Source organism: Callithrix jacchus, chromosome 2 (assembly GCF_049354715.1).
Source record: "Callithrix jacchus isolate 240 chromosome 2, calJac240_pri, whole genome shotgun sequence".
In the NCBI taxonomy this organism is placed as follows: domain Eukaryota; kingdom Metazoa; phylum Chordata; class Mammalia; order Primates; family Cebidae; genus Callithrix; species Callithrix jacchus.
The window spans coordinates 151,923,047-151,995,135 of record NC_133503.1 but is presented as its reverse complement, the minus strand read 5'-3'; the positions used below and the strand labels follow the sequence as shown (position 1 = coordinate 151,995,135).

The window sequence follows — 72,089 nt, the reverse complement described above, 5'->3', positions numbered from 1 at the left end:
CCCATTAGCTGGTGGTCCCTTAAATAATGGCACAGATTTCCACTGCTTTCTGAGCTGCAGCTAGGATTAATCTTGACTTGAATTAAGAGTCTTGAACAGTTGCTTTCTCTTACACATTCCACTCCCTGTTTCTCTTTGCTCTCTTTTTAGTTCTTCTATTTCTTCTTATTCCATAGGACCTTTTCCCAAACTTCCATTCTAAACTATACTTCCTTGTTAGAATACACTTTGTCAGATTTAAGCTACCCCTTCTCCCTTCTTAAAAAAGTCTAGTGATTTTGTTTGTCTGAGTCACAAGAATTAAAAGCCTGCCCTTGCTTATTAAAATCCCTTAACCTTTCCTCTCCTCTTCTGTAAAATGGGTGTAACATCTGCCTCAGAGAATTGTTAGGAGAAACAAATGAGATTTGGCCATTAAAAGAGTAAGGAAATTTCAGGAAAGTTAAAAAAAAAACTTTCTTTTTTGAATTTTCTTTTTCTTTTTATTAAGTGTTTTAACTATTAACATTTTTTGTTTCTTTGTTTCTAGCTTTATGATCTGCCCATACAAAAACATCATCAATCTAATATAAAGGGTTTGGTCAAATTTCTTTGGAACCTATCTATGGGGACCTATTACTTGGGATCTATTCATTACTATTATAATTAATAGTATTGTTTTGGAAAATATGTCACTGTATTCCATTCATGTGTTAATTATGAATGCAATTCACAAATATGTGATCAAAGTTACACTGCACCAGACATTCCAGACACAGGGATAAGATATTGCCACACATAAAGAAGTATTTATTACAGCAGGAATAGAGTCACGTAACAAGGAAGTGCAAGCAATTGTGCTTCTTGGTAGCACAAATACAGAATGGCAGTATTACAGAGGTGCCCAAGGTGGGAGCCTTACGAGACTCTGAGCATTCTGATGCTGAGAAACAATGCTTAGAGATTGTTGTTGTTGCTGCCATAAAAATCCTCCCACTTCATGAACATTTTTTCTTTACTTATTTTATGGGTTTGTTTGATTTCCTAATTTAGGCTTTGAAATGTGCTGACTTTGTAGTCATAATTATGGTACACTTTTCATAATTGTCAATGCCGGTGACCAAAACCAATCCCTACATCCCTACCCTTTCACGGGCCTGCCGCAATCCTACTGATAGTGGTAACTGGCAGCTGAAGGTTTTGGATTTCATGATTGCAATGGAAACTGGCAAGATCAATCCGCTTATTTACTAAATTACCCAAGCTTCCTCTACCGTAATTTTTTTTTTTTTTTTTTGAGACGGAGTCTCGCTCTGTCACCAGGCTGAAGTGCAGTGATGTGATCTCAGCTCACTGCAACCTCCGCCTCCCAGGTTTAAGCAATTCCCCTGCTTCAGCCTCCCCAGTAGCTGGGCCTACAGGCATGCACCACCATACCCAGCTAATTTTTTTTTCTTTTTTTTTTTTGTATTTTAGTAGAAATGGGGTTTCACCATGCTGGCCAGGACTGTCTTAAACTCCTGACCTCATGATCTGCCCACCTCGGCCTCCCAAAGTGCTGGGATTACAGGCTTAAACCACCACACCCTCTACTGTAATTTCACTTGCCCTCTGTGGGGCAAATATTTTCAACATACTTTTTGGTACTGCAGTAAATCACGTTCTATCCTCAAGGATGATAAACAGGAAGATTCTTAAATTATTCATTAGAATAGAATTTCTTCCCAAACATCTATGCAAGTTTAAAGGCTCCTATAGGCTATGTATTGGAAGCACCTTTAAAAAATTTTTTTTAAATTATTTTTTAGCTGAAATGACATTGTTGGCTCTACAAACAAGTGAAACACAATAATGGGTTTCTCTATTCTTGCTTGATTTTTCTTCTTCAAAAAATCATGTGGCCATATTTGAAAAAAAGAAAAAGACCTTGAAATGCTGCAATGCCTGAAAAGGAGAATTTGCAACACTTGGACATCTTGTGTATAAGAAAAGATTCTTATCCTTATGCTACTGTCATGGAGCTTGGATATTTACAAACCTACTGCTCTTGACAAGCTTGTGGTAATTTACATAGTCTCACACCCCTAATTTATGGCAGAATGTGTCTCACATTTGTAATATTCTCAGAGCTCCTCAGAATTCTAACCTCTCTTAAGTTTCTGAGCAGGCAAGAAGGAAAAAGAGGCAAAAACCGATTGTATCTTTTGTTCCCTTTTCAAAGTTGAATCCCAATCAGCTCTCGAAAGTCCCAAGAATCCTTAAAGTTGGAGACATGTAGCTAATGGAATTCCAGTCAATCCACACATTCATGTGTTTGGAAAGTGGCTGTTGTTAACAGTTTTTCTTAACCATGTGCACTATCATCAGGGCCCTTTTAGGCAGCCACACCTGATGAAAACTGTGATTGCCCTAGATTTCCACTAGAGACCTCTAGCTGATCACAGGAGCTTGGGAAGCAGTTCCCTTTATTGGGTGTTTCTCTAGAAGCAGCAGAAGATAAGAGTTTGCCAATTGCCTCTGGGAGAAGGTGGACTTTACCATCAAAGGAAAATAATCCTGTATTATCTTTCCCTCTCTCTCATTTTTTTTTTTTTAAGAAAATTGAGGCTTACTCAAGTAGGTATATTGTGAAAGACTGAAGAGGAAATAATTGCTGTGTCTTAAAGCTATGGCATACAGAAAACAAAATAGAGATTTTTATAGATTGAAAGGCCCCCTTCTCTAAGGGGCTGTTCATACTGATGTTTGGAGGCCAGCCTCAATTCTCAGTGTTTGAGAGCCTCTCCTGCCAGGTATGAGGGAGGATGAGTTTACTCACAGTCTAAGAGCTTCTGGGCATTATTATGAAGCTGTACAAAATGCTCCCTCTGCCCTACCATGCCCCAGCCTTTTACTGTAGCCCCCTATATGTGAATGATGGTAGCCCCCCAGGTGCTTACCACCTTCAATGCCAGGTCTATAGCTCTAATCCCCTGCAACAGAAGCAGATGGAATACATCTGTAAGGAGAGACTGGTAGATGAAGTTTCACCATTTTCCCAAAAATGCAAAACACATGAATCTCCATTTGTCTCTGAATAGTCTGTAATAGAAACAGAGGGCCAAAAGGGAAAAAAAATCTCCCCTCATTTAACCTGTGCCCCTGTGAAAAATTGTGATAGCTTGTATTTCAGAAACTGAGTGTAACTAATTTTGCCCTCTATCCACGGTCTTCACTGCACAGCAGCAGTAGAAAGAGAATCAAAATAGGATCAGGTCAACAAGTCCATAAAGCCTTTTTGTAATGTATTGCCAGCCATGAGTTGATCAATTTCTTCAGGGACCCTCTAATATCCAGTTTTCTCTGGGGCGATTGAGGATTTTTTTTTTGCATTCATTTTTAGGAAACATCTTGTCGTTCTTTTAGGTAGATTGTCATTTGTTCATTCATTTATCCATTTGTTTATCAAATGCCTATGCTGCTCCAGTCGCTGTGATTTGCAAGGAAAACACAAATGATGACATAAAGGGCTTGAGCGGGAGTTCCTAACATTGGCTCCACAGATCCCTAAAAATGAATGACTATGACAAGATGTTTGTGATCCTCCTAAGATGTGTGTGTGTGCTTTAACTAATGAGAAAAGTCTAAGATTTAGAACAATTCTTAAAGGAGTTGATGTAAAAATCATTGTAGATGCTAACAGGTACATGAGCAAGTAATCGGAAGACTGCATTAGAATTGTCATATAGTAAAAATACAGTATGTACAGTGTCACATCAGGTCATGGGTGGTGTCTTCTCAATTGTCACTGATGACAGAGGTCAGGGAAGGCTACAGAGAAGGTAGCATTTGTGTTATATGTGAAGGATGAGTAGGAAGTGGTGAAATGACTTGAAGGGAGGGTAGATGGAAGTCAGTGTGCTCTGAGGGGCAGTTCACCTCCAGGGTGTGAGGCCACCCCACAAGCTAGAGCTTGCTTGGAATTTTCTCTCCTGCAATCTGACAAATGGAGCACACTTTGCCATTAGTCAACTGTTACAGGAAAAGGAATTCCACAGGCATGCCCTGGCTGACCACAAATGGCTGAGAGCACATGTGAATACAGAATGTCCAAAGGTCTATGTGGAAAAATCAAAAGGATCCAAATGCTCAGTGCTGTACCAGAGTTGCAGAAGGCCTAGCCTCAGCACTGTCTTGCTGCTCTCACTCTCCAAACTGCACTGGAGAGGAAGGTCAGCTACAGTATTCGGAGTCCTGCAACAGGTCCAGAAAGCAGACCTTGATTCTGCAGCTGACCAGCTTCCTCCTCACTTAATTCCACCAGCCTCCACTTCCTCTTCTGCGTTTAACATTTACATTTATCGAGAGCCTCTGTATCCCAGCTACTATGCTGGGTGAATTACCTGCCTAGTTTCATTTTATTCTCCTGACACCCTGCAAAGTAATTTTCATTTTCCAAATAGGGAAAATATACTCAGAAAATTAAAATAATGCCAGAGTAGTCGTGCTGCTAAAATGTGGTGATACCATGAGAATCACAGTCGCTACCTCCATCTTGATAATTCAACTGGGTTTTAAATGTCACCATCTTAAGGCTATTGATTTATCAGTGAAACAAGAGCAGTCAGTGTAATTTAACACAGTTTTGCAGAGCCAGAACTGCATTGGGCATTTATTGTGTATCTGGGAAGTTATAAATCTGAGTTTGTCTACAGGTGTGCCATGTTTCAATGGTAATAATAGTTTAATTTGAAACTTACAGGATACAGGTTAATATTAAACTGTCTTCTCATTCATGTGTATCTTATCACTGAGATCTGATTCTACCTAAACAGTAAGAGAATTTTAAGTAAATAGCAACAAGTCTTTTCAAAGTGTTCTAAATTGCAAAAACAAGTCTGGATTTTAATCTGAGAATTATTACTTTATCAGAAATCTATGAATAAAATATACCATTTGACCATAACACAATAAATTATAAGCTGGGTTTTTTTTTTAAGAAAAAACACTTGATCAACCTAATAGATAAATATTGTCTTATTCCATGGCGGGCTAAAGATGATGAAAGCAGCAACACATTTTTTTTTTTTTTGTATAACCTAAAACTCTGGCTTTGCATTTACAAAAAACTTTCAATTCTTACATTAGCATTTTAAAATATGTTCTCATTTTAAAACATATCTAGCATATCATTGAGTGCAATACTTAATATTTAAAATTTGCATATTCAATATAATTTAATTATCTCTGCAGCAAGTGCCATAGCCTAAGAAATGAAGAGTCAAAAACGCAATCTTTGATAACATCTTTAGCAACTTGAGTTATTTCAAATGAAGAGGGGATTTCTATATGTAGAATCCATAAAAACCTTTAAACTGAGCAATCATTTGAAGAATTTCCTAAACACTAACAATTTCTGATCATTATATTTCTTCCATATTAAAAATGCACTGTAGCCATATTAAAATGTATTTCTAGCTGCTGCACTTCCTAACCTGTATATTTAAACTTGAATAGTTTATGCATCCATTATAGCATGTTATAGAAATATCTTTCTAACAAGAATGTTGGTTATCTAAATCCAATTATGATTTTTGGATACTGTGATGTAATGCAGTGAATTGACCTGCTATCGAGTAAGACTGATTTCAGTAGTAATTCATTTAACTTGAAAATGGCAGACCCCAACAGTCCCCGATAATATTGTCAGGCACTATAAGACAAGGCAGTTGACAAGATATTTTTCTTTCTTGAGATTTGCATGTCTCTCTAACTTTCAGCAAAACAAAAAGCAAGTAGGTGGCTATAACTCTGCTACCCCAATTATTTAGTTAAAAAGTAAAAAATCACCCAGTCACTCAGTTCAAAACACAGTTGCTTGGTATTCTGTACTCAAGTAATCTGAATTGGTAATTTAAAATTTCAGTTTCAAAAGAAAGATCTGGGTCTCAGGTTCCCAGAAAGCCAGCTCTGAGATGAAGTCTGCCATGCAGGAAGTTGACTGTATAGTGTCCTTGGGAACAGCCCCTGTGGAAGGGAAAGGAAGGCAGCAGAGCTGGAGAGAGGAGGAAGAGGAAATGTGATCCAGTCACTTTGGACACCCTTGCCTACCATAGGGAAACTTGGAAGATAAATGACCCTTCAGAGCTGATCTGAGTTGAGGCAGAATGGCTGGGATATTAAACTCCCATGCAGATTAGTCATTGGATGTGGGTCACCTGGAAAGACCACCTGACCTTGGTCGAAGTGGCTCTCGTCAGCAGAGATAATCCTGGAAGCAGCTGACAGGGGAGGTTGTCCCTCAGCAATGCTCCTAGTCACTAAAGGAACAAGTACTTCAGTCCCAAAGGGGACTCTGGGTGACATCACAGCATACACCACATGTTGACATGCAGAAATATATAGTTATCTAATGTTACCTATGTGCCGTCTGGATATTTATTTCTCATTTGTGAATTTGTGACAGTTTTTGTTTTCCTGTAGTTCCTCAATAATATTGCCAAACACAGAGGTATAACCTTTTGGACACTCACACAATATCATAACAAGGAATTTATAAAATGTGATATATAACTTCTTTGTACCAGTGAAAAATATTGACATTATGCCATTTTGGAATGTTGTAGTTATAAATTTGTGATTCTTGTGAGTTTCTTATTATAGAAGCGGCTTGGGCTTGCTATGTCAACATGCTTCCTTTACTATTTCATTGTCCTCCCATGATAAATCCTTGATATCATTAATTTAATATTTTTTTCTATACTTCACCTTTAAAAGGTGATTAAAGGTTGTGGAAACAAATACACTATAGAAGTCAAAATCATATTATATTGGCCAGCATGGTGGCTCTTACCTGTAATCCCAGCAATTTGGGAGCTCAAGGTGGGTGGATCACCTGAGATCAGGAGTTTGAGACCAGTCTGGCCAACATGATGAAACCCCATCTCTACTAAAAATATAAAAATTAGCTGGATGTGGTGGCACATGCTTGTAATCCAAGTTAAGTGGGAGGCTGAGGCAAGAAAATCACTTGAACCCAGGAGGCGGAGGTTGCAGTGAGCTGAAATCACAACACTGCCCTCCAGCCTGGATGACAGAGTGAGACTCCATCTTGCAAAAAAATAAAAATTAATGATAATATAACTATCATCTACCAAAAACTTACTATGTAATAGGCAGCAAGTGCTTTAGATAGCAGTTTATTAAAGTCTGTCTTAGAAATGATGAGGTGGAGGCCGGGCACGGTGGCTCAAGCCTGTAATCCCAACACTTTGGGAGGCCAAGGCAGGTGGATCACGAGGTCAAGACCATTTTGGCCAACATGGTGAAACCCCGTCTCTATAAAAAAAAAAGAGAGAGAGAAATGATGAGGTGGAGCCTATGAGAAACTGAGTAACTTCCACCCGAAAGTAATGACTAGTGAGTGGTAGAGATGGATTCACACCTAGAACAAAAACTCCCTTATTTGATATGCTTTACTAAGCCAACACAGGTAGATAGATATAGAGATATTCTTTCAATTATTTTGGTGAAATATCCCAACACTTCTTCTATCATTAGATACTGCTGAATAATTTTAAGGGATGCAAAAGAAAAGCATGTGATTTACATTTTTCATGTCCATGAAAATACATTTTGTTTCTGTGCAAGAACTGAATTATTCTGTTTTCTGATGGGCCATTGAATTTATTTATCCATTCACTAATTTTCTTGTTCATTTAACAAATACTTGCTGGGTACCTACTATGGCCCGGGCACTTAACATTCACCAAAGAATAACATGGGCCAAAAGCCCACCTCTGATGAAGTTAAATTCCAGTGGAAGGAAAGAGATGATCGAAAACAAGCCTAAAAATTAAGAATGTGGCAAATGAGATGGAGAAAGAAATTGGTGAAGGTTAGGGAGATCAGGAGTGAGGACAGTTGCCACTTTACATAGGAAGGTTAGCTTAGGCTAATCTTTGATCAAAGACAGAAGGGAAGGGAGGGATATAGCCCCACAGATACTTAGAGGAAGAACATTCCAGCAGCTGGAAGAACCAGTACATGGTCAAAGATAGGAGTGTGTACATTGTGTGAGTGGAGAAGGCTGATAGTACTAGAGCACAGTGAACCAGAAAGAATTCCTTTCCTTTATTTTCAAAGGCTTTCCTTTAAAAAAATAAATCAGTGAAAAGATCTGCTCATCCTTTCTTTATCCCAAGTTCTTCAGCAAAAACTTGGGTCAATAAGAGACCCAAATTCACATTGGAGATGGAAGGCAGGATAGACTTGAGCAATTGCTTCTAAGAGCAGTGGAACGGATGCACTGCTGTTCACACGTGAAGTTTTGTTTTTCTCAAAAGGGTGTGAGCTGCCCACCCTTGAGGACAATGTGCAGACATGATCGCAAACAGGGTCCAAATGCTGGCCCGTGGAGCAAAGTCTTGGGAGAGTTTGCTGACCCAACAGGGTACATCGAAAACGTGCTCAGGAAGTTGTTTTTATGTCATGATCTGGGGATTAAATCCTCCCAAAGTGTGCAATAATGAAGCAAAGAAGAATTCCACCACACCTTTGATGATGAGAACTTGGGCTCTTGGAAACATTCTCAAAGACTTCAGTCAGTCTTCCTCTTTTCTTTGCAATCAGATCAACAGGGGACACATTTGGGAAAAGTTCTTAATTCCAAGGATTCCTTCTCAGCAACACTGGACAAAGTTAGGAAAGAAGGCAAGGGGCTTGGTTAAAATCAGTAAGGATCAACTTGTTTTATTAATATAATGTCAAATATTTGTTTGGCTTTTTGTGTATGATACTGTTAAATTTATTTGATTATGCAAGCTTTATTTATTTATAAGAAAAATGAATGTAAGGATACTAAATCTGTTACAAAATGAAACCAAATCATGTCTCTTAATATTTATACAGGCAGTAGAAAAAAAATCTCTGATGTCCTTGAATTTACGCTATGTTCACATTTCTTTCTTTGAAGCTGTAATGAAATCTGGCATATAGATTCTGACTGTGTTTATGCAGAATAACCTGAATGAGATTTAAGGTCTAAAAAGAAAGTGGGTGTGGAATATTTAAAGCCCGGGATCAAAGCCTTCTCTATTTACAATAACTTTCAGCTGTATAAAAACATTAGGAAAGATTATTTAAATCCATCTTTTATTTCATAAAATATTTGATCATTGATCTAAAATCAAAATATTCTTTCCATTGGTATGGATCAAAATAAATTCAAAGAAGTAGTAAATTCTGTTAATAATGGTGATTTTAAAAATAGTTGTTAATTAGAACAAATAAAAGAATTTTCTTTTATAACTTAATTGTAAAATTTTCTTTTTTCTGATTATAAAAATATTAAACAATTACTTTAAAGAATTTGGAAAATACAGCACTTTCCTTAGAAAATAATTTTACTTGAGTGTAGTGGCATGTACCTGTAGTCCCAGCACTCAGGTGGCTGAGGTGGGAGGATTGCTTGAGCCCAGGGTTTCAAGTCCAGCCTAATCAGTATAGCAAAACCTTGTCTCTTTAAAAAAAAATTAAGAAGATATTATTAGTATATTACTCAGAAATAATTCTCAGTATTGTAATATACTATAAATATATGAATTGGGAAATTGTACATGTTTATATATTGCATCAAAATTGAAATAACAAATGAAATAATTTTGTTTCCTAATTAACTACTTTTTAATTATATTCATAATAAAAAAATCTAATTATTACCAAAAGATTAAAGATAAAAGTTCTCTCATGCCAGCCTTGATTTCTGTTTCCAAAGGTAACTGAAGCTGATTGTTGTATAGTTGTTCCAATTTGACAGAGATACTACAATTGTATCATTCCACAGAAGACATTCTCATTGTATTTTTGTGGTCATGTATCTCATGGAGAATCTTAAAAATCAAAGAGATTAGCAGGGTTTATAGCATAAAATCAAGTACAATAAGGGACACCTTTTTTGTGTCTTTCTCACATGTAATTTTTAAGTAAAGGTATTAAGTCAATGATATTAATTTGACACATTTCCAAGTCCATATGTTAGAGTCTGTTTCCACATCCTAGAATTTAATACATAGGTAGATAAGTCTCCACTTACCAGGTTGAATCAGCCTTTTCCACACAGCATTGCTCTACCAAATCCCTGCCTCTTTCCTACCCCACCACTGAAGAGCTGATGTGCTTTCACGCAGAGGCCATGACCACCTTTGCCTCGGCCTTCAATGGCTCACTTGTCTTCTATTCTTTGTATCTGTGCAATGAAATGCAATGTTTCTCTGTGCCTACCTTGCCAGGCTTTAAAAATCCCTTCTATGCATAAGTTGGTCATCACTAGTATTAAATTCCTTGGTTTCAAGTTTCAAATGATAACTTTTCTCCTTCTTAAATTCCTATTTTCAATTTCTCCTTACAGTCCATCAGAAGGGAGACAACTGCTCATTCTACCCTAATACTATATCTTCACTTTGCTTGAAATAAACTGTTGATACTTCCAAAAAACAGCATTCCACAACATTTTGTGGCTAGGAATTCCCCTGGGCATGCAGCAGCCTGCTGCTTTCTAATAAGGATAGAAATTTCAGGTCTTTCTTACCATTAAATTTTGGTGCAAGTTTATTCAAAGAAAGTTTAGGCTACTTAAAAAATATTTCCTTTAACTTAATTCTCCACTACCTATCTATCTATGATGTAATTGATCATGAAGGTTTTCCATTGGCATACATTTTGAGGAGCTGTGTTCTACTCTCTTGAAGTGCCTTAGATTGTGCCACAAGGATTCCTAGTAAATGCTTGTGATAATAAATTGAAGTCTTAATTAGGATGCTAATATGTGTAGCAATTGCTATTATATCAGCTTCCTTTGGTGGATAAAAATGGTACTTCATATCACCTATTCAATAGCATGTGTAATTATTCTGAAAACTCCTAAAACTCCTGAAATTTATTCTTTCTTTATTACTTCATGCTGTGCTGCTTCTCTCTCCTGCGATATATATCATATGTGTTATAGATACTTTATGTAATTTCAACATAATTCCAAATGTCCCATCTAGAAGAAAGGTAAGTAGTAGATGAATGTCCTCTGGCCCTGGATGGTATGCAAGAAGAACCTAACTCTGTAGCTTAAATTCCTCAAAACCAACAGAAAATGAGCAACTCCATGAGTAGTGAGATTTGCACAACTTTGTTCACGACCTAAAGTAACTTGAGTAATTGTGTCCTAGGCCAGAGAAGTCTTCTACTCATTACTAACTCAATGGGTATGTTTAAAAATAAAAAATTAGGCTGGGCGCGGTGGCTCAAGCCTGTAATCTCAGCACTTTGGGAGGCCGAGGCGGGTGGATCACGAGGTCAAGAGATCGAGACCATCCTGGTCAACATGGTGAAAGCCCGTCTCTATTAAAAATACAAAAAATTAGCTGGGCATGGTGGCATGTGCCTGTAATCCCAGCTACTCAGGAGGCTGAGGCAGGAGAATTGCCTGAACCCAGGAGGCGGAGGTTGCGGTGAGCCAAGATCGCGCCATTGCACTCCAGCCTGTGTAACAAGAGCGAAACTCCATCTCAAAAAAATAAATAAATAAATAATAAAATAAAAAATTAAGTTAATGCATTTAAAAATAATAATAAGTAAACAAATGACTTCAAGTAAATCCAAGTATGATTAACTGAATACAAATTATAATAGAAGCAAGATGGGAGTCTGAGACGGGAGAATTGCTTGAATATGGGAGGCGGAGGTTGCAGTGAGCCAAGATCGTGCCATTGCATTCCAGACTGAGCAACAAGAGTAAACTACACTTCAAAAGAAAAAAAAATTAGTCGTGTATGTTTTTCGAGAGGAGAGAATACAAACATACACTGAACAACTTTATGTTTTAGGATTTCCAAAGGATAGAGCCAAAATTAGGCCTCGATTGAGTTCATGGTAAGTAGAAATAAAAACAACCAAAAAATTTTCCCTGATATGGTCAGTGCTGATTTAAAAGATGGATAGCCCACACTTTAAAAATGTTCCTCTAATGGGAGCTGTATCCTCTTTTACACCTGCAGCATCTTGACCCCTCTATGCTTCAACCAAGGCTGGATTTTCACTACTCCCTTTCTTCTTCTTTACCTATCACAAGAGCTCACCCCAGAGAAAAATGTCAAGTCTAATCCTTCCCACTGAGATCTCACTTAAAAAACTACAATAAAACATATAGTCATAGTGTAGAGAACATGTATTAAATTATCTCCATACACTAACTTTTTCCTTCAGGTTTACAAGTGAAAGCAAAGCATACTTTACCAATACGTAGTCATGAGCTAGAGAAATTTACCAACTTTACCAACACATAGTTATGAGCTAGAGAAATTAGGTTGCTAATATGTGTAGCTATTGTGTATTGTATAATTGCTATTATATCAGCATCCTTTGGTGGATAGAAATGGTACTTCATATCACCTATCCAATAGCATGGGTAATTAATCTGAAAACCCCTAAAATTCCTGAGTTTTAGTCTTTCTTCATTATTTCTTCATGTTCTGCCCGTTCTCTCTTCTGTGATATATATCCTAAGTGTTATGTAATTGTCTGATTTCACAATGGACCATTTTCCCCCATTTCTTGCTTTAAACATCCTCCTTCTTAATGCTTCTTGCATTCTCTTCAAGCTGTCAAATTTAATCGAAACTTGCTCTGATGGGAGAATTTGCTATGTATATCACCTCTGCATAAGAGAATGGAAAGAGTTTAAGGCAACAACCTTTTTGGCATCAAGGACTGGTTTTATAGAAGATAATATTTCCATGGATGAAGGTTGGGGGAAGGTTTCAGGATGAAACTCTTCCACCTCAGATAATCAGGCATTAGTTGGTTCTCATAAGAAGCATACAACTTAGATCTCTCACATGTGCAGTTCACAATAGGGTTTGTGCTCCTATGAGACTCTAATGCGACAGCTGATCTGACAGGAGGCGGAGCTCATTGGTAATGCTCCCTTGCCCGCTGCTTACCTCCTGCTGTGTGGCACAGTTCTTAACAGGCCATGGACACATACCTGTCTGCACCCTGGGATTTGGGGACCCCTGGTTTAAAAAATCACCGAATCCAGGGGCATTTCACTGAATAATGCAGTGCTATATATTCTTGAAATTTAATCTCAAATTATTTAGAGACAGGGTGTTACTCTGTTGCCCAGGCCAGAGTGCAGTGCTGTGTAGTTCACTGCAGCCTTGAACTTCTGGAATCAAGCAATCCTCCCACCTCAAGCCTCCTGAGTGGTGGGGACTAGAGGTGTGTGCCACCATGCCCATCTAATTTTTTCAAATTTTTTTTTAGAGACAGGATCTCATTATGTTGACCAGGCTGGTCTTGAACTCCTGCCCTGCAGCTATTCTGCCTCAGCCTCTCAAAGTGCTGGGATCACAGGTGTGAAACCCTGTGCCTGGCCCCAGTGCAACTTCAGCATTTACAAAATAATTCAAATTCATTGAATTTTAGAAATTCTTATAATTTCCTGTGGTAGGTATTAGTAACTTCGTTATAAAGGTGAGCTAACCATAAACAGGTCGGTGCATTGCCTCTAGTCACAGGCCTACATAACATAAGTGGCAGAGCCCGAATCTTGGCATGCCTTTTATTGAAATCTTTTCTCTTAGGGTGCAGGTGCCTTTAAAAGAGCTTGAATTCTGAGTGTAAGTGAACAGTCCTATGCAGAGAATTTCAGGTAAGTAAGATTTGATGAAAAGGAAAGGTGAAACTTTCTGAAATCTATCAGATTTTGATCCATTGTATTTAGTTGAATCGTTGAAAATGTATCTTTACAAATATCCTCATGTAATTGTCTGATAGTAAGGTTATAAACAAAGGATTCTGATACTTCATTTGATGTATAAGAGGAATTCTGTGGGGTATCTGCTTGAAAAGACTCTTCACGTTGGAACTTTTAGCCAGCAAGTCATATTAAAGCCTACTGTGCTTCTTAATGTGTAAAAAAAACAAAAACCAAAAAAACTGGGAAACAACAACAACGGCAAAACACTCCCACCAACTTTGTTTTGCTCTTTTCTCTCTCTTTCCCAGTGTTGCTTTTTGACTCTATACTGCCCTTGTTGTACTTGCACAAATCCCTCATGCTTATCCTTTCCAGGAAATAATGAATGGCTTCATATCTTGTCCATCGCACTCTCTGCTTCCAAATAGTTGCTAGAAAATAGTTCAGCACAAATGTACTTTTCAGTGCATGTGTATTATGGACTGAATGTCTGTGTCCCCCCAGATTCATATGTTGAAGTCCTACCCACCTTGGGATGGTATTTGGAAGTGAGACCTTTGGGAGGTAAATTAGATTTTAGGTTTAGATGAGGTCAGTGGCCCCTATGATGGAATTAATACCCTTATGAAAAGAAGAAGAGAGATCACAGTGTGCGCTCCCCCTCTCTCTCAATCTCTCTCTCTCTCTCTCTCTCTCTCTCTCTCTCTCTCTCTCTCTCTCTCTTTTTTCTCTCTCTCCATATGAGGATAGTGCCAGAAGTTAGTCCTCCATAAACAAGGAAGAGAATCATCACCAGCAACGGAATCTGCTGCTGCTGCCATCTTGATCCTGGACTTCCAGTCTCCAGAACTGTGAGAAATCAATATCTGTTGTTTCAGCCACCCAGCCTATGGTATTCTATTACAGCAGCTTTAGCTAACCACAGTACTGTTGGTAGCTAATCTGTGTGGTTGTACCACACCCATAGTACCTTTCAGAAACTATTGTAGTAAGTGACATTTTCTATTTATGCAGCTCTAGTGTTCAATTCACCTTGTATTTCATATACTAAGATACTGTTTGATTATTCATCTAGTAATTCATTATATTCAACAATTTTACCTTAAAAGCTTCCAAAGTCAAGCCTGAACTGTGCAATATTTTTAAAATCTGTGTAATTTTATAATGCTGCATTTGCACTGCATTTTCATTATAATTTTTACCCAGTTCTTGCTAGCATGATTGAGGCAGCTGAATATTTTATTTTAAGCCCTGAAACTGAGATGGGGCTTGGTGATGTCTTCAGTGGTAATCGTAGGGAAAAGGATATTTGCAGTAGAACATCCAGGCCTATTGTGCAGGCCTGTGGGTTATAGCCTGACCCACTTGCTTGCAGTTCTCTCACTAGAAAAGGCAGTCCTCCCTGCTCAGGCATTTGGCAGAAAGCCCAATGAAACTACTTGTGTTTTGGTGAGAGCAACTGATCTGTGAGGAATTCTTGAATACAGAAGAGAGAAATAGGACATTTTCCAAGGTCCCAGTAACTATAGGAACATGGAACGACAGCATTTTGGAATATGTATGCAGGGCATCAGGGAGCATGAACTATGTGGCTGCATGCCTGCTGGGAGTGACTGTCAGAAGTTTCCTTTACAGGCTCTTGAGGGTTCCACGTAGAATGTCTAAAAATTATTTTTTCAAGAGTGGAATGAGCTAATATTAAATATGTTGATCTAAACACTGCCTACCAATTTTGCATGTATTATCTCGTATGATGGAAGATTAAAAATAAAATAATTAGAAAAAAATAGCTTCTATGTATTGAAGACCTAGGATGGATTAGGTCTTTAATATGTTATTGAATTAATCCCTCATCAAATTCCACAGATTTGTGTGCCTATTTTATGTATCTAAGAAGAAGCATAGACTTACAAAAAATAGTTTTTGGGCCTGGCATGGTAGCTTATGCCTGTAATCCTAGGACTTTGGGAGGCTCAGATGGGAGTCTGGCCAACATGGCGAAATCCTGTCTCTACTAAAAATACAAAAATTAGCCTGACATGGTGGCAGAAACCTGTAATCTCAGGTTTCCGGGAGGCTGATGCAGGAGAATCGCTTGAACCTGGGAGGTAGAGGTTGCAGTGAGCTGAAATTGCACCATTGTACTCCAGCCTGGGCAACAGAGCAAGAATCCGTCTCCAAAATAATAATAATAATAGTAACAATAATAATAATTTCTGACGTTCACATAACTATGTCATAGAACTGAGGTTTAAACCTATATCTGTTTACTCTAAAGCCAAATCTAAGAACAGAAACATTTGGTAGTAACTAATATATTGCATTCCCTATTCCCACATAGATATTTATTTTTATAGGTGTAATAAGTTTCCCAACAAGCCAATTAATTTATTTCCATTAGGTCAATTATATGATTTATTTCAGGCTCTAGACATAAGCTAGGAGTTATTTCTATCCCCTATCATAATCAAAGCATGCTAACTCACCACCTTCTTTGCCATAATCCTAGGAGATGATATGCTTCCCTTATTTAAACTAGACCTATTTACACTGATCTTATTTGCAACACAGAATTTATGTTTATTATCATTTGTAATATCTGTTAGATTGCAAGTATACAATGAACAATTTTTGAAATTTGTTTATATTTATTATATTCTTCTTAGAGTAAGCTTCATGTTTGGTGGCCAAGTGATAATTACATATTTTTCAGGACACCTTAAAGATCTAACTCAGTGTCCAATTTCTCTTTATTCCATGAACTCGTTAGGTCATATTTGCTAAAAATTTTTATATTTTGGATTTTAATATCCAGTTTCATTTTCACGTAATTTGACAGTGCTTCAAACTCATATAAAAATATATACTGAGTGAAACCACTGGTATTTATGAAAATTGCATTCTTGCGTTAGCCTATTCAAAACCTCTCAACACTGAGCGATAGAATTTCAGTCTAAGTAGGTTCACTCCACTTGATTTATGAGTCCCAAATCCTAGTCTTTGGCAAAGTTCCCTGGGATGGGAACTTAATACAGAGCCTCACCCATAAGCCAGACAAATGAGCCTTCTGTCTGGGATATAACATATCTCTAAAGCAATGCTTCTTAAACATTTTCATCTTTTTGGGCTATCATCCAGACTTTGTGGTTGCTACTAAAAGTCCTGTCATGAAACTAACTCCTTGAGAGGCAGGCACAAGAATGGACTCTTCCCTCCTTCTGTGGATGAAAGGAAATTTCATCTAGTATTAAAAAAAACAGCAGATGTTACAAATATATGAAAGAGAAGATAGAATAATATCTATTGCTTTATTTGAAAAATCTTGAAATCAAACTTATATTTGCCTTTATCCTCACCAAGTTATAGAGATTAGGTGTGACGCAAAGTGCAGAATGTAAATGAGAAGGACATACTCTACAGTAACTCATTTTTATTACTATTTCTTAAAAATCAATATCTGAGAAAAGTGAAAAAATCAGTTACTTGTGGCAGAAGGCCTTGGCCAGGCTTGCCCATTAAAAGCCCCTCCGTGGACCTGCTTAGAGCATTGTTGGGTGCAAGTTAGGGGAGGTTGCTCAGTGATGGAAGAACAAACATTTCAAGTTCTGGAGCCTGAATATACCGCCCGGGTAGCATGCTAAGTAGTAGTTCTGTTGCCTGATAAGTTATTTCTGGATGTCAATGTGCCCTAAATATAGGAGGCAGTAGTGCTGTGATTATCTGCCTTTGTGGACCTCTCCTTCCCCCCAGGCTTCCAAGACCAACACAGGAAAACACAATTGAGGTGATGCGGCTCATGTCCATCCACTTACAACTTTACCCTCTATAAATTCTTTATATTCCTTATTAGCTGATTTGGGAATAAAGAAGAGTAAAACAACACTCAATTGAGTCTAAGTCGTCATTCTTGTCCATCATCACCTTATGAGCAGACTTTGAAATCTGACCTCCCTCACTTGTAACTTATAGATAGCTGTACGCAATAACAAATTTCTTAGGAAACCCAATAGATTTAACTTTAAAAAGTATTTTTTTTTGAGATGGAATCATGTTCTGTTGTCAGGCTGGAGTGCAGTAGCATGATCTTGGCTAACTGCAATCTCCATTTCCTGGGTTCAAGTGATTCTCCTGCCTCAGCCTCCCAAGTAGCTGAGATTACAGGCATGTACCACCACACTCAGCTAATTTTTTTATTTTTAGTAGGGACAGGGTTTCACCATGTTGTCCAGAATGGTCTCAATCTCCTGATTTCATGATCCATTCACCTCAACCTCCCAAAGTCCTGGGATTACAGGTGTGAACCATCGCACCTGGCCACCGGATTTAACTTTCAAGAAGAAGAAAAAATATATATACATATGATGATACTAAAAGAACTAAATAGGTGTTACTTAGGTTAGAAACAAAATGTTTGATCCCTCACTCTGAAACTCAGACATCCTGAATTATATAACTGCTTTCTATGTTTCCAACCACAGGGCATACATAGTGTGCACAGTAGTGGGAAAAATATTTTAAATCATGCCTTTTACGTAAGACATATTACACAAGTAACAGCAATGAAGGTGAAATCTGTGAGCGAACAAAATTCGAAAGTAGGCAGTTTTTTTAATGCTCACAGAGAAAGAGAATTAAATATGCACATAGCTCTTAAAAGGTGGGAAGCATGTGGGAAATATCATTTTTGCAATAATGACATCTCTGTTATTATGAGGCTTTGAGATTGCCAAGATGCTGCAAATGAGAGTTCCTCCGATGTCTTGGCTGTTCTCTAGTTACAACTAATATCCAATCCACCATTCAACTATAAACACATTACCTACTATGGCAGGCTTCCTCAACCAGCACATCAGGGATCAACTTTTCATTTTTTCTGAGGGTCCCAAATAATATATTCATGGTAACATGAATATATTACATATTCATATGTGAATATATTATATATTCATATGGTAACATGAATATATTATTCGGAACCCTCATAGCTACTGGAGGCAGCAACCCAACTTAGATTGTCTTAAGCAGGAAAGGGAATAACTTACCTATAATTGAAGAGACAACAGCTCCAGCTGTTTGTTGCTCAAAACGCTGGTTTGTTTTTGGACTCCTGGATGGACTAAGGTGGGTAATAAGTTTGTTGTGGGAAAATATTTCTGTTGTAGGATGGGGTTTACAGTCAAGCAGACATAAGTTCAAATCTCAATTCTATCATTTATTAGCTTTGTGATCTTGGGACATGACTAAACTCTGAGCTTCTGATTGCTCATGTGTAAAATTGGCATAGCATGAAAATCCCATGAGAAAAGGAGAAAGGAGACAAGATTTTGGGGACCTTATAAATCGCCTTCTCTTCTGGGAATCTTATAGACCTCTGAAAAAGACCAGGTCAGAGAGAAGAGCTTGTGTGGGCAATCACCTGAGGAATGTAGCAGATAAAGCACAGGTGTACCCTAGAACAGCCTGCTTTGTGGGTTGGGAGCTGTTCAGACAACGGGATGTAATAGATATCACCAGATGGATATCGCAGAAATGGCAGCCAAGCACATAAACAAACATATTTCTTCTCTCTCCTACTGAAATGGAGGTTAACACCAGTGCTGCTCAGTGACAGCGTGATGTGTTCAGCCCTCTATTAATCAGTAAGTATTTAGTTTTAAAATTTTTGAGATGTATTTTTAATTCTTAATTTTTGTAAAATAATGAAAGGGGATGCTAACCTTAAAGTTAAATAAAATAGTCTTGATGGCCGGGCGCGGTGGCTCACGCCTGTAATCCCAACACTTTGGGAGGCCAAGGCAGGTGGATCACAAGGTTAGGAGATCGAGTTCATTCTGGCCAACATAGTGAAACCCTGTCTCTACTAAAAATACAAAAATTAGCTGGGCATGATGGCATGCGCCTGTAGTTTCAGCTACTCAGGAGGCTGAGGCAGGAGAATCACTTGAACTCAGGAGGCAAAGGTTGTAGTGAGCCGAGATCAGGTCACTTCACTCCAGCAGCCTGGGCGATACAGGGAGACTCCATTTCAAAAAAAAAAAAAAGGAATTATATAATGGATATGGGACATATATTCAGATCTCTATCATGGAAATTAAACATGTAGAGTTTATTTAGGAAGTCAAAGCCTGAAGCAGGGAAAATGAAAACGTCCAGGTGTATAGGCAGTAAAGGAGCAGAGGATTCCTGAGTAAGATCATTTACTAAGGAGAGTTCTTAATGGATGGAGCTGGAGGCTACTCCCCTTAGCCAACTAACACAGGAACAGAAAACCAAATGCTGCATGTTCTCACTTATAAGTGGGCACTAAATGATAAAAACTTGTGAACACAAAGAAAGAAAGAGACACAGAAGACTACTTAAGGCAGGAGGTTGGGAGGAGGGAGAGGAGCGGAAATGATTACTATTGGGTACTGAGCTTCAAATACCTGGGTGCTGTAATAATACATACAACAAACCCTTGTGACATGTGTTTATCTATGTGACAAATCTCCACATGTGTCTTCAAAGCTAAACTAATTTTTTTTTCAAAGAACAGTTCTTACCCAGCCTCACAGCCCGTGATCTTACTTGAGGTCATTGAAGAGGAAAATTGCATGTATACATGGCATTTTTCTGCTCTGGCAAAAAGTGGAATCAATTTGCCTTTCACAGTATACAAAAGCAATAAAGTATATTTTGGAAGAAAGGTTATGTTGCTTCAGGTTAGTGCAGCCCTTGAGACATAGCCAAAATGTTTTTCCTTTTTTTTCCCCACTTTATAGCTGTTTTGTCCTTCAGTAGTTCAAGGTTAAAAGCCATCATTAGAACTGTTTTTCCTATTTAAAATTTTAACCTAAAATTATTCTTTTGCAAACTCAGGTTGTATTTCATGCCTAGTCCAATAAACAAGATACTCATGTTGACTATCAACCAAAAAGGGGTCGTTGGCTAGACACTGAAGTTCTTTAAGTCTAGGAAATTATTAGACTCATGATTTTTCTTTGAGGCCTTGTCATTTATAAGTTTGGCTCAATTCATTGTAATAATCTCAGCAGTGTGTCTATGCAAAGATGGAGAAAAATATTAGTCAGGAATGCTACTAATAGCTGTTTCAGCTATCAATTGGTCCATAAAAAGCCATGCCTAAATGTAGTGGCATATTAAACAATTATTTTAATTAAAAGTTCTGCTAGTCTTGTTAGGGGTCTTTCATGCAGATGTAGTAGGATGGCAGCTGAGCCTAGAATTTCTAAATGGTTTACTCAGATACCTGATGATCGGAGGGGACATCTGGGTACTCTTTTTCCTCCACGTCTTCCCTTAATGAGACTAGATTGGGCTTTCTATAAAATTGAACGCTTTGGTCAGATTTATTATAAGAGTAGCCTAGATTCAAAGGGAAGGGAAATAAATTCCATCTTTCTATGGGGGATAGGTAATACAGAATTTGTGGCCGTCTTTAATCTATCATATTTATCCTTGAGTGATTTTAGTCAAAATGATGTTTTTTCCTTTTCCTATTACAGGTGTTTTTTTCTTCTTTATTTTCCTCAAACTTCATTATTGGTTTCTGTCTTCAGAGAATACAGGGGTTTCTGAAACAGTTGCCTCTTTATTTTGCAGCATGCCAAAACTTTGGCATTTCTAAAGGGCCTCTTAGAGGCCAGGAGCTGGATTTCATTTCTGGGCTGAGAATCAGCAAATGGGAGTCACTCAGTGATGATGGCCAAACCTGTAAGATTGTTTGAAAGCAGTCTGAACAAGCTGGTCCAAATGGTCCCCAAAATGTGGGCCAGGATCCAGCCTGAGTCCTGTATTTATCACTAGATGGCTGGGCTCTGCCAGGTCCACAATGAAGGTGTCCAACAAACACACACAATACTGCTGACTCTGCTTGCCAGGGCAAGGCAGCTCTGCTCTTTCCTCCCCACACCCACAGCACTGCGCATCCCTGGGTAATGACAGGTCTCATCTTTATTAAAAAATCACATTGACATTACTGCACTCCCCTTGACCTTGCCAAATTTGCAAAAACCAAAGCATTATGAGGACTTGGCCATGAAGTTTAAACACATTTCTTAGGGTGGACTCTTAAATGGTTATATTTGTGGATGGATACACCCTGATCTTTTTTTTGAGACGGAGTTTCGCTCTTGTTACCCAGGCTGGAGTGCAATGGTGTGATCTCGGCTCACCGCAACCTCCGCCTCCTGGGTTCAAGCAATTCTCCTGCCTCAGCCTCCTGAGTAGCTGGGATTACAGGCACGCGCCACCATGCCCAGCTAATTTTTTGTATTTTTAGTAGAGACAGGGTTTCACCATGTTGACCAGGATGGTCTCGATCTCTTGACTTCGTGATCCACCCGCCTTGGCCTCCCAAAGTGCTGGGATTACAGGCGTGAGCCACCGCACCCAGCAAGGATACACCCTGGTCTTAACTGTTGCATAATACATAATATGAATTTTAATCAAAGAAGAGCATTTTTGTTGTTGTTTTAGATAGATAGGTAATAATGCTTTCTTCTTTTATTCTGAGCAGTCAGACAAATAAAGGACTCTGAGAATTAAGGGTCCAATTGGTCTTCCTAGATATAAAGCCTAAGTCAAAAAATGACCGCACTCATTACTATTCTAATAACTGGTTTTCAGATCATTGGATGACCTTTGTCTAGCCTTTTGTCTATTAAAATGTGTATGGAACTTTTTGGTCATTAGTATAATGATTTTCAGTCCTATCTGCATAAATAAAACCAATTTCAGTAGAAAATTAGGTAGTAAAAGTGGTGTGGGATTTGGTGATCATTTCATATGTAATATTTGAGTGAATAACCATGCCTTAAGAATTTTACTGATTACAAAGGAGTAGAGTGAAATGAAGTATGAGGAATAGATGGGTTTCTTTCCTTGCAATGGATATAATAAGATCCAACGAAAACAGCATGAAGAAACTCATATTCTTCATTTAAATGGTGAAATTAAGGGCAGAGTTTTGTTTGCATAATGCCTTGACTGTTCTATGTTGGAATTACTAACCATAGAGAATGCTAAGTACCAAAATGAATACTAAACTCTGATAGGAGCTCTTAAACAAAAATGGAGTGGAGGCCAAAGGGGACAGAAGATAGGTATGTTGATAAAACACTCTCATCATTTTCTTTGTCTCATTGGATATCTTTGTGACTACATGATGGTAAAATTTTGTATTTAAGGACTTTGGAAGAAGCACCAAGGCCTTATGCCAAAGTAGACATTTTGAAGGAATAAGACTGGAAGTCAACATTTACCTGGGGTATGGAGCCCTTCATGGCTTAATGATGACCACATAAAAGAAGATAATTACTGATATCTTTTGTGTCATGGTTTGTAGGTGTGAGAGTTAAAAAAAAAAACTCAGATCTGCTTTTGAGTTCAAACTTTGGTGGAAACTAACTAATTATGGGCATGTTCTATAATATCTTAGGTCTAGGTATCTTCATCAATAACACAGGGAGAATGATAATATCTCATTATATTGTTATAAGAGTTAATTGAGATAATATATGTCAGGCACTTAAAATGTCTTGCATATAGGTAGACTCAATAAATGTTGGCTGTGAACACTGTTATTATCATCAGGATTATTATACTGTGACATGCTTTTTATGTGCCCCAGTACCCAACATTTATAACACTCACTGACACCTCACATTTCATTCTAATTTTTAAACTGCTGCTAGCATGATCTCAGACCAAATAAATGTGTACTTTAAAGTACCTATTTTGAAGAATTCCATCATTTTATTTATAGTCATGGCTATGAAGGCTTTTACAAAACTTAAACTGTGTGCCTGCTCAGTCTTAAACACTGGACATTTAGCTGTCTCTCTCCAGTGCACTTTTGTCAAGCTGCCTGCATGAAATTTCATTTTAACTAACTGTCATTTCTACTGCTCACTGTCCTTTTTAGGGTTATTCTTAACCATGCCCAAGTCCTAAGGCAATTTGGTGATGACATGTTATAAACAACATTATCTCTGTAATGAAAAGGTGGCTTGGGAGGGAAACATAGTCACCTTTAGCTTGCTGTCATGTATGGGTCACTGGGGTCATTAACACTGCCCTACTTGACCAAATACTCTCTTTTGGGTAAAGTGATGGTTTGCAGGGTGGACATGTTTGATGTGTGACTGATATAATTTGTCTTTATTTCAAGTAAATTGTTAAATAAAAAATATTCATTGAGGCTCTACTCTGTACTTTTATCATGCTTTTATGCAGATTTTTCAAACTTTATAAGCATTCATGCAACTGTACAGATCTTTCAGTTCAAATCCAACTTTGGTAATAGCTAAAATAAAGTTCCTACTTATTAGAGAAACAATAAAATATGATCATAATGAAATATATTATTTAACAACTTAATAACATATTTTTGCAATAGGTAGATCATATGGTGACCACTATTAATCCGGATTTCTTTCTAACATTTTTCCCACCTACCTCAGTAGAAGCTCAGTTGTCATTTATTGCTAAGGGAAAAGCAATCATGGCCAGAATGTTCTGGTGATTGGCTGTGTGTGCTGATCTCTGTAATTTTATAAAACTCTCCAGGGCTATCTGATAACATTCACTTCCAACTCTTTCCCTGCTCCTTCTGGAAACCACAGAGGGACTCACTTCTTCTTCATACGCTTTTTCCTCTTTTTTTTGTTTTTTGTTTTTTTGCTAGGTATCATCTTATTGGAATAGATAACACCACATGAAAAAACATATGAAGATTAAAATAAAAGTACTCTTACGTTCTTTTAAAACCTAATTTCTTCATTTTTATTTGTTTTCTTTTTCACCTTATTTTCTTTATTTTTCTGTCTATTCAACTCTACAAAGAGAGTAAAATCTTGTAATAAGCACTACTTTACCACATGTAATGAGTAAAATATTATTTTTAAATTATTTAAGGAAAATATTTAAAATGGCCAAGATAGCATGATATTTGCTAGGGTCTAAAAAGTCTCTATGGAAGAAATAGCATAGCAAATGTTCATTTAGCAACATAAACAAGGGGGTGCCTGCAGCCTTCTTGGGAATTGTCATCTTCTAGCAGCCTGATTGCACTGTTTAACCATTTTTAAATAAGGACATTTGTTCATATGAAGAAATATTTAAAAATATAAGTGAATATATGGTATCTATCATGTATTTATTCAGTCAAATTTAGATGAGCTAATATATTTGTACACTCACAACAATTACTATTCCTTCATCAAACATTGATTAAATATTGTATTTTATGGATACTGAAATAGTAAGAATAAAACTTTAATAATTCATAACAAAATATTTGCAGCATCAATTTATTCAGTTGAATTTTCCACTTAGGTCACCAACATGTATTAGAACTGTACACAGTATTTTTTAAAATCCAGAACTATAAGAATTTCAAGTAAATTGGTTATTTATAGTTAACTTATTTAAAGAACCGAGGTCAGACATGGTGGCTCAGGCCTGTAATCCCGGTACTTTCAGAGGCTGAGGGAGACAGATTGCTTTAGGTGAGCAGTTCGAGATCAGCATGTCCAACATGAGGAAACCCTGTCTCTACTGAAAAGAAAAAAGACACAAAAATTAGCTAAGTGTGGTGGCACATGCCTGTAATCCCAGCTCCTCAAAGGGCTGAGGCATGAGAATCGCTTGAATTGGGGAGGCGGATGTTACAGTGAGCTGTGATGGTGCCACTGCTGCACTCCAGCCTGGGTGATAGAGCAAGAGTCTGTTTCAAAAAAAAAAAGAAGAAGCTGAAAATTTCTGTACAGTTCTTTCCAATTCAGATCTCAATATGAATGAAAGAAGTAAAAGAAGAAAAAAATCCAAGGGCTATCAAAGCAATTTGGGGAAAATATAAAAGGAAAGGATTACAATATGTCATTGATCAAAAGATCAAATTTGTTGTCACTTGTACAACAAATTTTAACTTAACTTGATGGCTATTTAGCAACCATATCCATTAAAATATGTCTTTGTTCTAAAATTAAATATATAGTTAAAAATAAAGTAATGCCCTGCGTGATGACCTACGGTATACTTTATACAATTTGCATAGTCAAAAATAAAGTAATACCCTAAGTAATAAAGTAATAAACTATTATTTTCTTTTTAACTAAATTCTAACAAAAACGTATTTCCAACTCACTTCATATTTCAGTTTTGGCAGCTTCTTGGATAACACACTAACAAATTATAATACATTTCTCTCATGAGAATTTGACTCAGTAATCAACCTGACTTTTGAAAAAAAGATCAAAGCAGCCCGGTCAAATTAATTCTACATTGACATCTTTGCTTATTGAGATTTGACCTCTTAACACTTTATGTGTTTATTGCTGTTCATTGAGCCTCCATGTGAATGGATTGCATTTTACTGAGGAAAGACTCCTAGTGTCTATACCAGATGAATATTTAGAAATGTGAAGGCAGTTTACTATTTCTTTGGGGGTACTTGTTGTATGTGTGTCTCATACATACTTCTGGTCTGGGCAGGAGCAGGGAAATGAGAGAAAGGCAGGTGGAGGCATTGTGGCCTGGCTTTTGCTGACTCCTCCATACCTTGGGTTTGTGAAAGATCACAGATCAGAAATGGTTTTAAGCTTTAGTGCATTTGAGCGTCTAACTTCTGCTGGAGCAATGTGACAAGTCTGAGATGCCCTCATCACCAAATGTGCCCAGCTTACGTTTCCAGAAAAAGTTAATAGCTTTGACCTTTTAAGCTATTATATGAAGAAAAGGCTCTACTCACTTAAGGGCCACCCTATTGTAATCTCTACCTTTGAAGTGAGTCACGTACTAATTTCCTCTCAGGAAAGTTTAAACCAAAATATGTATAGTCAGAAGGATTACTTTTTCCTTAAAGAACCCTAAACATTTTGTATTTGTGCAGCATAATGAAAAGATACCAAATTGATGCATTAATTAAAAAAATGTGTATAAGGTACTGACTAAATTGCTACCCAACCCACTGACATTTTTTGTTTATGCAAAATAGAATTCTGTTAGTAGTTCAAAGTGAAAGACCGCGAGGCAATTTAGAATCTGGCTGTGTGAGACAGTAACTGACAGCCATAAAAATAAGAGACCTTAATTACTGACCAAACAAGTTGATGTAGATAACAGAAACTATTTGACTGATGAAAGCCTTCCTTATTGTACTTTCAACTGATACGCTAAGTTTTAGGGATATTTGAAATGACACCTTGTTGACTGTGATACCAGAAACAAAATGTTCAATAAAGGGCTCTAGAGTTCTAACTGTTTTCGGGTAAACAGAACTTAGTACCAAATCATGCCTCTGATTGCCTTTGCATTAAAATAATAATAAGGAAATGTTTATTACATCTTTACTCCACTACGGAGTTTGACAAACCTGTAATTTAGCCATGGCTGTTATCAGAAAAACCTTAAAAATGGACCCTCAGTTCTTCTGAGGCTATGCCAGAACATATATCTGTCCTTATGACCTGTGAAAATAGATGCTAGGTGGCTGACAGGTTAGAAATTAGTGACAGATGGAAGTTTATGCTTGCCCTTTCTCTACTGTATTGTGCCAATTCCTATTTTGTTCCTAAAATCCGAATGCATGGTGTTTCACAGTTTAATTACAGTGTTGTTTTTCCTTGTTGATGTGTAATATTATAGTACATCTTACAACTGATGGAGTCATAAATATGCCAAAATATGGTAGCTTCTATCCTCTGATTTTATCTATCAACTAAAAGGCTAGGATACACGAAAGACTAAAGAACTGATATTTCATGATTTTTCTATCAGTGGAAATCCATGATCTAATATCAGCCTCTGAGTGTTGCTAATAAATCTTTCTCACATTTTGCCATTTTCAGTTTCTGAGCTAGCAACTTTGTCTCTTTTATTTAGTTATGATATTATAAGTATTCTCATATTATCTCCACATGTACAAGGATTTCTCTAGAAGTAGAATTTCTGAGTCATAGGGTATACCTGCAGTCTTTAACTTAAGATAATGCCAAATTATTTTCTAACTGGTTAAAGATTTAAACCCCTACCAACTTATACACTAAATACATAGGATTTCTTATGGGCCAAATTTGACTAACATTCAACCTTATCAAACTTTTGTGTTTTGCAAAGATAGTGGGGATAAAATTAAGTATATTTATTTTCTAATTGCATTTATCTGATTTCTATTGAGATGAGTACCTTTCAATATAAACATTGACATTCCCTATGTTCTCTTCTGTTCATAAGTTTTGCCTACTTTCCTGTTATTTTTATTTTTACATAATTCAAGATAATCTCCTCATTAGAAAAACCCGTAACTTAATTGTATCTGCAAAGATCTTTTTATTTTCCTAAATAAGGTAATATTCATAGTTTCTGGGGGTTAGAACATGGCCACATTTTTTTGTGAGCCACTATTCAAACCACTAGAGTAGGTTTGATATGCTTCTTACACTCCAGCACTACTTTGAAGCCATATGTTCCTTTATTTCTTTGCAAAACTGCTCATTTGAAACTTTCAAACTATCTTGTTATGCCATGGTATGTCCTCTCCTCTTTGCTTTAATTTGCAGTTTTCTTCCTCTTCCAAATTTGCATCTTCATGGGTAACTCAGTATATTTCCAAATTCTCTGTCTCTTCCTAGATATCACTACCTTCACTTCCTCTCTGTCTGAGCCATTCCGCTCTATGACTATACTCATGTTTTGTTATAACCCTGAATTGCTTTATATCTTGCCTTTAAATTCAACACATCTAAGACTTCCTTCTAGATCTCTTATTCATTTACCCCCACCGCATATGTTCTTCAATATCATTGAGATCTAGAGCTTTTCCCTGTCTCATGTTTACACTGTATTTAAGTCCTCTTCTCTCTTTACTAGAATATTGTCTGGCTCATAAAAAATGCTTCCTGATTGTTATCTGCTAGTGGTAGCAGGTATATTAATAATCAGATTCATATTCAGTTTAACCACTTCCTTGCCTGTATTCTCAATTCTCTTGTCTTATCACCCTTCCATTCTCTTACCCAAGCAACCCCAAACATAAATCAGTTGCAACAAAACAGACATAGTTCTTACTCTCGTGGACATTTAGAGTGACTACAGAAAGTGGCAATAAATAATAATGGAAAGTGTCATTATTGTTCAGAACGTGAAGTAGAGGAGAAGGAAGATACCCTGAAGAAGTTATATTTATATTGAGACCTGAGCAATGCTAAGAACTGGTTGAATGATGTATGAAGAGAAGCTAGTTCTGGAAGTTGGAGAAATATGCATGAAGGCAAGATTATCAGGTTTTTCTGGTCTCAACTTAGACATCACTTTCTTTATGAAGTCTTTCTGGGTCTCTCGTGTTTAAGTCAGGTGTTCTTTCTTAGCGCTCCCTCAGGAATCTTCAGTTTTCCTTTCTCAGCATGTCTTACAATGTTTGTGTTCTGTCTTCTTAACTCTATTCCTCATTGGGCTCTGGAAAGATGGTTTGGTGTTTGACTTGTTCCCATAACATCACAGTGCCCATGCTTCTGCCAGTTTCTGGCACATACTTAAGGCATAATGAAATTTGTCAGTTAAGTTGGCAAATCAGTGGGGCTATTTTCAACTTAACTCTACAGATATAGATGGAGGCCAAGTAATGTGCCCGTTCTTATGGGGGGTCACGCTGATGGGATTTATTCAAACCTACGGAGTTCAGGGCATATGTATTTATTGTAGGGTGTGAGTGTTATTTCAGGCACTGCTGAAACTTGATTTATTCTTCTCCATTCACAGGGTACAGTGATAAAATTTTTGTTTATCTGAGAAAATTTCATATAAAATAAGTAATGTACATGATAGGTTTGGATAGTATTGAGTACTCACTCTAGTGGGGCAAGAGTTTTGTTTTATATATGGATAAAATATACTCGTGTGTGTGTGTGTGTGTGTGTGTGTACGTGCATATATATACTATATATATATACACAGTACATTTTATGCTCTGATAAAAAGTATAAAAGTGCTTTTTATACTTATAAAAAGTATAAAAGTATATGGTATATATATACATATATATACCATCTGAAGCAGTAAATATATATATAACACACACACACACACACACCCCATTTAAAGCAGTTTTTAATATTCACTGAGTCACTGCTTAGTTTTCAGTCTCTGTCATCACAAGGGTCCCCAGAAAAGCAGTTCTCCATAACACCAGGGTAGAGTCAGTTGTGTGGTAATGTCACAGATAATTCAACTAATAACCATGTAGCGCTGTGGCTTGTGATTTATTATTTTTCAAAACTAATTTTGAAAAAAAAAAAGTAAAAAATAGAGAAGTTTTGAGATTTTCCTGCTAATATTACTAGGTCCATTCATTATATTCTGACAGTTTTCTTGAGAGGAATACTTGCAACTATGAATATTCAAGTGGAATTAGGACCTGTCCATGGGTGTGTGTGGCTGTGACTATTACATCTGTCATGTATGTCACTGTTGGTGCCCTAGAGGTGGTTCCTACCCCATGGTAGAGCAAATCTCAGCTTTTCCTCGTCTTAAGGGTGTTTTTAGAACTCTTGTAACTTTGTCATGATTTGGGGAGGAAAAAGGCAGTTGGGTGGGATGGAAATTTGAATGAAAATAAGCCGTTTGTACATCACCTCTGGGATAATGTTAGATCAAGGGTTTGCCCCTTTCAGACAGATCAATGCTGTTTCAGGCTTAAATAAGATCCCTTAAGAGGAAAGAGCCTGGGCAGGGACTGCTGGCAGGCACTGTTTTCTTGTTTAGATTATATCTGATGAAAATCTTTACTTTGAAGTTCTGCATTAGTTAGGAATTTCCCCTCAAGAGTTAACGTTCTAAGTATTATCAAAACAAATCTCATAATTTTGCTATGAAGGCACCAAAATTCCAGTCACCTTAGGGAAGGAAAAGGTGAACCAGCCCACTTTCTGTACTAAAAAAGGAAACACCTGTCTCTGAAGGTGCTGATTTTTAGACATTATGGCATTCATATTAATGGAGAAGGAAAATTCGATGTAGGCTTCTTGACAAATTTCCTCTGAAGTTTGAGCTACCACCAGGTTGTTCCCAGCATGATGCTATCATGTTGGCATTTATAATAGGTTTAGTAATCTCCATTTATAATAATCTCATTTGGAATAAAATGGAAATTGCCATGTTATTATACTTCTGGGGCAATGAGTGGAGTGAGCACTGGACTGAGAGTGTGAAAGTCTGAATTCTTAGGTAAGATTTATTTGCTTGTAAAAATACTGGATGAACTGTCATAGGTCTTAAGTAGGTCAACTCAAAAATGAGAAGAATGGACTAGGTCAGCTAATTTTAATCTGTGTCCCTCAGAAAACGTAAGGCTTCCTAGGACCCCTGAAAGGCCACTAAAAGAAGTGTAGAGTGAAAAAAATCCTTAGGGGGTGCTCTACATTTCTATATCTGCTTTAACTGAGCCTCCATTTTTTTATTCTGTGAATAGTGAACTTTCTTAGCACAGTTTATCTGAAGAGATGATTCCTTTGTTAATATCTTTTTTCTAGCAGTGGACTAGATGATCTTCAAGATTCTTGCTGCACTAATATTCTGACTGATAATTAAAACTTTACTAAATTGACATATTAAATACTTCAGAAATTTAGCTTGAGAGGTTTCCTGAATAAGTCAGACAAAAGAATTGTCAGGAAAGGCCAATATAAATATGTCATAAATGCTCAATCTTCAGTTTATCAAAAAAATGAGAAAAAGATGTTTAGCTTCTTTTGTAATATATCACGAATATTTAGCTGGAAATTGATTCTATTCTAAGAATAGAGCACCAAAACTACAGGAAGTAACATTCTCTTATTCTGGGAGTGATTTACTGAAGGCTAATATTTTTAAAATTCTGACCAACATTGTTTTAGTATCAGGTATCTACTAGCCAGTTACTACTAGGCTGTGGAAACAAAAACCAAAACAAAAACCCCCCTCAGGTTTGAAGAATATAATCTAGCTGAAAAGACAGACATATGAACAGTTAATTGCAAAGTAGTGAGGTATGTACATGAATAAAAACATATAATTAAAAAGTGGTAGTAAATATGGTCATCAAAAGCATAGGATCTGTGTTCAAATTTCAGTTCTGTTACTCATAATCGCTTGTAGCTTCTAGTTTTATGACCTACTCCACTGATGGCTTCATTTTCTTCATTTGTAAAATGAGAGGAAAAGAAGCCACCTTATAGGACTTTTTTGTGTCAATTAAATGTTATGTTATAATCAATGTTAAGTATTTGGTGCAATGTCTGCATTTACTATTTAAATGTTAGCTATTATTGTACCACTTAAATGATAGCTTAAAAATATTTTTAATTTAGGCATAATTGTTGTACATATTTATGGGCACAGAGTGATGTTGTGGGATGCATAATGTATACTGATCAGATCAGGGTAATTAGCATATTCATTGTCTCAAGCATTTATCATTGCTTTGTGTTGGAAACATTCAATATCCTCCTTCTAGCCATTTGAAATTATATAGCTTATTACTGTTAACTATAGTCATTCTCTAGTGCTATACAATGCTAGAAGCTATGTCTCCTGTCTAGCTGTAGTTTTGTATCTTTTAACAAATCACTCCCTAGCTCTTCCTTCTCTCTACTCTTCTAAGCTTCTAGTATCCTTTGTTCTACTTTTTACTTCTATCAATTAACTTTATTATTATTTATTATTATTATTATTTGAGACAGGGTCTTGCTTTGTATCTCAGGCCAGAGTGCAGTGGCGTGATCTTGGCTTACTGCAACCTCTGCCACCTGGGCTCAAGCGATCCTTCCATCTTAGCCTCCTGAGTAGCTGGGACTACAGGCACATGACACCATTTCCAGCTAAACTTTTATATATTTTGCAGAGATAGGGTCTTACTGTGTTACCCAGGCTGGTCTCAAATTGCTGGGCTCTAGCAATCCACCTGCCTCAGGCTTCCAAAGTGCTGGGATTACAGATGTGAACCAGCATGCCTGGCCTAAATTTTTTTAGCTTTTACATGAGTGAGAACATGTGATAATACCTTTCTGTGCCTGGCTTATTTCACTTAGTGTCTTCCAGTTCCAGCCATGTTGCCATGAATGACATGATTTTATTCTTTTTTTATAGCAGAATGGAATTCTGTTGTGTATATGTATCATATTTTCTTTTTAAAAAACTTTTATTTTCGGTTCAGGGGTATATGTGCACATTTGTAATGTAAATAAATTTGTCTCATAGAGGTTTGTTGTACAGATTATTTCATCACTCAGATACTAAGCCTAGTACCCAGTGGTTATTTTTCCTGACCCTCTCTCTTGCCAGACTCCAGTTTCAAGTAGGTCCCAGTGTCTGTTGTTTCCCTTGCTGTGTCCAAGAGTTCTCATCATTTAATTCCCACTTATAAGAGAGACTATGTGGTATTTGCTTCCTGTTCCTGAATTAGTTGGCTAAGGATAATAGCCTCCAGCTCCATCCATGTTGCCATAAAATACATGATCTTGTTCTTTGTTATGGCTGCATATCCCATGATGTGTATGTACCACATTTTCTTTACCCAATACATCATTGATGGGCATTGTGAGTAGTGCTCCAATGAACATTGTTCCTTTCAAGATCTCTTGTAAGGTGGGTTTGGTGGTAATGAACTGAATGTCTTTATGGTAAAATGATTTTTATTTCTTTGGATATATACCCAGCAATGGGCTTTCTGACTCAAATGGCAGTCCTGTGATTAGTTCTGTAACGTTCTTTCCACAGTGGTTGAAATAATTTACACTCCCACTAACAGTATACAAGTGTTCCCTTTTCTCCACAACCTCACCAACATATTATCTTTTGACATTTTTAATAATGGCCATTCTGACAAATGTGAGATGGTATCTTATTGTGGTTTCAATTTTCATTTCTCTAGTAATCAGTGATATTGAGCTTTTTTTTCATATGCTTGTTGGCTGCATTTATGTCTTCTTTTGAAGTGTCTGTTCATGTCCTTTGCCCACTTTTTAATGAAGTTTTTTTTCTTGTAAATTTAAGTTCCTTACAGATGCAGTTGGGTCTTCTTGTTGAATTGAACCCTTTATTACTATATAATGCCAATGCCCTTTGGCTTTTCTCATCCTTCTTTGTTTAAAGTTTGTTTTGCCTGAAATTAAAGTTTCAACTCCTGCTTTTCTCTTATTTTTTGCCTGGTAGATTTTCCTCCATCTCTTTATTTTGAGTCTAAGATTGTTATTATTTATGAGATGAGTCCCTTAAAAACAGCATACCATTGAATCTTGCTTTTTTATCCAGCTTGCCATACTGTGCCTTTTAAATGGGGGCAGTTAGCCCATTTACATTCAAAGTTAATATTGATATGCATGGATTTGATCTTGTCATTGTGTTGTTATCTAGTTATTATGCTGGCTTGTTTGTATAGTTGTTTTATAGTCACTGGTCTGTGTATTTAAGTGTGATTTTCTATTAGCTGATAGTGAACTTTCCTTTCTATATTTAGTTATCCTTTCAAGATCTCTTGTAAGGTGGGTTTGGTGGTAATGAACTCCCTCAGCGTTTGGTTATCTAAAAAGGATCTTATTTCTCCTGCATTGAGGAAGCTTAGTTTGGCTGGATATGAAATTCTAAGTTGAAGTGATTTTTTTTTTAAAGAAAGTTGAAGCGGGGTATGGTAGTGCATGCCTGTAATCTCAGTACTTTGGGAGGCCAAGGCATAGATCACTTGAGCTCAGGAGTTTGAGACCAGCCTGGTCAACATGGTGAAAGCCCATCTCTACAAAAATGCAAAAACTAGTCGACTATGATGGTGTGTGTCTGCAGGCCCAGCCACTCAAGAGGCTGAGGTGGGAGGGTAGCTTGAGTCCAGGAGGAGAAGGTTGCAGTGAGCCAAGAATGCACCACTGCACTCCAGCCTGATGACAGAATGTGACTCTATCTCAAAGAAGAGGAATAATATTGAATATAGGTTCCCAATATCTTCAGGCTTGTAGGGTTTCTGCTGAGTGGTCCACTGTTAGCCTGGTGGGATTCCCTTCACAGGTGAACTTCCCTTTCTCTTTAGCTGCCTTTAACATTGTTTCTTTCATTTTGACCTTGGAAAATATGATGATTATGTGTCTTGGGGATGATCTTCTTGTGTAGAATCTTTCAAGGGTTCTCTATATTTCCTGAATTTGACTGTTGGCCTCTCTAGTGAGGTTGAGGAAGTTCTCATGGATGATATCCTGAAACATTTTTTCTGCATGGTTTGCTTTCTCCTAGTCCCTTTCAAGAATGCCAATGATTCATAGATTTGGCCTCTTTACATAATCCCAGATTTCTTGGTGGTTTTATTAATTTCTTTTTATTCCTTTTCTTTATTTTTGTCTGAATGTCTTACTTCAGAGAGCCAATCTGCAAGTTTTGAGAGTCTTTCCTCAGCTTGGTTTGCTGTTAATATTGTGATTGCTCTGTTAATTTCTTGTAGTGTACTTTTCCGCTCTTGTTAGGTGGGTCTGGTTCTTTTTTATTATGTTCCTTTTTATCCTGCCTATTTCATCTGTCAGCTCCTGTATCCTTTTATTGTGACTCTTAGTTTCCTTAGAATGGATTTTGATGTTCTCCTTAATCTTGATAATCTTTATTTCTATCCATATTCTGAATTCTATTTCTGTCATTTCAGCCAACTCAGCCTGATTAAGCCCTGGTGTTAGAGAACTAATGCAGTTGTCTGGAGGACATAAGACACTGTGGCCATTTGAGTTGCTGGAGTTCTTGCATTGGTTCTTTCTCATTTCTGTTCATGTGAATGTTCCTTTAACTGCAGTGTAGATTGAGTCCAGGCAATAGATATCTTTTCTAGATGTTTTCACAGGGCTGAGGCTTTGTGCAGGGTCTTTATTTGCAGGTGACTTAATGTCTTTGGTTCCACAGGGGAGTATGTTAGTGAGGTATTTTGGTTTTGAAGCTTTGGGGTATGATTCAGTAGGTGGTGCTTAGGTGTAGTGGTCTGTAGGTAGACTCTTGCTCAGTCAAGTGGCTCCCTTATATTTCCTCACAGTTGCAGCCATGCTCTGAAAGCATGGGCTTCTCTTCCACCTGACTACTGCCTGGCTATAGATAGCAGTCTGGCACTCCCAAGCTGCCCATCACAGCTCTTGGGTAATCTCAAGTTATAGGTTTCCTCCCTAACTTTGAGGCAACAGAGGAAGGGACCTTAAGAGTGGTTGTGGCTGGGGGTCTTTTACTTGTCTCCTGAGGACTCCACCCTGGAGAGATACAGGTCAGCAGTTGCTCTGTGCAATCAGCTCAGGATTGGGGGATCTGTGCTGTGGGACCAAGTCAGGGGTTTCCTGCCTGGTGATCACCAGGGGGTTGGGTGGGACCTGTGGGAGATGGACTGGCATCCTTTCTTTTGGTCAATTGCAACTTGATGGAGGTGAGGATAAGACACTTAGGGTCCTTGCTCCTTTGTTAGTCTGAGGGTAGCAGGGCTAGTACTACTGAAGAGGCAGTGGCAGAGAGGCCTTCAGTTGTCGCTGGAAGCTCCACCTCTGAGAAATGCAGACTTGCCATTACCAGGAGCATTCAGCTGTGAGGTAAACACTAGAAAACAGCAGGTCTGGATTTCTCAGAGGTGGAATGGGGCAGCTGCACTGCTGGCATGAGCTTGGGATCTGCTTGCTGGGGAGCAGAGTGCTGAAGGCTCACTGGGAGGAGAGTCTTTTCTTTGTGTGGTGACTGTGGCATGCTGTAAGCATGAGTGTAGCCCTTGGGCTCTTTGTTTCTTCCCCAGACGGAGGGCAGCAGAGATAGATCTGCTGCTGTGGCAGTGGCAGAAGGGATGTCGAAAGCCTCTGGGGGTTACCAATGAGTATGCTCAGCTGTGGTGTGGCAACTATTCTGTGGTCATGAGTCAGGAGCCCTACCTGATGAAGAATGGGAGTTGTGGGTTCCCAGGGAAGAGGGGATGAACTCCTCTCCTTATGGGGGTTATGGTGTGTTGGTGGTGCCAGCATAATGACTAAGCCCTTTCTCCCTTATGCAGCCTAAGGGCTGTTAGGGTGGTACCCCTGGAAATATAGTGGCACAGGGGTTGTGGGTTGACACTGGGATTTTCTTCTTGGAGAAATGCTGTGCTGCCTCTGATTGTGGTGATCGGGTCAGGGCAGAGTATTGTGCTGGAGTCCCAGAGTGGCTATGCCCAGCGAGAAGAAGTGAGGGCCAGGACCTGCATGGTGGTTTCCCATGAGGTGGTTGCTTTGTGCTGGGGGTCTGGACCAGCCCCTTGTCCCCGCAGACTTTCTAGAGCCTGGAGAAGCAAAGGTAAGGACTGTGAGACAGCTTAGATGGCGACCTTCCCCTTTCACTGGGAACTCCGTCCCTGGAATTTCAAAGATGCAACTGGCTTTATAGCCCATTGTGGGGTGGCTGGAGACCCAGGCCTGGAGGATGTGACCAGTGAGGAGATACAAGATCAAGAACCCACATAAAACATAGACTGGTCTAGGTGGCTGCTTCAGCTTGAGTCACCTTGGATTTTTCAGTTCCTGAAGGCATCAACAGTGAAGGCTGTGAAACAGCAAAGATGATGGCCTGCTCCTCTCTCTGGGAGCTCTGTTCTAGGGAGATATAGGCCTGTGGCCAGCCTGACCACACTTGCTGGAGGTGGCTGGAGACCCTAGTCAGGAGTTCCTCCCCAGTGAAGAAAAATGGGATTGGGGACCAGCGTGAAAATGCAGTCTGGCTGCTTTGTCATAGAGAAGAAGCTGTGCTGTGCTGGTGGTCTGCTCTGGATCCCAGTTGCCTCAGACTCTCCAAAGCCCAAAGGCAAGATAGGCCAAGACAGCAAAGATGGCAGCCCACTCCTCCCTTTGGGAACTCCATCTCAGGATGATTTGAAAAAAAAAAAAAGTGTGGGAGGGAAAGCACTGGTGGGGGTGACTGGAGACCCCAGGCAGGAGATTCCACCAAGTGAAGAAAAATGACATCTGGGTTCCACATAAATAAGCTGTCTTACTGCCTATCCACAGAGCCACTGAGCTGTGCTAGGGTACTGCTCCATTCCTTGGTTGCCTCAGACTCTCTAGAACCCAAAGGCAACAATGGCTAAGGCTGTGAAACAACAAAGCTGGTGGCCTGTCCCTTCCCCTGGGATCTCCATCTCAGAGAGGTGTAATGCTGCTACCATTGGCTGGCTGGATTCCCAGGCCAGTGGATATTATCGTTCAGGGTACTGTGGAAGTAGGGCCTGCAGCCCATCACTACAGTGTCCTGGATTCAGTCCTATACCTAGGGGTATGTATGGGGGTCTTACCTCCCACTTTGACAGAACTGCAGCTGCTTTTGCCAGGAAACCTGGGTGTCTAAGGCTCCTGGGGCTCCACATGTGCCTGAGTGGCTCTTCTGCCAAAATGCACGCAGCTCTGCTTGTCAGAATGAAGGCCCTGGTGGAGTGGGGTCACAAGGGGATCTTCCAACCTGAGGGTTGCAGAGATCAGTGGGAGAACTGTGGGTTCCTGGGGTGACTCACTCACTCACTACTTCCCTGGGTGGGGGAGGCTCACATGACTTTCTGTTGCTTCCAGTTGGGTGGTCATCCTACCTTGCTTTTCTGAGTTCTCTATGGGTTGTTTCCTTGATGAGTCCCAATTCATGTACCTGGATGTTCAGTTGAAGGTGCTGTATTTATGTGCCACTTCCATTTCTCTCTGTAAGTGGCACACACTAGCTGCTTCTAGTCACCCATCTTGGCCAACTCTATCCATTCATTTGTTATTAAATGCCTAGGTTGATTTCGTATGTTGGTTCTTGTGAATAGTGCTGCAAAAAACATGGTGGTACATATATCTCTTCAGTATATGATTCCCTTTTTGTTGGATATGCCTGACAGTGGGATTGCTGGGTCATACAGTAGTTCTATTTGTCATTTTGTGAGGAACCTCCATACTGTTCTTCATAGTAATTATATTAATATACATTCTCATCAACCGTGTATAAGAGTTTCATTTTCTCTACATCCTCAGCATTAGTTATTTTTTGTCTTTTTGATAATATCCATCTTAACTGGGGTGAGATGATACTTCATTGTGGTTTTGATTTGCATTTCTCTGGCAATTAGTGATGTTGAGTATGTTTTCATGTATTTTTGGCCATTTGTATGTCTTTTGAGAAATGTCTATTCAGATCATTTGTCCATTTTTTTTCTCAGATTGATTTTTGCTGTTGGATAGTTTTCAAAATTCTTTTAAAATTATTATGTGTTCAGGGACAATTTACTTCTGCAGGTCTTGCAAGCAGAGGCACTGGCTCTTTTTGTTCCACACTATGTTTCAAAAGTGTTGTTTAGCAAACAGCCTTGGAAGATAGCGCTTAGAGTCTCCATCAGGGGCAACGTACAGGTTTAGTTACTGTTTTGTTTTTTTTTGTTGTTTTTTTTTAAATAAAGATAATGTCTCCCTCTGGGACAAGCGTCAGGCAGGTTTAGTTTTCTTATAAGAGATTTGGGTTTTCTGAACTTGGGCTGCTTCTCCTGTAACACAGCCTACTCTGTGTTACCCTGTGATAATTGGGGCTTGGGAAACTGCTGCACATGCTGGTACCGTGGCTACTGTTGTAGTTGTGAGTGATAAATTTCTTTGTCTTTGAATCAGGAATCTTATGTCTTCTTACATCTTCCATGCAACTGTGGCAACCTAATTTGTTAGCTTACAAAATGAGTCAAACATTAGACCTTTCAGAGTTTTTGATACTGAAGAGACTCTGAGGAAGAGATCTGCCCCATCCAGAAGATCACCATAGGTGTATCCTCTTTCTATTCCAACGTTCTAATATGAAAATTTTCAAGCATGCAGCAAGGTGAACACCCATAAACACACCATCTAGATTATATAAGTAACATTTTACTATATTGTACAACTTTAAAAAATGAAGATAACTAATAACATTTTGAGTTTTTTCTTATGCTCATAACTGACATCTGTATTTTGCATGCACAGGGCTATATTTGAGCCTCATTCTTAGAAGTCAGGATACTGAGGCTCCAAAAGGTTAAGGAACTTTCCTGAAGTCCTTTTGCTAGGAAACATCTCCTCTGCTTCCTCCTTACTCCACATTTAAGGTATTTAGTGAAAGGGTACATGTTCATTTCACAAGCTCAGGGAAGAATTATATTCATTTTACCTTTCTTCAATCAGGCAAAGAGTGTTTAAACCTGGAATGGAGCTGAGCATAGCATCAGGCCCATGGCCCAGTTTAATTTGTATTGTCTCTTACTGAAAATGTAAGCACCCAACTTAGGAGCGTTCTGAACTTGGGAATGGCTGCTCCTTTGGGACATCCATACGTCTGCTTTATCTGACACCGTCAGATTTATCTGTATCAGACACACTGCTGTTATTCTGGCAAGCATCTAGATCCCTAGAGCTTCTCCACGATCTTCATGGGAAACTAGGAGGTGTTTTTGCTTTTCCCATCACCAGAAGGAGTAGGATATAAAGGGAATACGACAGTTTGGGGTGTGAAGGACAAGAAACTGCCCCTTGTCAGGAGGCCTGTTGTGGTCTGAAATAAAACTAGCATATGATATTTCAGCAGTTGTTAATTAAACAGAATTTATCGTCTGGCTTTATCCCTACCCCAAAGTTATATTATTTTATAGAAAACATACTAATTTATGGTAAACTTTTAATTCACAATGTATTATAAATTCGAGATACATGATAAACACCTATGATCCTTAGGTTTAAATATAACACTTGTACTTTAAAAATGAATTATTATTACTGCATGCAGGTATATCATGACACACCAGTAAGGACCACCCTTCACTGAGTTACTGTCAAAATATGTCCATTCTTAACCAGAGAATCTTGTTCACAGTTGTCAGTAGGGTTACTCCATGTGATCTTCTCCCAGGATCATAAAAACAACAAAATCTCTTGACGGGTAACATAACACTAACATTTTGCAGAGGTACCTGGCACATTACAGGTTCTGAAAACATCATTAAATAAATGAATGAATCCAAACTACAAAGTTGGTTACATTTTTATACATCTACACAAACATATCACATTTCATTGCTTCTAAGATACGTTTTTTTACATCTTACTATCTCTGAAATTAAGGTGTGCCTTAAATTAATGATGTTTGTGAAATTTTTCTTTCACTTAAAATTAATACTTTTTTTCTTTTCATTTCTTTTTTTATTTTTCTTTTTTCTTTTCTTTCTTTCTTTTTTAGATGTAGTCTTCCTCTGTTGCCCAGGCTGAATGCAGTGGTGCTATCTCTTGGCTCACTGTGACCTCCATCTCCTGAATTCAGGTGATTCTCATGCCTCAGCCTCCAGAACAGCTGGGACTACAGGTGCACAGCTACCACACCTAGATAATTTTTGTACATTTTTTTAAGTAGAGATGGAGTTTCACCATTTTGGTCAGGCTGGTCTTGAACTCCTGACTTCAGACAATCCATCTGCCTTGGCCTCCCAAAGTGCTGGGATTACAGGTGTAGCCACCATGGCGGTACTACTTTTATAAATTCAATATATACTCAGTTTGGTATGCTCAGTGAAAGGCAGTTCATACTGCCCCATTTACCTGTGCATTGTATATTCCTACTAGGTAGTCCCATCTCTTCATTGCATTAAGAGATGATATTTTCATTTCTCATAATTCAGTTTAAAATAGAACATTTTCGCTAGCCTTTCTTTTCATAGCTTTAACTATACACTCACACCTGCTACTTAGCATTCATTTACAAGATGAATGGGGTCCTAAAACTTGTTTTTTCCTCTGTTTGATAAGCACTCTGCAAAATTGTTAGCTGCAATTGCCTACTGACATAGGAATGACAACTTAGTGCCACTGCCACATGGCAGAGTTTAGATATTTGTGAACTGTCTTGTATTTTAGCAGACTAAGCTCTACTTGAAGAGAATTTCCTCATTACTCACTGAGCTCTTCCTATGTTATTCCGTTAGCATTTGACTTCTTAGCTTTTGATATGTACTTCTGCCTGGGCTCCATTACCTATCTCTGTTTGTTACTTAAGTCTTGCTGTTGGAGTAGGTAGTATAAGCTTTCTTGTCATGGTAACCAGAAATTCATTTTTCTAATTTTATTGTTGTCTATCAATTGTTACTTTATGACTCTATTATATAAAAAGGTTCCATTGTCACATCTAATCAACCACACATAGATAACTTTTTTTCTAGGCTATTTTAGAATAAATTAGATATTGAATTCCAAATTGGTTTCTTCATTAATTAGCATGGCCACAGCCTGAAGTAAATGACAATGCCTGTTTAATGAGTGTGGAGGCACTAATAATGTCCATCCAAAACCCAGAGTCCCTTCCATTTGTCCATTATCTCTTCCACTTTTTGCTTTTCTGAGATAATTAAATGCAATTATAGACATTGATAAAAGCAGAGTGCTCATATTCTACATTTAGTACTTCAACATGTCACTGTGGAGAAATCCACTGGCTTATTCTTTGTAGATTGAAATGGTTCCTTTTAATTTTGTTCAAAATCTTATAGCTTCCCCTACCAGTGGTATTAATAATATCTTAAGAAAGGTGCTACATATCATCTATTCATCCAACTCCTGAAACGCAAAACCACAGAAGGGAGAGAAGAATATAACTAATTGTTTTAATATCTAAGTTAAAAGTGAAAGGTGTATTTTCAAGAAGGATTTACTGTATAATGTTTCTGTTTACTGTATACATATTGGTTAAGTTATTACTTACATGTGAGTGATAATATTGGCTTTACATAGAAGCAGAATGGTTACCAGTTGCTTACTTTAACGTGATTCATAATGGGCTCACTGGATATCAGAATGATGACAGACAGGCTGGTCTAGTATTTTCATTGCATTTCAGTGGGCTCATACCACATAGGGAATAGAATTAGGATTTTTCCCTTGTGACTCAGTGAATGGGACTGCACAGAGATGCCTCTGTGCAGAGGTGCCATGTGTGATGTACGCAGAAATGTGCATTCTAATAAATATTTTATGAACCATCAATTTATTGAGCAATATCCTAGCTGATTTTTAAGCAGAGAAAATAACTTCTTTTTTAGTTTATTTTTATTCTTTATGTAATATGCTTTTTTATTTTTTTCATTTGATGCCTCTCTGGATGATTCAGGCACAAGAAAAAAAGAGAGAGAGGTGAGTATGGTTTAAAAATAACTAAATTGGCAGCTAGGCTTGACTACTCTAAGTTAACAATGCTCAAACAAGAGTGTATATCGAAGAAAATTTGAGGAACTTTGTAAAACAAGAATGTTGCAGTCATCTCAGACAGCCTGTTTCAGAAACCTCCAGAGAAAGGGCCCTGAATATGTCTTTTTCTAATAAATTTCAGGTGCCTCTGGCCTTTCACACTTGATAAGAACTACAAACCTATATCATATATTTTGTATGTGCACTTTTGATTTCTGTATCTTGATTTAAAATTTCTTAGAAATTCACATGCCATGGGGTCTTTCCAAAATTCTCATTTCAAAGCTGAAATTTGATGATGTTTATGTCTGTACCTTCCCTTAGGTTTGTCTTGCATTTTAAATTTTGCAGAGTGTCTTATTTCAGCCTCACAACAAACCATCCTGTGAGACAGACCATGGCCAGTGAACATGGATGTATATAAGTTGACCTTCTGCACATGAGCACCTGGTTGAGGAACATGTGGGACTCATACCCAATCCACACACTTAGTGTTAATGGGTATGCCTACACTAGGCTGGATTTTTGCAGAAGGGAGATCTTCTTATTCTCACAAAGGTGTGCCATGCATTGGTGGCAACTCTGCAGTAAGCAAACCAAGGATTATCATCCCCATTTAAGACACGAAGAGCTTGAGAGCTCAGAGTGGATCAATATTTCAAAGTTTCACAGTGATCAGCCCAAAGTCATTTGGCTTAATCCAGTGTTCTTTCTGTAACACTGAAAATTATTCTTGCATATTCTTTGAGATGCCTATGTAATTTCACCAAAGTTGTTTAGCAATGCTCTATTTGTTTATTGAAAGTGGATTTTTGCTGTATAAAAAATTGTTTTTCTTTTTATCAAGAGCATTTAGTCAACTTTGACTGTGACTTGCATAAAAACAAAGAAGCATAAAAACAAAACAAAACAATGATCTGATAGCCTTCAGGATTTCCAGGCTATGCTAAAGATCGGGATTTAAAAATGGGGGAGTCATTAACATTTAGGAAGTTTTCGTAAAGACAGTGACAAGGATTAACCTAAAGATATGATTGTTTTGTGATACACTGGAAATAGTAGTAAGTTTGAGACGAGGAAACTCAGCTTCTAGTCCTGATATTCTCCCTAGCTTCATCCTCGCATAGCCCAGTTCATAAGTTCTCTTATAAGACAGAGATTTATTCATATATTTTATTCATATATTCATATATTTATTCATATATTTTATTCAAACTGTGTTTATGTATTTATTAACACATCAATAAATAGTGAATATGAATAACAGATGAAAAGTTCAACACCAAGAAAAACTCATAACCACTCAAGAGGCCCTGGTGTCCCCTTCTGGGCTGGCTCCCTGCGTTCACTATGCTCTGTCTTCACTTCTCAGCAGCAGTTCACCTGAAAGGACTGGCAAGAGTTCCAGGCCTCTCCAGACATTAGAGTCCAAGCATAACTGATTCTCAGCCACAGAAAAGGGAGATGGGTTTTTTTTCCCTCGTCTTATTTTAAGTCCTATCTTCATAGTCTTCAATTTATGCTCCAGGTTTCATTTCTTTCTGGGAGTATTAACAATAGCATTATCCATTCACTATAGGAGAAACCTCAGTTCTGTCCAGGGAGATGTGGCATGTTCCTATAGACCTCGCAACACAGTCAGTTTAGTCAAACACTAGTATATTAGTCAAAGCCAGACATCAGTACATTAATCAGAGTCTGAGTGATATGGTTAGTCTTTGTGTCCCCACCCAAATCTTAACTTGAATTGTAATTCCTGGGTGTTTATGGAGAAACCTAGTAGAAAGTGACTGGATTATGGAGGCAGTTTCCCCCATGCTGGTCTATGATAGTGAGTAAATTCTTGCAAGATCTGATGGTTTTATAAATGGTAGTTTTTCCTGCACTGGCATTTCACTCTCTTGCTTCCCCTTTGCCTTCCGCCATGATTGTAAGTTTTCTGAGGCCTCCCTAGCCATGCAAATCCATGAGTCAATTAAACCACTTTCCTTTATAAATTACACAGTCTTGGACATTTCTTTATAGTAGTGTAAGGATAGACTAATACACTGAGTTATTTCACCTTAAATGTGAGTCCAATGTAAAACATTGCAGCTATACCAAGTTTAGTCTAGTTCTCTATATATTTTCTTCTGAAGATTTTGAATAATGTATGTCCATCTCAAGAACTGCTTTTTGTGTCTTTTTATTCTCAATTTCTAATATGATAAATGAAGATGAAAAGTTCTTTAGAAGGTTTTAAGAATCAAATGTAATGCATAATACTATACTATGCTATTTAAATGGTAGATTTATATAAATTCTAAGAATTTAACTTTTCATAAATTTATTCATATATTTTAATTTAACTAACATGAAAACAGTAATGACCATATTTCATGCACTATTTTAAATGCTTTCAAAATAATAACACATTTTTTCTTTATGCCATCCCTTTGAAATCCTAGAATTATTTCTATTTTATTTACTCTCTGAGACTGAGAGAGGTTAAGCAATTTGCCCAAGGTCACAGATTTTGCTATCCTGTAGAAACAACCAAAGTAAATTAAATCTATATATATACACACATACATACACATATATACATATATATATTTAATTTACTTTAATTACACAATATATATATATACATATATATATATATTTACTTGTATGATGGTTAATTTTAAGTTTCAATTTGGCTAGGTCATAGAATGTCCAGATATATGTTTAAACATTATTTCTGGATAAATTAGCATTTGAATTGGTAAACTCTGTAAAGCAGGTGGCCCTCCCCAATGTGAGTGGATATCATCCAATTTATCCAAGGCCTGAATAGAACAAAAGGCAGAGGAAGGAAGGATTCACTCTCTGCATGACAGATTGAGAAGCTTAAAATTTTCCTGGCCTCAGACTGGGGCTTATACCATTGGTCATTCTTGTTCTCAGGTCTTTAGACTTGGGCTGGAACTGCACTATCAGCTTTCCTGGGTCTTCAGCTTACAGACAGCAGGTCATGGCACTTCTCAACTTCTTAGTCTTCATAGCTGTGTGAACCCATTCTGTCTGTATATATATTCATATTCTATTGGTTTTGTTTCTCTGGAGAACCCTGACTAAGGCTGTTTGCATCAGATTTTGTTTAATGTAAACAATTATCCAAACATATAAATCACCAAGCAAATAACCATCTATGTTTTTTCAGATGCTAGTTGTGTATGACCTGTTACTGAATTTTTATGTATGTCAATTATTTGTAGAAAACAAAAATAAGGCTCTTATCTTTAATTTAGGGCCTCGCTCCTTAAAGTGTGATTTCCAAGACTTGCAGCATATGCTTCACCTGAGAGTTTGTTGGAAATGAGGATTCTCAGGTCCACTCAGACATGTCAAATCAGAATTTGGATTTTACCAAGAGCCAAGATGATTTGCCTGCACATTAAAGTTAGAGAAGTGCTGGTGTGGAGTTGTATATGTTTATACTAACGTAAAACTGTGATCTTACACAGGTCTAAGCACTGTTTACCAGATGTGCCCAAAGAGGGGATAAATACATTGGCATACCTAGAATGCAGATGCAGCATAGCACTGTTCATCAGCTGGAGAAATCTGTGCTAGTAAATGGTGTTTACTATTCAAAATGTTCCTCTTTAAAGTTTCTTCTACCGATACAGACATCCAGAGCTTCATTTTCAAGTTCCATTTCCAGGCCTTGTAGACCTTACATGAGGAGCTCATGTAATCCGTTCCAGAGCATGACTGGTGGATCTGCTCGTGAATGGGCATATAAGCTCATTTGTGTTATCCAGGTGATTTAGACTGTTCTATGACATCACTTGTGTGTTTCAGGTTCCTGGTGCTTTTCTGCCCTCCTGGTTTACACTTTGTCCCCTTTTCTTCCAGCCCAGCAGATATCTGACTCCTAGCTATGTACAGCTACTCCTCCTGTCTGGCTCAGATTTCTATGGGCTGGGTTCTGGTCTGAATAGTCTTGCCAAATTTTTCTTATGTCTTTTTGTCCTGCTTGAACATACTAATACTCATATGACCACCCTGATTCTGAAAATTGTATTCTCTAGCTGTGCCTGGAAGTGGACTCTACTCTCAGTGCTCACCATAGTTGCATGAATGACATCTATAGGGCTGTTCGCACACTCTTGGCTGCCCCCAGCTTCTGATTTTGCCCTTCAGCCTTGCTGTGCCTCATGTCAGTTCACAAACCATCAGAATCCCTTGCACTGCACATGGAAAGAGGCACTGTAGATACCTTTTATTGTGCCTGAGCATGAAGACACAAAGATACTATAAACAAGGTAAGGCTGTGAACACATGCAATTATAGGGGGCTGCGTTTCTTTCTTTCTTTCCTTTTTTTTTTTTTTTTTTTTGCGGTTACAACAGCCTCTTCTGCCAAATAAAAACATGGGCGAAGCACAGTCTAATTGGGTTAATAGAAACGCTTGAATTAGATATTTTATGATGCAATCAGTTGCTTAAGTGAAGTAATGTGCCTCAAGCTCCTAGCATGATTCCTGGTTCACAGTATGTGTACTAACAAATGCTAGTTTTCTTTTCCCTTGGCAGTCAGTTCAAATAAAACAGAAAAATACTCCTTTGATGCAGTGGGTAAACCTGGCTTTAGTGTCTATATTCTAAATCTGTTTTCCTGGAGGCATATTTTAACCAGCATAAGAAAAGTCTGAGGCTGTTAAATTCTACTGGACAGTGCAAAAAATCATTACAGTCAGCGGCACATCATCAAGAAAAGTTTGTTGTTTTTGACAATGGTTTTAGAACATTCTTTCCAAAACGCAGGGTCACCATAGGAGTGCGATGCCAGCTTGTGAATGAACAGTAAGTATGCATTCTGCTCAACTTGATTCAAATCACTGAGCATCTGGTTATGCAGATAATGGAGAGCATTTGTCCAGACACCTGGCATGTGCAAATTGCTTCTCATTTTTGTGCTTGCAAATTATGAATCCAAGACCCCTGCTAGGTTATGAATAAATAACATGGCTATGGGCTTACAGACCAAAGTTATCATTAAAATAAACAAGATCTAGCTCATGCTTTAACAAGCCAGCCACTCTGTAAGTAGTGCAGTCCCAGTTCTTCATTGTCATCTTTGTGGCTTATGTTCGCTAGTCATTTCTTTCTTCATTTTCCTTAAGGGATTGTCTTCATTTTTATGGGCTTTGGCAGTTGATAAACAAAGGAAATATGATTTACTATAGCAAGCTTGGTTGATACAATAATCAAGTAAGAGGACCTTGATTTTCTACCCCTGGTAAAATCTCAGAAAAGAGTTGGTCCTGAGCAAAATTATGAGGAAGTGCATTCTCCAATTCCATGAATTTCTCCTTTCTCTATGCTGACTTTGTCGTTTGGGAAATTGTCTCTCTCCAGTGTTTTTTACTTCTCTCTTCAGAAAACTTAGTTTCAGGAGATATGCAGGAAAAAAAAAACCATACTAATGAGCAGACAGCTGTTAAAATAGTAATATGTTCCTTTTAGCAGAAAATTGGTATTTTAACCTCAGACCAAAAATAAACCCTACACATTAAGAAAAAAATAGTATCTGTAAATTTCAAAATGTTAGGCATTAATGAGCAGGTGGAGAACATATTTTGATGGGAGAAGAAGTTCTTAAGTTTCATGAACATTACTCTTCAGAGGCTACTTGCTCTGCCTACACATAAGAAAGCTGTACTTCTGGGATGGAAAGCCAGGATTTAAGGGAAATGGTGGGAGAGGAGTGGAAATCTATGAGGATCCGTGGAGGGGAAAAAAAAAGGAGAATATTTGTGTGATGATGAGGGGTTAAAGTCAGCTTGCTATGTAAAGACATTCTTTTTGAAAAATGCTAAGTCTTTATGTAAAAGCTTCATGATGTTATTCATTTTGCTAATCTTTTCACTTCTTTCATGATAGATTTGTTTAAAGTAAAACACTTTCGCACAGAAATTAAAACCTAGGCAGCAAAAAGTACGTAATCAGATGTAGTGCAAGCCTCCCAGATGGGCCCCCAGTACCTCCTGTCTCTTCATATCCATGCCTTTGTGTAGTCTTTCCCCATAGTGAATATTGTTGACCATGTGACAAATGGATATTGTAACAGTGATGGTATGTGACTTTCTGCAAGGTGAGGCTGCAAACCCACTGATCCTTCTGTCTTACACTTTTTTGCATCACTTGCTCTGGAGGAAGCCAGGTGCCATGTAATGAGTACTCAAGTAGTCTATGGAAAGTTCACGAGAAGAGGAATTAAGATCTTCTGTCAACAAGCTCCAACTTCCCAGCCATATGGCTGACAATACCCCAAAAGCAGATCCTCCAGCCACTGCCAGCCTTCAAATGACCACAGCCCCACTGATATTTTGATTGCGTTCTCACGAGACCCTGAGCCAGAAACATCTAACGAAGCTGTTTCCAAATTCCTGACTCCCAGAGGATATGAGAGATAATAAATGTTTATTGTTGTTTGAAGTTAGTAGATCTTGGTGCAGTTTGTTATACAGTAATAGGTAATGAATACATATGTGTAAGACAAGAATCCAGGCTGGAAATTTAGCTAGAAAAGCCAATAAATTAACTAAATAATTGTGTCTTAGGGGCCTTCCTTGGCACAGGATAATTTCAGACATTGCAGTTAGAGTAAAAAACCCCACAAAATCCCATTTTCAGATAAGGAAAAGAGCAAGTAGAAAGATATGCTTACGTTCTGCAGATATTATCTGTAGAAAGGAGAGAACATTGTAAGGTAGACCAGATAATTAATCACATGTGGAGAAGGTAGCACCTAATATGTCCCACAGAAGAATTAAGAATGGATTCAAGAGAGGTTTTCTTGTTGGGAAGAATATGATCAGAAGAGATGGTGATAGAAATGAGCAAGCTCATTTTGAGAGGTGTATGGTGTGTGTGTGTGTGTGTGTGTGTGTGTGTGTAGAAATTTATTATCTTGGCAAGTGAGAAGTAGAAAAATATTTTAAAATTTTATGTTAGAAATCATCTTGGAATCAGATGCTAAGAAGAATAATTTGGTTTTAGACTAGAGGAAAAATTGGGAGAGACTGAGGTCACTGAGGAAGAGGATCTCATGGTGATCCAGAATTGAGAGAGATTTCATTGCTGGCAGTAGGAATAAAAAGGATAGGCAAACTATGAGAAGACACAAAGGAAATCATCAAGACCAAATGACTTTCTCTCTTCCCATGAACTGCAAACACCACGGCATCAGAAACGGTGTCCCCATTTCCTAGCACATGGTCAGCATTAGTAAATCTCAATACATATTTATTGGATAAATAAATAAAGTAGGGCCGGTCCTTGTCAGTGATGTCGATAAATAGTTAATCAGTAGTTGGCAGAACTGAGGCCTCAGAAAGTGTGAAAAATGCCCATCCCAGTCTAACCTCCTGTTCATCATTATCCTTTTCACTTAATACAGTCGATAACACTGATCTTTCTTCAGGAGTGAGATGGGGCCGTGTTACTCACCATGTCAGGTTCTTTCCTCATGATACTGTTTGCTCCACCTGGGCTGACTACTCCTGTGTTAGTAACTTAAGGACAGATACGGAGATAATTTTCTTAGTATCTGGCTCTTCTATTAAATTGCAAATAAGCTCCACAAGGAGGGGGACTGTGTCTGTTGAAATCACCATCATACCTCCAGTGCATTTTATTGTACACGTTTAAATGGATGTGGTGTGAATTTGTGTCTCCACCGAAATCTCATGTGGAATTGTAATCCCCAGTGTTGGAGGAGGGGCCTGGTGGGAGGTGATTGGATCGTGGAGGCAGATTTGGATCATGGAAGCTGATTTCTCCGTGCCATTCACATGATAGTGAGTTCTCATGAGATCTGGTTGTTTAAAAGTGTGTAGCACCTTTCACTTTAATTCATGGTTCCACAGGCTGTTCAGGAAGCATGGCTGCGGAAGCATCAGGAACTTAGAATCACAGCAGAAGGTGGAGGGGAAGCAGTACATCTTACATGGCCCCTACGCCAGCCCTGTAAGATGTGCTGCTTCCCCTCCACCTTCTGCTGTGATTCTTAAGTTTCTGACGCTTCCCCAGCCATGCTTCCTGAACAGCCTGTAGAACGAGGAATCAAAACCTCTTGACTTAGTAAATTAGCCAGTCTCAGGTAGTTCTTCACAGCACTGTGAGAACAGACTAATACATAAGTAAAGGATGAGATACCATGTATTTCTGTTCTTCTGGTTCTTCACAATAGAGTCCATTAGCATCTATTTCTATTCCTGAACACTTATTTATCTCATTTCTCATGTTCCATCTGTAAAAGAAAAAGAGTTTAGCATAGTAGGGCTGAGACTGCCATCCTTAGAAGGTCTGCTTGTATGGTTAGCCCTTGGCTGGTGTCAGGATCTTAAACTTCTGGAGGATTTCCATCATTCCCTTACTGATAAGAGTGGCTCATAGTGCTGAAACTGTTTGTGCAAAATGTTCATGCTGAGCACCTACCTCACCTACCTGCTTCCTTCTGGGGGTCTGGAATTTTTGTACATGTTAGGCAGAGGGTGTTTGTATGGTCAGCCCTCATAAACCTTGAGTACTGAGTCTCTAATGGGCTTTCTTGTAGACAATATTTCACATGTGTTGTCACAATTCAGTGCTGGAGGAATTAAGTGACTCCATGGGGCGGAGAGTCCTGGGGGCTTGTGTCTTATTTCCTCTGGGCTTCTCCTCATGTACCTTTTCCTTTTGCTGATTTTGTTTTGCATATTTTTGCTATAATAAATCATAGTTGCAAGTAAAGTGTATATTGGGTCCTATGAGTTCTCCTAACACATCATTATACTGATGGGTTCTTAAGAACCCATGATTCATTGTCCATTGGAAACTGTTGTCAACATTGCCTTAAAATATATCTTGACTTTGACTGTTTATCTCCTCCACAGCTCTGCCTTTATCAATACCATTGTCAGCTCCTAAATCACTCATCCTCCTAACTGGTCTCTTTGTTTCCAGTCCTCTTTTACTGCCGTAGAGTAGAGTGAACTAATCAATAAATAAACATGACCTGTCACTCTTGTTGTCAAACTCTCCAATGGCCAGACATCACATTCAAAGGGAAAGCAAAGTGTTTACAGTGACCTAAATAACCTGGCTGCCCGTTGCCTCCAGCCTTCATATCTTCCTCCCTCCTCATTCACTTCACTCCAGCCATATAGGTTTGCTCATCTTCCTCACAGACATGCTCCCCATCAGAGCCCTGACACTCACAGTCATTTTGCCCGGAATGGTCTGTTCAGAGGTTCCTGTGTGGTTCATTCCCTCACCTCCTTCAGATGTTTTGCCAATCCATGAGGCTCTCCCAAGTACTCTGCCTAAATGTAGTCTCTCCTCATACTTCTCCATCCCTCTTTACTTCTTCTACTTAACCTTTATTATCAACCTACTACACATCTCGTTTATTTATCTTGTTTCTTGTCTGTCTCACTCACTAGAATGTAAGCTCTTCATGAGAGCACAGATTTTTGTCTGTTGTGCTTCCTGCTGAATCTCCAGTGCCTATGATAGCTTGTGACATACAAAAGGTATTCATTAAATACTTGCTGAAAGAAAGTATACATAAATGGATAATACATGACCCAGCCCCAAGTCTCATCTCTGTTGCACAACCTTCTTCTATTCCCCAGAGAATTTTGTATTTACTTGTTTTTCATTATAAGGTACCTCATTCTCCTTGTCTGCTATAATTAGAAATGACTGACAATCATTTTCTAATTGTTTTTGTGCCCCCTACACCTAGAACAGTGCCTGGCATAGTATAATTGTTTAAAAACACTTGTCATTTTTTGAAGAATGAATGAATAAATTAATTAATGATTTTTCTTGTGATGCCTAATTGTTCAACAAAGGAATATTTCAAATTATACTACAGTATATAATTGTACCAGTTTATGAATGTACCAGTTTCACTAAAGATAAATCAGGATTTGGGTTTATCTCAGTATGCTAACTTAAGCATACTGAGTGGTTACATTTATTTTTATTTGCTTATTTCTATAACTGCTACTGCTTAACTATTTTCAATTCTTTTTCTTAAGTTTACAAATATATTCTGCTTATAGCATGTTGTGATTTATATTAGAAATCATGAGAAAAAAGTTTCCAAAGAATATGGAAGTTAGCCCTTTCCTTGAATCACCAGTATTGGGGAGTATGTGAGTCACAGACTCAGATGCTTCCAGGGGCCTAATAGGCACCATAAGTGAGCAAACCTCGAGGTCAGTGTCCCCGCCCTGAAGACAGGAAGTGCATTTCTCACAGTCCACAGCTGGTATTCAGTACATCTAATAGGTGCCATGTGGGAAAGTAGGCTTGATGTTGCTAAAGTTCCTCTTTCAAAATTAAAGCTTTTTCTTCTTAATTCCGGAGATGAAAATACACAGTAACACCTGTAGTAATAATATTTCCTAAAAGATGATGAAATGGTAAAAGTACTATAATGAGGGATGACAACATGAGAAGCTGTGATATTGATTCACCACTCTTGGAAGTGTTGAACTTAGTATGCGTTTCATATTCCAGTTTCCAGGAAGTGTTAGAATGACATACGACGATGTAGAATTAATTTGTGTTTATTCTTCCCCCCCCATCATATTTCCAAATTGTAATGATTGTAATGATAGTTGGTTGTAGGCCACTCTTCTGTTTGGTTTGGAATATAATGATTCATAACAGCCACTATCAAATTCCCGGCTGATATGTAGCAGAAGCTTTTGGCTAGCAGAAAGCACATGGTGTACACATTTGATCTACCACACCACAAGGCAGAATACCTCATTTGCATTGCCAAACACTTTCCTGGAGTTATTTGAAATAACAATAACAAGGGTTACTGTTAAAATCTCTATTCTGGAAAAAGCTGCCATGTTTTTGAAGAGTTTCTTGCCAGAGAAGAGGAACAACATTAATACAGACTGGCCTATCATTCGGACAGTTCCCTTGGTGGTTAATTAGAGCTGGCATCCTAGAGGGAGCAGCGTCTGTTATACAGACTTTAAGCTCTCTTCTCATAATAGATGATCTAGAAGCAGTTGAATGTATATTGGGAAGCTTCCTAACTTCTCTAGGTGGTAGCCTCAAAGCTTAATGCTTGGCAATTACTTTGTGCTAATCTTTTTACAACTTTTCTTTTTCAACTTCTGAATTTTTATATGGCTACTTAGGAGATGCCACAACACAAGAAGAGCTCACGTATGTCTTTTTGTGAAGATATCTCAGGTGCTTATGCATTTCTTAAAATTCCAGAGGAACAGCATTTGTCAAATTCAGAGCTCTCAGCCAGGTACTGTGAAATAATGTAAAACAGAGAGAAGTTTGATTTATCATGCCTAACAGAAGCTGGCACCAGAAATATCTAATAATGGTTTATTTAGTTTTGCTTAGGACATGATTGTTATGTTGGTATATAGAGAAATTATTCAAAACTCATTTTCATAATATCAAGTAATGACTGTATTTTATCACAGTACTATTCTCCTGTTGTCTAAACATTATTACCTTATTCATCATACCAGTCCCATCATTTTCTTATTTTACCTTGGTTTATTTCCACTGTCAAGAAAAACAATAAGCAAACTAAGTTGCCTTTAACTTTCTTTGGACAAAATTAAACAATAATTAACTTTATTACTTTATTTAGGAAGTGGTTACAGCTCCTTATTAAAAATAAACTTAAAAAAAGAGCACAATTATGACATACTTAAATGCCTGCTCATTCATTTGCAAGAATATATGAGATTCAGAGCCTAATATGTATCAGGTATGAACATAGTGGTTTGAAAGCATTTATTGTTTCTACAAATCAGCCTTACTCAGTGACTATCAAATTTCTTTTTTTACAAATTTAAAAAGTAAGTTTCAGAAAGGTTAATAGCTTGTCCATTGAACTAGTAAGAAACAGGGCTATTTATACTTCACTATTTGAAACTTCTCTATTTAAAAGTAAATCCTCTTTTCATAAATGGCAGAAAGATTCAGGATAAATCTATGTAGATAAATTAACTACATGGTGGCACGTAGTCTTGTTGACATTGTGGAGGAGCAAATGCAGCAAACTAACTTACTGTCATAACAGTTATGTTCTGTTCTGCCTTAGTTGACCTTTATAATGGAATTGATGTTTTTTTAAACTCACAGGATCAGATTTCTCTACATGAGTTCTGTGTCCTTTAAAACGGACACCTTGGGGGGTGCTGAGCATCAAGAAAAGGAGCCAAATGTTTCCACAGCTCTTCCCTTTCAGTTGCCTTGGGAGTGCCTGCCACATTCTTTTTAACATTTCCAGTAGTGACAAATCTTCAGTATGTGATGGCTCGTTTTTTAAAAAAAAAATGTGAAGAAAAAAAGAAAAAGAGAAAGAGAAAGCTATCCAGAGCTAAGTGTAGAGAATATGGTGATAATTGCATTATTTAAGCTCCAATTCAAAAGTGATTATAAAATAACAGCCATGATGCTTCCTTCCTTCCTTCCCCACTTCCTTCTTTCTTCCCTCCCTCCCTCACTCCTGCTGTTCCTTCCTTCCTTCCCTTCCTTTCGCCCTCCTTCCCTCCCTTACTTCCTCCCTTCCTTTTTCCTTTCTTTCTTACCTTCTCCTCCTTCTCCATAAATCATAATGTGCTTCTTCTATGAAGGAAATTTCAAAAATGTTTTCAGGGTGGAAAATTATTGAAATAAGCAAATATCTTACAAAGTGAAAATTTTAAATACTAATACTTTGAGAACCAAGTGCTAGTGTGTTTATTTAAAAAATACCCTTTTATCTTATAGTCAACTCTAGTGAAAATATCATCTCTGGTTATCTATTACTATGTAAAAACCTCCCACAAACATGGTAGTGTAAAACCACAATTATTTTACTATGCACACAGTTTTGTGGGTCAGAAAATTGGGCAGGACATCACAGGAATGGCTCATCTTAGATCACAATAGCTGGGGCCTCTGCTGTGTGGCTCTCTGGGCTGAAGATGGCTCAGATGGGGCCATTTATCTGCCACCTCAGTTCTGGCTTTTGTCTGAATTTCTTAGTTTTTCTCCACATCCAAGTTGTCTTGTTTTCATTCACTCACATGTCTAGAACCTGGCCTGAGATGGGTGGAATCTCTGGGGCTGGCTGGTCTCCTTTCCTCATGTGGCCTTCCAAAATGCCCAGCTTCAACTGTAGCAGGAGCAGTCATGGGGAATGGATCTCTTGAACACCGAATACAGGAGGAAGGAGTTTATTTGGCCGGGAGCAAGGTGGCATAGTTGCCTAACAGCCAAGCTCCCCTAACAAAAGAAGGTTCTGTCTTCATATAGGCTTATACTTTATATGTTACACATGGAAGAATCTTAGGTTTATAGCTTAACATATGAAAAGAGTCTCGGTTTACAGTCTCAGGAATTACATATGAAAAGGGTTTCAGTTTACAGTCTCAGGAATGAAAAGGGAAAGTTGATCCAAGATGCCTGGGTCTCCCTCTTCAGCCCGCCCCCCACTTTGAGACCCTCACCACCTTATAATATGAGTGAGAGGTCTCACTTTCATTCTCACTTTCCAGATTTTCTGAAGAAACCAACTGATAAGGTTTCATATCATATACTTGTGATGTCATTTTTTGGCTAACTACAGTAGTGATGAAGCCCCTAATCATCTGAAAGAACAGGGGGAGTAGACAAGGGAGCAGTAAACAAACACTTACTATTATTATAACACTTATGATGAAGATTTTGAATTCTCCCAAGGATGAGAACCAACCTCCAAATAAGGACTCAGGGTTAAATCCGTGCCACACCTGTACAGGCACGCATGCCAGTTTGGTCATGTCTCGCACAATGTCCTCCACTGCTTGCCCCTGGTCATCTATGTGCAGACAGCAGTTGGTTAGATTGAATTTTCCACAGACTCCTCCTTTGGCTTCTAGCAAATAATCTAGGGCCAGCCGGTTCTGATAAATCACATTTCTCATTTGAGTTCTTGTCGGGCCAAGAGGGACAGAGCTTTGCCTGTTTCATTAGTGAGTATTTCCAAAACAGCCTGCAACCAGATGATCTAGTTGAGCATGTAATAGGGGTCTGGTATCCCCATGAGTCATCCTTAGCCCATGTGGCCGGCCCATAATACTCAATAATTCTCTCCGGTGGCCACTCATCATCTGCCCAATCTCCTATTTTTAGGTCTCTCTTCTCCCTAGTGGAGTAGACTGGATACCCTAACAGCTCTCCTGTCTTAACAGATAATAGGAAGAAAGATGGCTTAATGATGCCTACGACACAGCTACCTGTCCATCTCATGGATTACACACCTTATATTGAGTACTATTATATAAACAGGTTCCCTTCTGTGTCCCCGTACATTTGTAAGAACTGCAGGACAAAAGAATGACAGTAACTTTTATGTCCTACCTGGTGTACATACTGAGGACATTTTTTCAAAATTAGTTAATGTTCCTGCTGTGCAAGTCTAAATATTAAGAACAAGTCCCATGATGAATCTCCTCATGCTTCGGCCATATGTGGACCAGCCAGCTTCCGGGATGTGGCTGGAGCAAGGCTTGTTGTCCTTTTTAAGGTGATTCTGCAGTCCTTGCCTTGGTCTAAGCCTCAGCTATTGCTGGTTTCTTATACGGCTGAGGTGGATTCAGGCTGGGATTCCCTCTACCTTCATGGCTATGGGAGTGGTCAGGATCAGGTCTGAGGTCCTTTCCATTGTGGCTTTAGAGGGGCTGTACTCCCGTCCTTTATCCACACGTGATTACCCAGTGAGAAAGAGTTAACTGGGGAGAGAAAGACTTACAAGACATTTATTATTTACTTAGGTTGAAGTATCCTAAGCATTTCTCCTCAGAGCTGATAACTAGCATCCTAACTCAATCTCTTCCCACTCCTGAGGCGTTTCTAGGAGTGCCCAGAATGGGAGAGGGGACCTATGGTATAAGACTTCATAGGGGAATATCCTGTTTTTCCTAAAGGGGGTGCCACTAATTTTGAATAATACCAAGGGAAGTGCCTGTGCCCACTCTAATCTTATTTCCTGACATACTTTCCCTGAGCTGTTTTTGATGGTCCGGTTCATTTTTTTTCACTTTTCCAGAACTCTGAGGTAGGTAGGCAGCATGCAGTTTCCAGGTGATACCCAAGGCTGTTACTGTTTTCCAGACTAAATCTGCCACAAATGCTGGTCTGTTGTCTGATCCGATGTGCAGTGGCAGTCCAAACCTAGGGATAAGATCTTGAAGCAGCACATGGGTTACTTCATGGGCTTTTTCAGTCCCATCCAGAGTAGGTGCACACTGGGACCAACAAATACTTATGTCCCCCATACTTGGACATTTCGGTAAAGTCTACCTGGAGATCTTCAAACAGAGCTGCTCCATAAGCTTGAATTCCAGGGGGAATAGTTGGACCCTGCCACGCATTGTGTTGCTGACATGTAATGCATCGCTGTGCCACAGTTTTGGTCAAGGCTGCTAAGTGTAAGATGCAAAAGTATTGGCCCAACATCTTTTCAAGTGACTCTTGACCTAAATGAGTGGTCTCATGTACGGCTTGTAAAACTGCTGCCCCCAGCAGCTGTGGTACTGCTATTCTTCCATCTGGCAGTTGGATCCATCCTTCTTTAATCAGTTGTCCCCCTCTGTCTGGAGAAAGTCTCTTTCCTCCTTAGAGTAAGTAGGTGTTAGATCAGGGATCTGGGGAATCAGTACGGCTGTAACTGCTATTCTGTAGGGGGCAGATGCTGCCTTACGAGCTGCTGAATCCGCTCAAGAATTTCCCAGGGCCATGGAAGTGTGGGCCCACTGATGTCCTCAACAATGCACGACCACTGCCCTCTGGGGCTTCCAGACTGCTTCTAGCAGTTGCAAAATTTCATGCTGATACTTTATTTCTCTTCCCCTTGAAGTTAACAGGCCTCTCTCTTTGTACAGTGTTCAATGTACTTAGAGAGTCAGGAAGGCATATCGATAGTGTAAATGTTTACAACCTTATCTTTACTCAGCTCTAAGGCTTGAGTTAAGGAAATGAGTTCAGCCTTCTGAGCTGAGGTGCCCTGAGGCAGGGATTTGGCCTCAATTACAGTGTCCAGAGTTACCACAGCGTAGCCTGCACATCTTTCCCCTCGTGGATTGACAAAGCTGCTCCCATCCACATACAACTCCCAGTCTACTACTGCCCATGGCTGATCCCGAATATCAGGCCTGCTGGAATAGACTGTGTCCAGGACCTCAACACAGTTGTGTTCAATGAGACCCTCTGAAATTAGGAGCAAAGTGGCAGGGTTTAAGGTGTTGCAGACTTCAATGGTGATGCGGGAATTTTCACATAGCAGGCCCTGGTATTGGTCAGCCTAATATTTGATAACCAGTGGTGCCCTCTGGTAATCATTAGATGTTGGGATCCCAACCGTGTGAATGCCTACAAAGCGAGTTTCACAAGACGGGTGGTTTTGAGCCCAGACACAGGGATGCCTGATCGAGGGAAGTCAAGATAAAGGAGTCAGGAACAGACAAAGGAAAATCTAGTTAAGAAATAACCATATGGATGGGCATTCATGAGGAACAAGGTATTTATGAGGAACAAGAATGTCATGAGGAACTAGAGTTTGCAGCTGTGCACTAAAAATAATCAGTAACCTTTATGATCACTTATTGCTTATCTGGCATCTACATTGTGATTGACACATGATTTGTCTACTTATCTTTCTCTTACACTGACGTAAACCAGAGCCTGGAAAATGTATATAATCGAAGACTTTGAGAAATAAAGTTGTTGTTGGAGCACTAACTCCTCAACCCTCCTGACCCTGCTTTCCTGTCTTCTTTTTTTCTTGTGCACCCCCACTCAGGTTGGAATCCTCTTGCTGGACAAGAGTTCCTGGCAGACGTGGTGCCCGAAAACAGGGACCTGAGATCAGGGATTTTGATGACATTTGGGTGAGTGGCTGCAGCGGTAAGTATTGAAAGGCTTGAAAAGATTTTGTAAATACAAAGTTTTAAGAGTTTTTTGTAAATACAAAGTTTTAGGAGCTTATCAAGGTTACTAAGTGTGAATAATCAGGAGTAAAAAATGGGGCAACTAGAATCTAAAGAAGATAAGTTGTTTGTACCTTTATTGCATTCTATGATTAAGTCTCAAGGTCATGATATAAAGTTTAGTCAAGTACAGGAGCTTTTGCAATTATTTGTGAATTGTGTCCCTGGGTCCCTGAAGGTGGAAATTTGGGTGAAAAGGCTTGGGGACTTATTGGAGAAAAGATTAGTCAATTTTGTTCTCAAAGTAATAACCTACCTCAAACTGCTATATTAACCACTGTTTGGAGTAACCTCCATGGATGTGTTTGTCCATCTCCGTTGCCTTCTGCCCCTCCTTATCATTTTCCTCTTCCACCCTCACATACTTATCAAGTACAGGTGGGTCTTACACCCAGAGATTCAGACTTTTCCCCGGTGCCGCCTGAACAAGAAGAAATTGCCGAAAGAGGTTCTTGTAGTCACCATAGTGAGTATGATTCTAATTCTTATGATGTCCCTCTAACTGAGGTTATAGTGGAACCTAGTAAGCCTCCAGAAACTATGCCTAATGGCAACCTGGTCCTATTTTGCTTACCTTGCCCCCTGATTTTTTAAAACAGTTTCAAATTTTACTTTCACTTTGTTCCTGTGCTGTTTCCAATCAGCAGTGCTTTCTCGTAGTTCAGGAAACTAGCATGGGCATGGGGAGTTATTCTCCTGGGGGTATGCCTATAACTTTATGAGCCACAGATATGGCTCCTATAACTCCTTTAACTAATGCCTTACTGTCCAATTAAAGAGAATTTACTGATGTGGATAGCATGTTTCCATTCCTCTTTCCTGTTGCAGAAGTTCAGGATGCCCAAGGACAGACAGTTTGTAGGTATCAGCCAATTCCTTCTAAAACACTGAAGGAGTTAAAAGAGACTGTTGCTCAATATGGCCCTATGGCCCCTTATACTGTCTCCCTTTTAGAAAATTTAACTACAGAAGCTTTGCCTCCACATGATTGGGGTCGCCTTACAAAGGCTTGCCTCTCAGGTGGAGATTATCTTCTTTGGAGAGCTGATTATGATGATCGTGCTTTTGATCAGGCACAGAGAAACCGTGCTCAACAAATTCCAGTCCCTTTGGATATGCTTATAGGAAAAGGACATATCTTAAATACAGCTTCCTGAGATAGCTTATGGACAAATTAATGTTTTAGCCTTACAAGCTTGGAAACAATTGCCATCAATAGGGGTTAAAACTGAGGAACTGGCAAAAATTAAACAAGGCCCTGATGAACCATATCAGAATTTTGTGTCTCACTTCAGGCAGTTGGTAGACTGGTACAGGATGGAGAAGCTGGCACTTTATTGGTTAAGCAATTGGCATATGAAAATGCTAATCCAGCCTGTCAAGCAGTTATACGACCATGGAAAAAGAAAGGCACACTTACTGACTATATTTGCCTTTGTGCTGATATAGGACCTGCTTATCAGCAGGGATTAGCCATGGCTGCTGCCCAAGCAGGAATGTCTGTTGCCGCTTATGTGAAACAAAAATTTAATAATAAGGAAGGACAAGGACCTAAGTGTTTTAAATGCAGTAATTCTGGACATATTGCTCAACAATGTCAGGCTGATGTGCCTGAGGAAAGAAAAATGCCTTCCAATCCTTCTAATAGTGGAAAGCAGCCTGGGGAATGCCCTCGTTGTCATCGAGGAAATCATTGGGCTAGTGAGTGCTGCTCTAAGCGGGATGCACAAGGAAATTATTTACAGCCTAAGTTGGGAAACAGCCAGAGGGGCCATCCCAAACCCCACAGATATTCGAGGCACCTGTACTCCAGGAGACACCGAATCCAGGAATGGCAAATCCATTTCTCAGCTGTATAGGGCAACACCAGACAGTGCAGGACTTGACCTCTGTCCCTCCTCCCGAGAAGTATTAACTCTGGAGATGGGTCCTCAGGCTATTCCTACAGGAATTTTTGGTCCTTTGCCTCGAGGTCATTTTGGCCTTTTGTTAGGCAGAAGTGCATGGACTATGAAGGGACTACAAGTCCTTCCTGGGGTTATAGATGCAGATTATACAGGAGAAATTAAAGTCATGGCTTGGGCACCTCATAGAATATTTAACTAACTCCTGATAAGCCTATAGCCCAGCTTCTTCTTGTACCTATTAATACTTCTATAGGCAATCCCCTTTCCACTGAGGCTCGAAGTCACTCCGCTTTTGGATCCTCAAATCATGCTTATTGGGTGCAGTTATTACTGCTTCTCACCCTGAATTAACTATATGGATTGCTGGCAAGCCTTTTAAGGGTCTGCTAGATACTAGAGCTGATATTTCTGTTATTTCACCAAATCGCTGGCCTTTACAGAGTGGCCTTCCTCCCCATCTATGACTTCTTTACAAGGAATGAAAATGAGTAATAATCCTGAACAATCTACTAATTTATTAAAATGGACTGATGCTGAGGGACATGAGGGACATTTTCATCCTTACATCCTCCCAGGACTCCCGTTTCATTTGTGGAGTCGAGATGTTTTAGAAGTGATGGGAGCAAAACTTAATACTGGAAATTTTGCTTGGCAAATTATGAAAAAACAAGGCTACCAAGAAGGAAAAGGCTTAGGTAAAAGTTTACAGGGAATGTTAAAACCTATAAGTCCTTCCCCAAAATATGACAAACTAGGTTTGGGGTATTTTTCCTAGGGGCCACTGATACTCCCAGTGCCCATGCTGATGCTCTTTGCTGGAAATCCGATTCCCCAGTTTGGGTAGAACAGTGGCCCTTGTCTAAAGAAAAAATTTTTGCTGCTCAAGAGTTGGTTCGGGAACAACTTGAGGCAGGACATATCCAACCCACTCAAAGCCCTTGGAATTCTCCAATATTTGTTATTAAGAAAAAATCTGGCAAATGGAGACTTTTACAGGATTTAAGGAAAGTGAATGAAACCATGGAAATAATGGGACCTCTTCAACCTGGCTTGCCATCTCCTGTGACAATACCTCAGAATTGGAAGCTGATTGTTATTGATTTAAAAGGCTGTTTCTTTACCATATCTCTTGCCCCGCAAGATTATAAAAGATTTGCTTTTAGTGTCCCATCTACTAACTATGAACAGCCTTGGGACAGATATGAATGGGTTGTGTTGCCTCAAGGTATGGCTAATAGCCCTACACTTTGTCAAACTTTTGTTGCAAAAGCTATTCTTCCTGTCAGGCAACATCATCCTGACATTCTCCTTATTCATTGTATGGATGATATCTTAATTGCTGCTGCATCTGATGTTCTTTTACAGTCTACCTTTGTGCAGTTGCAGAATTGTTTGACTAATGCTGGCCTTGTAGTTGCTCCAGAGAAAATCCAATCTTCTGCTCCCTATCATTATTTAGGATGAGTAATTGAGTCACAGAAAATATCTTATGAAATTCCAAAACTAAATACTTCTCAATTAAAAACTCTTAATGACTTCCAAAAATTTTTGGGTGATTTAAATTGGATCAGACCTAGTCTCAAACTTACTACAGGAGAATCAAAACCCTTATTTGACATTTTAAAAGGACCTTCTAACCCTACTTCCTCCCACCAGCTTACTCCTGAAGCTATGCAAACACTCCACGTCGTCCAAAGAGCCTTGGCAGAACAAAAGTTAAATAGAGTACAGGACAAGGCACCCTGGAGCTTTTGTGTGTTACATACACAATACACACCTACAGGTATTTTCTGACAAGAAATATTAAAATGGTTACACCTTCCTGCCAGTCCTGGAAAAGTAGCCACTCCTTATTATGATTTGGTTGCTGCCCTGGTTGCTAAAGGCAGAACTTGTGCTTTTGCACTGTTTGGATACGAGCATCCAGAAATTGTTGTTTCCTATGCAGGCCCTCAACAAACTTGGCTTTGGCAATTCTCAGAAACTTGGCAAATTGCTTTTGCTGGTTTTCCAGAAAATATTAGCTGTCATCTTCCAACTGATGACATTTTACAATTTTATACTCTTAATTTGCTCATTTTTTCCCCAAAAATGTGTTAAAACACCTTTGTCACAGGCACAGCTAGCATTCACAGGCGGATCCTCATCTGGTATTGCTGCTGGCACTGTCAACGAGCTTCATTTTTCTTTTCAAACTCAGGAAACCTCAGCCCAACGAGTTAAACTCCTTACACTACAATTTATTTTAGTTCACTGGGATGTTCCCCTTAACATTTACTCTGATAGCCAATATGTTGTTCAGCTTGTACAAAACCTAGAGACTGCTCCATTATGTTCTACTGATTCCTCCACTATCATTCACCTTTTGATTCCCCTACAGGAATCTCTTCGACGGCGCTATCATTCCTTTTTTATAGGTCACATTCGGGCTCATTCTAACCTGCCAGGACCTCTTAGTGAAGGAAATCAACAAGCTGATCTTCTTACTCAATCCATTTTTCCAGTTCTAACTTCTCTTCAGCAGGCACAGGCGTCTCATGCTCTGCATCATCAAAATGCACACAGTCTTCGTTTGAAATTTAAAATTACTCAAGAACAGGCTCGACAAATCATTAAGCAGTGCTCTGCATGTCTTCCCCCACTTGCCAGTTCCTTTTCATTATGGAGTTAATCCTCAGGGACTGCAAAGTGGCCATGTATATCACGTGGATGTTACCCATTTTGCATCTTTTGGTAAATTTCAATATGTACATGTACCATTGATACTTATTCTCATGTTTTAGTGGCTTCTGCTCATACTGGAGAAGCTGTTAAAGATGTTACAGCTCATTGTTTACTGGTCTTTTCTATTCTAGGCCCTCCTAAAATCCTTAAAACAGATAATGCTCCTGCTTACACCAGCAAAGGATTTGGTCATTTTTGTTCTCAGTTTCATATCCAACATCGTACAGGTGTACCCTACAATCCACAGGGACAAGGAATTGTTGAACGCGCTCATGCAATTCTAAAATTAACTTTACAAAAAATAAAAATGGGGGAGTCAGGAGCTGATTTACATAGGACTCCTCATACTTGGCTTAGACATGCTCTTTATGTTTTAAATTTTTTGACTTTTGATGCAGAAGGACATTCCGCTGCTGAACGTTTTTGGCACCCTAGTCCCAGAGCACAAGCTGAAGTGCTATGGAACGATGTACTGACTAACAAATGGAATGGACCTGATCCAGCCCTAATATGGGGATGAGGACATGTTTGTGTTTTTCCTAGATCAGCTGAAAGCCCTCTGTGGGTTACGGAGCAGTTGGTGAAACATGGACCTCCTCTCAATGGGAAAGCCTGGGTCCCTGATCCCTCGACTGAGATGACTGCATTTGTCCCCTCCACGGCCACGTCATCATCAAAGGAGACGTTGGCCTGCCCAGACCACATAGCGTCTTCCCACTTGGGGTCAACTGAAGCACCTTTGCGCTGAAGCAGCCCAACTTGTGGATTCTCAGGGTACCCCAAGGACTCTGGTTGCTCTGATAGCTATGATGGCTATCTTGTCTTGTCAGGTTCCAGCAGGGTGGCCTGAAGAGCAATCTTTGTGGGCTTATGTGCCAGATCCTCCTGTGTTGCACCCTGTTACTTGGAATGACCCCCCCTTTACTGTGTACTTAAATGATGCCACTGTTTTTGGGCTCCCTTCGTCTTCTCATATTACACCCCAAAAGGAGGCATATGCATTTACTGCTCAAGTTGCTGCACCTCCTGTGTGCTTTTATGTCTCCCATGTTTGGGCTACAGCTCTTTTGAGACAACAGCTAAATGATAAATCTTATTCAGGGCTTAATTGTTTGGATTTGGGAAATCGACAACAGTGGACATTTGAGGGAGAACCTGATCTTAGACCGGGAGAAGAAATGTATGCTAATCAAGATTGGGGAATCTTTCATTTAGGAATTAAAGAGTCTGAAAATGTAACATCTCTCCCTTCTTCAAAAAATCCTTCCTGTGTTTCATTTACACAATTATTTTCTGGAATTCCTCCTTAGAGGCAATGTTATCATGGGCCGGTTGTGACTTATACTTTACCCAATGGTCTTGTATTACATGACTGGTCTGTTTCTACTCCTCTGTCTTCGGGGTACGATCGTTATGAAGTCCCTGGAGGATGGATTACTCCATTATTAACAACTCCTTCTGGTCAGGCTTATTCCTCTATTTGGAGACTGTTTTTAGCTCTATACCCTAGTGGTATGCGAGCTAGCCTAAGAAGTAACTACTCCCCAAAAGGTTGCAAGTAATTTATGTACAAGCTTGTGTAGCCTCCCCTTACGCTATTCTTTATGGGAACATATCTATAAGTGAAATAGTGGACATTATTCTATAACTTGCCCTGATTGTGTTCTTACTAACTGTATTGATTCAACTGTCTTCCCAACTCCAGTTATTATGATTGATCATTAACACTCTTATGTTATGCTTCCTGTTAATATCTCTGGGCCTTGGTATGATGACAGAGGATTACAAGTTTTACAACAAGTTAGGGATTTGATGGTGCACCCTAAAAAGTTTTTAGGATTGCTTACTGCCAGTATTATTGCAGTTGTTACTGTTGTTGCTACTGCTGCCACTGCTGCAGTCAGTCTAGCCTACAATATACAAACTGCTGCTTATGTTAACCACTTAGCAAAGAGTATCTCTACATCTTTAGGAACTCAGATGGATATAGATAAGAAATTAGAAGCAAAGTTGAATGCTTTGGAAGAAACTGTTACTCTTCTCGGAAATAAAGTGTACAATATTCAAAATCATCTTGCACTTCGGTGCCATGCCGAGTTTACTTTCATTTGTGTTACTAATAAGGAATATAATGCTTCTGAATGGCAATGGCCTTTAGTTAAGACCCATTTTCAAGGGATATGGTCCCATAATAATTTGTCTCTAGATAGAAGAAGATTACAGAAACAAATATATGCAATTGATGCTTCCAGAGAACAGCTCCCTTTAGATGCTACTATAGCCAAAGATATTGTGAATATCTTGTCCTCCTGGCTGCAGTGGTCTAAAATACCATCTTTTTCATCTCTAATTGGCTTAGGAGTGTTAGTCCTCCTCCTGATTCTTCTATTGCCTGTTATCCTTCGATTCCTGTTCTCCTCCCTCCAACAGTTGCAACTTAAGTTATTTGAGTTGCAGCTAAAAAATAAAAAAAGGGGAAAACTGTTGGGATCCCAACTGTGTGAATGCCTGCAAAGTGAGTTTCACAAGACGGGTGGTTTTGAGCCCAGACACAGGGATGCCTGATCGAGGGAAGTCGAGATAAAGGAGTCAGGAATAGACACAGGAAAATCTAGTTAAGAGATAACCATGTGGAAGGGCATTCATGAGGAACAAGGTATTTATGAGGAATAAGAATGTCATGAGAAACTGGAGTTTGCAGCTGTGCACTAAAAATAATCAGTAACCTTTATGATCACTTATTGCTTATCTGGCATCTACATTGTGATTGACACATGATTTGTCTACTTGTCTTTCTCTTACACTGACGTAAACCAGAGCCTGGAAAATGCATATAATCAAAGACTTTGAGAAATAAAGTTGTTGTTGGAGCACTAACTCCTCAACCCTCCTGACCCTGCTTTCCTGTCTTCTTTTTTTCTTGCGCACCCCCCACTCAGGTTGGAATACTCTTGCTGGACAAGAGTTCCCGGTTATTAGCGTCACTACTGCGTAAGGTGCCTTGATATTTAGGTTCTGTCCCAGAGTTAGCTTATCCGCTTCTTGTGCTAGCAGAGCAGTTGCTGCCAGGGCCCCTAAGCATGGGGGCCATCCTTTGGAAACTCCATCCAGCTGCTTGGAGAGGTAAGCTACAGACCTGGGCCAAGGTCTTAATGTTTGGACTAGGAAGCAGGTGTAACCACTCAATACACCTGGACCCAACTGCCACTTTTTTTCTTTCTGCCACATATAATGTGAAGGGCTTCATTAAATTAGGGAGCCCCAAAGCTGGAGCGGACATTAGTTTTGTTTTCAGTTCCTGATAGGCCTGACGCTGCTGGGATTCCCATTCAAAGGGCTCCTTGTCTCCCCACTTTGTCACATCATAGAGGGGTTTGTCTAGTACTGCGAAGTTTGGAAATCCACAATTAACAATCCAAAAAACCCACTGCTCCCAGGAGCTCTCTCACCTGACCTTTAGTCTCAGGTTCTGTCACTTTGCAAGTGGCTTGCTTCCTCTCTGCTTCTAGGCTGCGTTCCCCTTTCCGGATGGTGAGCCTCAGATATTGTATTTGCTTTTTGGCAAATCTGGGCTTTCCTTTTAGACATTTTATACCCATAGTCCTCCAGGTGCTGAAGTAAGGCATTTGTTTGTGCACGCGACTGCCATGGGGTGTCCCAATAGAAGGTTATCAGCATACAGGGGCAGCATGCAAGCAAGAAGCTTCTGGAGGGGCGGTCACAGGCTGATGCCTCCCCAAGGATGATGAGAGAGTTTTTGAGCCCCTGGGAAGCTGGGTCCAGGTGTATTGAGTGGTTACACATGCTTCTGGGTTTCTCCCATTGAAATGCAAATAGTTTTTGACCCTCTGAGGCCAGTCCAATGCTAAGGAGGTATTCTTTAAGTCCAGTTAAGTGAACCAACTATCCTCTGCTGGCAATAATCCCAATTGCATTTTTGAGTTGGGTGCAAAGCCACGAAAGCCCTGCATGGGTGGGGGAGATAATATCAGTCTTCTGCTTCTGGCTAGGAAGGCTCCCTCCTTCCCAAGGGACAATGAGAGCCTGGATGACCCCTGCCTGAGGCATTTTTAGCTTCAGGGAGTCTCTTTTGTTGAATGGGATAGTGGCCCTCAATTTGCACAACACGGGGGCAGGGGCAGTCCATTAAATACAAGAAAGTCTGTTCTCTTAACACGTTAATAGCTCTAATGATATTGGTTCTGCTTTTTTCCATGGGGGGTTACAGGGCTGTCGTCCGGACTGTGGGCTTTTTGGGGGCATATGAGTCTGGCCCCCCTCTCTTTTAGTCCAGTGGCCCTTCCATTAGATTGAACAGAGCCCCTTCACTTTTTATCTGGATCTTCATGCTTACGATCGCCCTGTTCTCCCATTAACTATGGGCGTTTTTTCCCAATGTCTTATTTCTCCACAAAATGCACACTGATCACGTTGCAGGTGCAGGCAGGCAGGCTGTGGTGCTTTCCAGGAACACCCCTTTTTCCACGCTCTTGGGGGCATTCCTCTCATAGCAGCAGCTATCAAGTCAGCCTTCCCTTGAGCCTGACGTTCCCTTTCCCTATGATTTTCCCTCTGGCTTGCCGCCTCTTGGTTTACAAATGCCTGGTTAGCTACTTCCAATAACTGAAGTATTCATGCATGCAAATCCTGCCTGTTTCTGCCACTGAATTTGCCTGGACTTGGGAATCTGCATTTCTCGGCGGTGAGGGGGATAGTGGTTTCTAGCAGTCTGTCCCTTGGCTACTAAAACCGTTGCTGCCTGCTCTCTTAGCCACTTTGAAGGGTTTAACACTAATTGCAACCAGAGTCTATGTATGGAAATTGACCAAGATGTTCTAGTTCACCATATGTAACCTCATGCCTTACTTTGGAGACAAAGGGCCTGTCTAGGGTCCCCTCTAGGGGCCAACCTACCCTAAATGCTGGCCAATCTTTCTTACATAAAACCCTCAATTTCTCTGGTGTCATAGTTACTTTATAATTCCCACTAAATCCCTTCTTGAAATTTTTCAGTATTATTTCTAAAGGGGTGGGTTTGCTATGGGAGTGACCCATATTAACACTTCAAAGAAACAATTCCCACAGTTAGGAGAGTGTTAGATCACTCATAGCAGTTCCCGCCCAGCACAGAGCACTCTCTGATTTACATTCACTTCAATCCTTTTACAACGCCCAGAGGCTTCTTCACTCAGCCTTATGTGGCTGTCTCTAATTCTTACAAATTGCTTGACACATAAAGCCCTTCCTAATGGGCCCTAGACATCTTTTATGACTGATGAGTCCAGGTGGACACATCTACACACACAGACACACATCCGATTGCTCTCCTTCCAATTCAAAACCATAAGCAAAAGCTTCCAAGGTTACAGAGAGCTACCTTCCAAAGTGCTGATCTGGCACCCATGGATGATGAGGCCACGCTTTCACCCAAAATGGGGTGGGCTACTTTCTCAGGTTCAATCTTACCAAATTCAGTGGTCTGGACTTCCCCAAATGCTCGTTCCTCCTCGGTGTTCAGCACTGGGTGGATCTGAACTGTAGGGCCTCCTTGCTCTGCTCTGGCAAGGCTTTTCCACCAGGCAAATACCTGCCCAGGAGCACTCTCAGGATGCATCACCCTAGCGAGCAGGAGTCCCCCTGCAGGGATGCTCCATGGGGCTAGGCAAACCACCTAAGAGACTTTTTCCCACCGTGTGCTATCCGAGACTCACTTCCCAGCCAATCCACCAAACTGTAGCAGGAGCAGCCATGGGAAATGGATCTCTCAGACACTGAATACAGGAGGAAGGAGTTTATTCAGCCAGGAGTAAGGTGGCATAGTTGCCTAACAGCCAAGCTCCCCTAACAAGGGAAGGTTCTGTCTTTATATGGGCTTATACTTTAGATGTTACATGTGGAAGAATCTTAGGTTTATAACTTAACATATGAAAAGGGTATTGGTTTACAGTCTCAGGAATTACATATGAAAAGGGTTTTGGTTTACAGTCTAAGAAATGAAAATGGAAAGTTGATCTGAGATGCCTGGGTCTCCCTCTTCACAACTTCATCACAGCATGGCGGTTTCAGTAGCTGGGCTTCTTGCATAGTGGCTGGCTTTCCCCAAAAAGCAAAAGTTCTAAGAAGCAAGAAGTAGATGTTGCTAATCTCATAAGGCCTGGAAAGGAAACTGATTCAGCATCTTACCTGCCATGTTATTTCAGTAAAATCATTAACAGAGCCTGCTCAGATTCAAGAGGCAGAGACGTGAACGCCCAGAACCCAGTGAAAGGAGCGTCAAAGAATTTTGTAGCTATCTTTAATCCACCGCAAAACCTACATGTATTCAAGTAGATAGGAGATACATTGTTCTCTGGATTTTTCTGTCTTGAAAACAGAGATGTTCAGGGTGCTGTATGAATTAAAGATGAAATGTTAAGCATAGATTTGTCTCAAAATACTGCATGTATATTCTCAGAATCAAGATATATTTATTTTAGTACAGAGCTAGTTCTGATTAATTTTTATGTCTACATAGCTGACTCATTCTAAGATTTCTGGATCCTTTATTTGGAGAAGTAACTAGTACAGTTTACCTATGCTGTATTATAAATCATGTATTCCTCTCTACTTTGCTTATGTTCATCTCTTTCCCTGAAATGTCCTGCCCATATCCATGCTAGCTTTGCTATTTTAAACTTTTATCTATCCATAAAAATCCATGTCTTCCATTAAGCCGTTTCTTATCCCCAAACCAGACATTTTCTTCCTTTCATGTAAGCCTCCATAATATATTTTGGGGGAGGGGGTTCTGTGTTATTATTTTTTCACACTTTACCTTGAATTAAAGACATTTATTTATTCATTATCTTCTCACTCTGGGCAAGCCCTTAGGAGGCAGGACTACTTCTCCTTTATTTTTCATCTGGTATTCTTAGTGTGGTGCCTTGTCCACAGTAGGTGCTTGAGAGGTATTGCTCAAAGTGAAGAATTGGAATATTTATTTATGATTTCTGTTGATTTTGCTACTTTTATAGAAAGGTCCATTATCTAAAGGAAGTGATAAATTGAGTAGTTACTCTGGTTGGGATGATGGTGAGTACTTGGTATACAACATCGAATGAGCAAGCATGAAGTATCCTGCCACTTGCCTAAAACCATGCTAAGCAAACAAGCAATTAAAGTTTCCTCATGCAGAAAAATTCATTTTTATGGGGGAATTAGACAGAAGATAGCAAATAGATAATCATTTAGTTGAATTGTTCTAAGTTCTATTAAAACGAGGCTAAGTGTGTTAGCAGTGGGTAGAATGGGGAGATCTAACCAATCCAGGAGTGCATTTAGGGAAGGCTTCTGTCTGGAGGTGACTTTTGAGCTGAATTCTGAAGGATGACTGATAATTAACAAAAGGGAGAGGACAGGTGGCATTTTGAGACTTGAGCGGGTAGAACACATGGCTTGTTGGAAAATGGAGCCAAGTGATGTTTGTACTGAGATCTGAAGGATACATAGGAGAAAGAGGGTATGGAGGGAGG

At 39.1% G+C, this 72,089-nt stretch overlaps 1 long non-coding RNA gene across 1 annotated transcript; it reads left to right on the top strand.

Annotated features, from left to right (window-relative positions):
* The first annotated feature begins 30,863 nt into the window (after positions 1-30,863).
* On the top strand, positions 30,864-67,455 carry LOC144581600 (uncharacterized). The gene is made up of 4 exons (XR_013532636.1): positions 30,864-30,934; positions 42,842-42,864; positions 59,761-59,848; positions 65,122-67,455. It is a non-coding gene; the product is annotated as an uncharacterized LOC144581600 (long non-coding RNA).
* The last annotated feature ends 4,634 nt before the right edge of the window (positions 67,456-72,089 follow it).